Source organism: Staurois parvus, unplaced genomic scaffold (genome assembly GCF_062004578.1).
Source record: "Staurois parvus isolate SC_StPar_1 unplaced genomic scaffold, SC_StPar_1.0 ptg001302l, whole genome shotgun sequence".
In the NCBI taxonomy this organism is placed as follows: domain Eukaryota; kingdom Metazoa; phylum Chordata; class Amphibia; order Anura; family Ranidae; genus Staurois; species Staurois parvus.
The window spans coordinates 12,852,776-12,913,855 of NW_028319098.1; the positions used below are offsets into that span (position 1 = coordinate 12,852,776).

General features: G+C 42.7%; 1 protein-coding gene across 1 annotated transcript; it reads left to right on the plus strand.

Annotated features, from left to right (window-relative positions):
- Positions 1-6,962: 6,962 nt before the first annotated feature.
- On the plus strand, positions 6,963-52,971 carry TRAM1 (translocation associated membrane protein 1). The gene is made up of 11 exons (XM_089661054.1): positions 6,963-7,197; positions 21,008-21,071; positions 27,554-27,672; positions 31,308-31,424; positions 33,219-33,277; positions 40,203-40,287; positions 42,013-42,083; positions 44,191-44,295; positions 46,858-47,001; positions 49,937-50,085; positions 51,621-52,971. The coding sequence occupies exons 1-11, from the start codon at positions 7,075-7,077 to the stop codon at positions 51,692-51,694; spliced, it is 1,110 nt and encodes a 369-aa protein (XP_089517180.1). The 5' UTR covers positions 6,963-7,074; the 3' UTR covers positions 51,695-52,971.
- Positions 52,972-61,080: the final 8,109 nt, after the last annotated feature.

Here is a 61,080-nt window from a genome sequence, read left to right on the forward strand (position 1 = left end):
CTAACACATGAATATGCTTTGATCTAAACCATTCCATTGTAGCTCTGGCTGTATGTTTATGGTCGTCCTGCTGGAAGGTGAACCTCCACCCCAGTCTCAAGTCTTTTTCAGACTCCAATAAGTTTTCTTCTAAGATTGCCCTGTATTTGGCTCCATCCATCTTCCCATCAACTCTGACCAGCTTCCCTGCCCCTGCTGAAGAAAAGCATCAACACAAAATGATGCAGCCACCACGTTTCACGGTGGGGATGGTGTGTTCAGGGTGATGTGCAGTGTTAGTTTTCCACCACACATATCATTTTGATTGTAGGTCAAAAAGTTAAATTTTGTTCTCATCTGACTAGAGCTACTTCTTCTACATGTTTGCTGTGTCCCCTACATGGCTTCTTGCAAACTGGTAACAGGACTTCTTATGGCTTTCTTTAAACAATGGCTTTCTTCTTGCCACTGTTCAATAGAGGCCAGATTTGTCAAGTGCAGGACTAATAGTTGTCCTGTGGACAGATTCTTCTGCCTGAGCTGTGGATCTCTACAGCCCCTCCAGAGTTACCATGGGTCTCTTGGCTGCTTGTCTGATTAATGCTCTCCTTACCCAGCCTGTTAGTTTAGGTGAACGGCCATGTCTTGGTAGGTTTGCAGTTGCACCATACTCTTTCCATTTTCGGATAATGGATTGAACAGTGCTTCGTGAGATGGTCAAAGCTTGGGATATTTTTTTATAACCTTACCCTGCTTTAAACTTCTCCACAACTTTGTCCCTGACCTGTCTGGTGTGTTCTGTGGCCTTCATGATCCTGTTTGTTCACTAACAAACCTCTAAGGTACTTCACAGAACTGTACTTATACTGAGATTAAATTACACAAAGGTGGACTCTATTTACTAATTAGGTGACTTCTGAAGGCAAATGGTTCTACTAGATTTTAGTTAGGGGTATCAGAGTAAAGGGGGCTGAATACACTTGCACACCACACTTTTTTAGATATTTATTTGTAAACAATTTTGAAAACCATTTATTATTTTCCTTCCACTTCACAATTATGTGCCACTTTGTGTTGGTCTATCACATAAAATCCCAATAAAATACATTTACGTTTTTGGTTGTAACATGACAAAATGTAGACATTTTCAAGGCACTGTAACAGTGAATAGGGGCAGGATAAAGGTACATAGAGGCGACAGGAGGCGGGGATGGAGGTACATAAAGGTGAGAGGATGCGGGGATGGAGGTACATAGAGGTGTGACGAGGCGGGGATAGAGGTACATAAAGGTGAGAGGAGGAGGGGATGGAAGTATATACACCCTGTTCCAAATTATTATGCAAATTATATTTTTCTCATTTACCTAATTGATGTAAATAACAGTCAGCATAATTCTCATGTTATCAACTATTAAGAGTACAATTCATATTTTATTGAACAAACCTCCTAATGATAACAGTATTTTTTTTAAACATAAAAGACTTCCAATGCACTGTTCCAAATTATTACGCACAGTAAGTTTCAAAATACTTTATAGGTTATAAAGAACTGAAAATTGTCATTTGTTGTGTTTGCAGCATATTTACTGAAATCAAAAGCTATTTCAATCAAACTTTTAACAACATTTTAACTTTTTAAACATTTTAACAGCTTACCTTACATTTTAACATAGGACCCCTTATTTGATAGCAGCTTCACAAGTCTTGCATCCATTGAACTTGTGAGTTTTTGGACAGTTTCTGCTTGAATTTGTTTGCAAGATGTCAGAATAGCCTCCCAGAGCTGCTGTTTGGATGTAAACTGCCTCCCACCCTCATAGATCTTTTGCTTGAGGATGCTCCAAAGGTTCTCAATAGGATTGAGGTCAGGGGAGGATGGAGGCCACACCATGACTTTCTCTCCTTTATCCCCATAGCAGCCATTGATGCAGAGGTATTCTTTGCAGCATGAGATGGTGCATTGTCATGCATGAAGATGATTTTATTACGGAAAGCATAGTTCTTCTTTCTGTACCAGGGAAGAAAGTGGTCAGTCATAAACTCCACATACATTTGCAGAGGTCATCTTTACACCTTTGGGGACCCTAAAGGGGCCAACCAGCTCTGTTCACATGATTCCGGCCCAAAATATGACTCCACTACCACCTTGCTGACGTTGCAGCCTTGTTGGAACAGGGTGGCTGTTCACCAACCATCCACTACTCCATTCATCTGGACCATCCAGGGTTGCACGGCACTCATCAGTGAACAGGACTGTTTGAAAATTAGTCTTCATGTATTTTTCTGCTCAATGCAGCCATTTCTGCTTGTGAGCATTGGTTAGTGGTGGCCAAATAGAAGGTGTATGCACAGTTGCAAGACTCAGGAGGACTCTACACCTTGATGTCCATGGGACTCCAGAGGCACCAGCAGCTTCAAATATCTGTTTGCTGCTATGTAATGGTATTTTAGCAGCTGCTCTCTTGATCAGGTGCATGGATCTGGCAGAAATCTTCCTCAATGTGCCTTTATCTGCACGAACCCGTCTGTGCTCTGAATCAGCCACAAATCTCTTAATAGTGCGATGATCACATTTATGTTTTCGTGAAATATCTAATGTTTTCATACCTTATCCAAGGCATTGAACTATTTAACTCTTTTCGACAGCAGAGAGATCCTTTTTCTTCCCCATATTGCTTGAAAATGGTGCTCTGCTTAATAATGTGGAACACCCTTCTTTAGTAGTTTTTCCTTAAATTGGGCTCACCTGCCAATCTAATTATCACAGGTGTCCGAGATTGTTTTCAGTGATCAAAAGAGCCCTGACACACAATGCCATCCATGAGTTAAACTGAAAAACAAAATATTTCATCTTTGTGACACTTAAATAGAATTTGCATAATAATTTGGAACAGGGTGTAGAGGTGACAGGTGGTGGGGATGGAGGTACATAGAGGTGACAGGGGGCGGGGATGGAGGTACATAGAGATGACAGGGGGCAGGGATGGAGGTACATAGAGGTGAGAGAAGGTGGGGATGGAGGTACATAGAGGTGACAGGGGGCGGGGATGGAGGTACATAGAGGTGACAGGAGGCGGGGATGGCAGTACATAGAGGTGACAGGAGGCAGGGATGGAGGTACATAGAGGTGACAGGGGACGGGGATGGAGGTACAGGGGTGACAGGAGGCGGGGATGGAGGTACATGGAGGTGACTAGGCGGGGATGGAGGTACAGAGGTGACAGGGATGAAGGTACATGGAGGTGACAGGGGGCAGAGATGGAGGTGACAGGTAGCGGGGAAGGAGGTACATACAGGTGACAGGGATGGGGGTACATAGAGGTGAAAGGGGGCGGGGATGGCGGTACATAGAGGTGACAGGGGTGGAGGTACAGAGGTGACAGGGGGCAGGGATGGAGGTACATGGAAGTGACAGGGGGCGGGGATGGAGGTGATAGGAGGCGGGGATGGAAGTACATGGAGGTGACAGGGGGTGGGGATGGAGGTACATGGAGGTGACAGGGGATGGGGATAAGGGTACTTAGAGGTAACAGGGGGCAAGGATAGAGGTGACAGGGGGCAGGATTAGGGATGAGGTGACAAGGAGTGGGATAAGGGTACATAGGTGGAGGGGGGAGAGGTGACAGGAGGCGGGGACAGAGATGCAGAGATAGGGTGGGTAGGGGGCCAATCACGGGTAGCTGTACACAAAGCAGGGGCGGACTGACCATTTGGAAACTTGGGCACTGACCGAGGGCCCGGGGTCAGTAGGAGGCCCCATGAGATTTCCCTGGTACCTTTTTCATAGGCTTTTTTGAGTTTGGGCAAGGACACAGGGGCCCCATGATCCCCTATTGCCCGGGGGCCCAAGGAGTTGTCAGTCCACCCCTGACACAAGGTGTATTTTCTAGGATGAAGGAGGTGTGGTGTGTTCACGTCTGACATATGCTGGGACTGGTCGTCTGGGGTAGGGCCGGGTATCTTCTAGGATGGAGGTGCTGTGTGTTCACGTCTGACACATGCTGGGACTGGTCGTCTGGGGTAGGGCCAGGTATCTTCTAGGATGAAGGAGGTGCGGTGTGTTCACGTATGACACATGCTGGGACTGGTCGTCTGGGATAGGGCCGAGTATCTTCTAGGATGGAGGTGCTGTGTGTTCACGTCTGACACATGCTGGGGCTGGTCGTTTGGGGGTAGGGCCGGGTATCTTCTAGGATGAAGGCGGTGTGGTGTGTTTACATCTGACACATGCTGGGACTGGTCGTCTGGGGTAGGGCCGGGTATCTTCTAGGATGAAGGAGGTGCGGTGTGTTCACGTATGACACATGCTGGGACTCGTCGTCTGGGGTAGGGCCGGGTATCTTCTAGGATGAAGGTGCTGTGTGTTCACATATGACACATGCTGGGACTGGTCGTCTGGGGTATGGCCGGGTATCTTCTAGGATGGAGGCGCTGTGTTCACGTATGACACACGCTGGGACTGGTCGTCTGGGGTAGGGCCGGGTATCTTCTAGGATGAAGGTGCTGTGTGTTCACGTATGACACATGCTGGGACTGGTCGTTATTATACAGTATTTATATAGCGCCAAAAGGTTTGCTCAGATCTGTACATTATAGTGGGGGACAGTACGAGACAATACAGTAAAACAATACACGAGGGGTTCGAGGGCCCTGCTCTTTCGAGCTTACAATCTAGGAACAGAAACTTTTGTAATCACTTTGAATTATAGTATAAAACTAATATAAAGCTATAATAATTGTATAAAATTAAAAAGTAAGGCTCCTGTCACACAGGTGGCCAAGGCGTGGTAAAAAAAACAGGAGGTTGTTCCACATTTTTACAACCCCTTGCCCACCCACCTACAAGCAATTTTGGTGTCCTTTTATGACACAGAGAATAGCTGCGATTCAACGGATCTCAGCTATTCTCTGGTCATTCACAGTTTATAACACTCAGGAGATCATGTCAGCCCTTCTCTGGAGATCTGTGTTCTCCGTCCAGATTCTCCAGCCCAGAGCTGGAGAATCAGAGGGACCGAAAACTAAGCAGAGATAATTTACCTCTGCTTAGTAAACTGGTCTTTTACTATAATCTGGAGAGATTATAGTAAAATGAGCCGTTTTTCAGAGTTTGTAGACCGTTCTCCAGCGTTTGGAAACCGTTCTCCCTTCGTTCGGAGAACTGCTTCATAAACTGCATTCACAGGAGAACTTTGTTCTCCGAGAATGCCGGAGAACTGAGCAGCGATCTATTACCGCTGGTTCACAAACGGACACCTATATCGTATGACACACGCTGGGACTGGTCATCTGGGGGTAGGGCCGGGTATCTTCTAGGATGAAGGTGCTGTGTGTTCACGTATGACGCGCTGGGACTGGTCGTCTGGGGGTAGGGCCGGGTATCTTCTAGGATGAAGGTGCTGTGTGTTCACGTATGACACACGCTGGGAGTGGTCATCTGGGGGTAGGGCCGGGTATCTTCTAGGATGAAGGTGCTGTGCGTTCACGTATGACACACGCTGGGACTGGTCATCTGGGGGTAGGGCCGGGTATCTTCTAGGATGAAGGTGCTGTGCGTTCACGTATGACACACTCTGGGACTGGTCATCTGGGGGTAGGGCCGGGTATCTTCTAGGATGGAGGTGCTGTGCGTTCCCGTATGACACACGCTGGGACTGGTCATCTGGTGATAGGGCCGGATATCTCCTAGGATGAAGGTGCTGTGTGTTCATGTATGACAGACGCTAAGACTGGTCATCTGGGGGTAGGGCCGGGTATCTCCTAGGATGGAGGTGCTGTGCGTTCACGTATGACACACGCTGGGACAGGTCGTCTGGTGATAGGGCCGGATATCTCCTAGGATGAAGGTGCTGTGTGTTCATGTATGACACACGCTAAGACTGGTCATCTGGGGGTAGGGCCGGGTATCTCCTAGGATGGAGGTGCTGTGCGTTCACGTATGACACACGCTGGGACTGGTCATCTGGTGATAGGGCCGGATATCTCCTAGGGTGAAGGTGCTGTGTGTTCATGTATGACAGACGCTAAGACTGGTCATCTGGGGGTAGGGCCGGGCACATCTTGCCATCTAGGTACTCTAGGATATCTGGTGACAGGGAACGATGCGTACCATTGAATCCACTTCATGCACTGAACAAAGTATGGCACTATCGGCCCTCTCCTCGCCCTAATCTCTGGCTCCCCAACTCTCCAGGCCTGCAGAGAGCCCATTGCTTCCCCAGTCAGGGTCCCTCTCCGTAGCATGCTGGCAGAGGGCAGTCATTGGTCGGCAGACTTTGAACACATTTTGTTTGGAATGTATTTAAAGCGGACGCTCGGTGGGGCTCTGGGCTGTCCACACAAACGGCGCATAATTGGCGGTAGCAGGCTGTGATCAGATCACACAGGACATCCCTCCCCGTCTATGGAAGTCCATCAGCAGGCCGCACAAAACACAGCGTCTAATCCCTAGCACAGCGCACAGTGAGGGAACACACAGCTACGTGATAGGACAAGCAACCAACCGCGGACAACCACATCCTTACTGGACCACACAAACCCCGCCCAGAACACACTCCATAAAGCGACGTCTCACTATCTGGGGACGTCGCGGCTTAAATATCCATCTTTACTACTGGCAGATTGCATTTATTAACAGTAAAGTACTGGCAACACAGTAATTACGTGTTTTCCAGTAAAGTTAGTGCATCACTAGTATGTATGAGAGAGGATTCTGAAGACAAATGTTTAGAAATGTAACCCACACAATCCACACACAAACACTCAGCAATTGATCACAGGCCATGGTTGCAGGTAATGTTTCATTTCTGTGGTGGGTACACACTCCTGAACGCTGGGACTTGCGTTTGCACAGAAGCTGGAGACCTCAGTGTCGCTAGCTTAGAGAGGTGTACGGGCTTTCCAGTGACCAACATGGCGCGTCGGACACGTTGCCTCCCTGGTCATGTGAAGCCTTGCAGGGCGAAGCTCCTCCCCGGAGTGCTGACGTGGTGAGAGCAGTCAGTGTGTACAGCGTCATCCCAGGCGGAGGAGGCAGAGCCCTGTCTGTGCCCCGCTGTCCCTGCTGAGTGCGAGACACAGGCGCCATCCGTCATCATGGGCATCCGCAAGAAGAGCAGTAAGACCCCGCCGGTGTTGAGCCATGAGTTCATCATCCAGAACCACGCCGACATCGTCTCCTGCCTGGCCATGCTGTTCCTGCTCGGGCTCATGTTCGAGGTGAGAGAGACAGGGGCCTGGGAGCTGAACATACGGGAAGGGGGCACTGCCTATACACAGTACTGCCTGCCTGAGACTGCCAGTCTGGGGGGAGGTCACATAACAAGAGTAGAGCCAGTCTAAGGGGCCCCATACCCAGGAGTTCTGCCAGTCTAGGGGGCCCCCATACCCAGGAGTTCTGCCAGTCTAGGGGGCCCCATACCAACTAGTTCTGCCAGTCTAGGGGGCCCCCATACCCAGGCGTTCTGCCAGTCTAGGGGGCCCCATACCCAGGAGTTCTGCCAGTCTAGGGGGCCCCCATACCTAGGAGTTCTGCCAGTCTAGGGGGCCCCATACCCACTAGTTCTGCCAGTCTAGGGGGCCCCCATACCCAGGAGTTCTGCCAGTCTAGGGGGCCCCATACCCAGGAGTTCTGCCAGTCTAGGGGGCCCCATACCCAGGAGTTCTGCCAGTCTGAGGGGGCCCCATACCCAGGAGTTCTGCCAGTCTGAGGGGGCCCCATACCCAGGCGTTCTTCCAGTCTGAGGGGGCCCCATACCTAGGCGTTCTGCCAGTCTGGGGGGCCCCATACCCAGCAGTTCTGCCAGTCTGGGGGGGGGCATACCCAGGAGTTCTGCCAGTTTGGGGGGCCCCATACCCAGGAGTTCTGCCAGTCTGGGGGGGGCATACCCAGGAGTTCTGCCAGTTTGGGGGGCCCCATACCCAGGAGTTCTGCCAGTTTGGGGGGCCCCATACCCAGGAGTTCTGCCAGTCTGGGGGGCCCCATACCCATGAGTTCTGCCAGTCTGGGGGGGCATACCCAGGAGTTCTGCCAGTCTGAGGGCGCCCCATACCCAGCAGTTCTGCCAGTCTGGGGGGGGCCATACCGACTAGTTATGCCAGTCTAGGGGGGCCCCACACCCATGAGTTCTGCCAGTCTGAGGGGGCCCCACACCCATGAGTTCTGCTAGTCTGGGGGGGCCCCATACCCAGGAGTTCTGCCAGTCTGAGGGGGCCCCATACCCAGGAGTTCTGCCAGTCTGAGGGGACCCCATACCCATGAGTTCTACCAGTCTGGGGGGCCCCATACCCAGGAGTTCTGCCAGTCTGGGGGGCACCATACTCAGGAGTTCTGCCAGTCTAGGTGTGCCTATTCCCAGGACGATTGCCAGTCTGGGGGGAGGTCACATACCAAGAGTAGAGCCAGTCTAGGGGGGCCCCATACCCAGGAGTTCTGCCAGTCTGAGGGCGCCCCATACCCAGCAGTTCTGCCAGTCTGAGGGGGCCCCATACCCATGAGTTCTGCCAGTCTGAGGAGACCCCATACCCAGGAGTTCTGCCAGTCTGAGGGGACCCCATACCCAGGAGTTCTGCCAGTCTGGAGGTCCCCATACCCAGGAGTTCTGCCAGTCTGGGGGGTGGGCCCATACCCAGGAGTTCTGCCAGTCTGGGGGGCGGGCCCATACCCAGCAGTTCTGCCTGTCTGGGGGGGGGGCCCCTACCCAGCAGCTCTGCCTGTCTGGGGGGGGGCCCTACCCAGCGGTTCTGCCTGTCGGGGGGGGGGCATACCCAGCAGTTCTGCCTGTCTGGGGGGGGGGGGCATACCCAGCAGTTCTGCCTGTCTGGGGGGGGGGGCATACCCAGCAGTTCTGCCTGTCTGGGGGGGGGAGCCCTTATCCAGCAGTTCTGCCTGTCTGGGGGGGGGAGCCCTTATCCAGCAGTTCTGCCTGTCTGGGGGGGGGCCCTTATCCAGCAGTTCTGCTTGTCTGGGGGGGTCCCATACCCAGGAGTTCTGCCTGTCTGGGGGGGGCCATACCCAGGAGTTCTGCCAGTCTGAGGGGGCCCCATACCCAGGAGTTCTGCCAGTCTGAGGGGGCCCCATACCCAGGAGTTCTGCCAGTCTGGGGGGCCCCCATACCCAGGAGAACTAGGTGCCTGAAGGTCCCCATACCCAGGAGAACTAGCCAGAGTAAAGCCATTCTGGGGGGTTGGGGGTATGCCCAGGAGTTCTGCCAGTCTGGGGGGGGCATACCATGGAGGACTTCTTGCCTGAGTGGACCAATACCCAGTAGTTCTGCCAGTCTGGGGGGCACCATACCTAGGAGGACTGCCAATCTGGGGGGGGAGAGAGGACACATACCCAAAGTACTGTCTGTCTGAGTGTCCCCATAGCCAGGAGTGCTGCCAGCCGGGGGCCCCCATAACCAGAAGTGCTGCTAGTCTGCGGTTCCCCAGTGTATGACAGTCATATTATCCCATAATGTCAGCATGGGTCTTACTGGCCTGTGCGCTGTCCGTCAGCTGTTGGCAGTGTGTACTAATATAATAATCCTTGAAAGGCTCAACTTCTAGGTGTAATGCAATTCTGATATCAGTGACAACAACTGATTGGCACTTCTGATATCAGTGACAACTGATTGGCAAACGTGTGAGTGACCTGTCAATCCCTATGAGCCAGCAAACTAAGGAAGTTGCTGTTCTCTGGTTTTCCTCTAAGTTGTCAGTTATTGTGCGTTGCCCATGTTCCCTGTATAACCATTTTCTGTTCAGATTGATGGAGGTGTCCTTCATTCTGGCCATGTCTGCTGAGCTGGATGTACACCTGGCATTATTTTCCAGGGACACAGCTGATTTAAGTTTGACAGTTGCATTGACAGTTGAGTCGCTGCAGCAAATCCCAATTATGTGGTGGTTAAGTGATGTTTCCAGCTGTTGGCAGATCACACCGTGGTCTGATCATTCCATTTTCCAGTGATAAGATCTGCTATTTAGAGTCCACACTTGTATAAACTATAAACAGCTGGATTTGTTCATAGACTGACTCATACCAGTGTGTAGCCATATGCTGTGTTCAGCTCCAATGTTTCTTCTGTGCTTCTTTTGTCTGAATGCTTGTTTGTATGTTTCTTTATCAGTGCTACATGAGTACAGGATGTCATCTCTTTCTGCCATGTTCCTTCAACTGTTAAGGAACTGCAGCATTGCTTTTCTGGTGGCTGTGTGCATGCTGTTACACCTAGTCCTCCAGTTGTGTGATATCCGCCAGGCTCCTTGTAGAATCATGTATTGCTGTTGTCTCCATGTGCTGTAATGTAATATCCCAGCTGAGCTTACACGTGTTATCCTACTCAAAACAGACACATTGCTTACGTGTTATTTCTCAGCCATCAGTCTCCGGCGTGTGAAGTGTACGCACACCCCTTTATGTGCTACAGCTGGAATGTGTACTCTCTATGAAGAAAGCCTGCTTGTCTTTATTGAAAAGCATACTTCCCAATCGGAGATATGGTTCCTTTTGAGCTATCTGTAAAGGGAAACATTATGGCATGTGATAAATAAGAGTAGTGATATCTAAAACAACCTTCCTTTTTACATGGAATTATAGCATTCATAGATTACAGGCATCCACTGTCAGTGCTGTGCAGTATAACCTGTCATTTTTGTGTAACATAGGACTAGTGCCTTCTAGAACAAATGTGTATATATAGTACATTGTGGTGTTGGAGGTGAATTAGGGTCCCTGTGTAATCTGTTGTATGTCATTTCTGCTTTCAGTGTACAGTCCTTTCTTTCTGTGCTTAGTATTTTAATTTGTAGGATGATATGTAGAAGATATTTCAATTCTTTCAAATTAGTTACTTCTATTGGTTTGGGCTCTTTAACAAACATCTGTGATCTGACCATACAGGACATACCAACAGGTTCTTCTTAAAGCGGAACTAAAGTCATCCAATACCTCCATTCCTGTGATGTAATGTTGGCAAGTTCCCTCATAGGCACCAACATGCTTCTTTCACATGCAAGGTCTTCAGCCACCTTGATTAACCAGCAGGAGTGAATCGCACCTATACAGACGCAAGTTCATTCCAGCACTAAGGAGTGTCAAGAATGTACACTAAGCTGCACAAGCACAGCTCTGTGTACATTCTAAAGAGGTTTGTGAACAGGCGGGTAAGTGTGTTCTCTTGCAGAAGAGACAGAGCCTACCTGCTTGCACTTTTTTAAACTTTAGTTCTGCTTTAATTTCCCCCCCCCCCCACCACACATATTCTTTCACTCCCCCACCTCTCTGTTCAGCTGTCAGGAGAAAGGAAAGGAAGCTCTGAGTTACTCTAGTGAGAGCTTACCACCCTATTATGACAATCTCCAAACACTTTAACTGACACGTAAGGAAGGGGAGTGAATCCTATGCCCTTCCGTTTCCTGAAGTATCCATGACTTTCTTCACTCTCATTGGCTTAATGGAGAAGCTGGAGAGCAGATCATTAATATGAACCTGTAACTTCAGCCTAGGGTTGGTTTCGCATGGGATGGAGAAGAGCATCTGATGCATAGTCACTGTGGTGTCCGTGGGTACTCACGGGTGTGAGATTGTCACAAGATCTAGTTTTGACAACTGTTATCTCATCTATGGGTAATTTTTAAGGGGCATGAAAACACTAACCTTTTCAGAACCCAATGGTTGAGCTTTAATGTCTTGGGCATCAGTAGACGTCAGCAGCTCAGCTTGTTTGGAACTAACCAGTTGCTTTTGTTTTCCCCTGGTAATGCAATGTTGAAGGTGTCTACAGAGCACCTCTAAATCTCCACTCGGCATGTTCACATAACATGGCCAACTATACATACCTGACAGCAGCCAGATCACATCTGCATCTCGGGCCATCTGTGGTTGCCTTTAGTTGTATGTGATTTGATAACATTTGCATATCATTTTTAAGTATGCATTGTCAAGGGCCTAGCTTTCCATACATTTTGTTGATCTGCATGTTGTTCATTCTCACTATATGTGGGCAGCGACGTTCTAGCCTCTGCTGTCTATGGACTCTTCCTCCTCATTGGCTGAGACAACAGCCGGAGCCCATTGGATTTTGCACAGAGCAGCCCATTGGATTGGAGCTACTTTGTGCAAAATCACTGCACAGAGCAGGTAAGTTATAGACATGTTTGTTATTTAAAAAAACAAAAAAACCCAAAGCTTCAGGCTACGTTCACACTAGCCTTGTGTGCAGGCGGCAGAGAGGCGTTTGGGAAGCGTTTTTACCGCTTCCCAAACGCCTCTGCCAATTCTGCACATTACAGCACATGGTGCTGTTCTAACGGGAGCGTTTGCGTCGCGTCGCGGCAAAACGGACGCCTCTGGTCGAGTCAGGAGGCTTTGAAGCCTCCTATTCTCGTCTATGGTGCCGCTCCGCAAACGCCCGGCCGGCGTTTGCGGTGCGGTTGCGACGCATTTGCGGGGCGTTTGCGGAGCGGTAACACCACTCAAACTGTATTATAGGCGTTTGTGGGGCGTTATTAACGCTCGGCAAACGCCTAGCAACCGCCACTAAACCGCGCATGCGGCGTTTGCGGAGCATTTGCCGAGCGTTAACGCCCCACAAACGCCGGACCAACGCTTGCCAAACGCTATAGGGGCGTTTGGCAAGCGTTGGTAAAACAGCCAAGTGTGAATGAGCCCTTAGTGTTGCTTTAAGGCTTTAGAACCACTTTAACAGCTTCCCGACTGCCCTATAACAGAAATACTGCTACAGGCAGGCACAGGTGCACATCATCACGTGTATATATATATATATGTGATTTTGTAATTCCGGGTAGGGGGTGTGTGCGAGCACTCTACCCGCCCCGTCATTTGCGGCTGTCAATCACCGGGTCCTGGCCAGTGATTACTCACCGGAGCCCAGTAATTTCTGAGGATCTCCGATGAGGAGGAGAACTGTTTTGTTTACTAACCATTCTCCTCCCTGTCAGCTCAGGCACACTGCTTTGAATGGCTATGCACAGCACAGCCATCCAAAGCAGTGTGATTACAGTTAAGCACACTGACACTGCCCCCTAGTAAAACACTTCCAACACACTGTTAAACCTTTGATCACCCCTCATGTTACCCCTTCCTGCCCAGTGCCATTAGTACAGTGTCAGTGCTTTTTTTTTTTTTTTCAGCACTGATCACTGTATTGGTGTCATTGGGGATGTCCGTTCCCCCCAGTGTCAGAAGGTCCGCTGCATTCCCACTATAAGTCGCTGATCGCCTCCATTACTAGTAAAAATAAAAAATGAAAAAAAAAATCCCAGTATATATACCGCCATTTGTAAACGATATAACATTCACGTAAACCAATTAATTTACACGTATTGGGATTTTTGTTTAGCAAAGACATGTAGAGAATACATTTTGGCATAAATTTATGCCGAAATTAGATTTTTAAAAATAATTTTACTGCACGTGTTTAATAGCAAAAAGTCCAAAATATTGTTTGTTTTGTTTTTGTTTTTTTTTCTTCAAAATTGTCTTTTTTTTTTTTTTTTTATAATGCAAAAAACCAAAACCGCACAGGCGATCATATAATACCGAAAGAAAGGTCAATTCATGGAGAAAAAAAGAATGTAAATTTCATTTGTGTGCAGTGTTGCATGACCACGCAATTGTCAGTTAAAGTAATGCTGTGCCATAGTGCAAAAAATGGCCTGGTCAGGAAGGGGGGTAAATCCTCAGGAGGGCAAGTGGTTAAGGTGTCTATGCTACCTGTGTGGATATAAATGCTGAGGTATGTTCCCGACTTTCAATAGAATTGAAGAAGTGGCTTGTCTTTAACATTATGGAACAAGTCTAGTTGGATAATACTAAACTATTTGCTAGAGGCCTTTAATTGTCATATGTATTGTGCAAAAAAAAAATTCCACACAGAATATATATATTTATTTATTTTTTGTATGCGTATTAAACAACTTGCTAAAAAATATACTGTATGTCATGGGCAGCACAGTGGCTAAATGGTTAGCACTTCTGCCTGGCAGCACTAGGGTCGTTGGTTCGGATACCAGCCACGGCACCACCTGCCTGGAGTTTGCATGTTCTCCCTGTGCCTGTGTGGGTTTCCTCCGGGTACTCTGGTTTCCTCCCACACTCCAAAGACGTCCTGGTAGGTTAATTGGATCCTGTCTAAATTGGCCCTAGTATGTGTATGAATGAATGTAAGTTAGGGACCTTAGATTGTACACCCCTTGAGGGTTAGGGACTGATGTGAATGTATAATATATATGTAAAGCACTGCATAAATTGGCGGCGCTATATAAGTACCTGGAATAAATAACTAAAATGAACGTTATTTTAATGCCTATAAAATAACTTTCTCAGCGTAGTGAACTCATTGTTAGGTGCAGTGTCTGATTTTCTCTCTGGAACCAATCCTGAGACCATCTGTCGTATGGACCGTGCAATGGCCCCATCTCTATACTTGTGCAGTCCTATGATGATCTGAGCTTTGGTAATGATAAAATCAATATTGACCTAAATATTTTCAGCAATGGCCTGAAAGAACAGTTTAGAGATGTAGTGTTCCAGGTCATACATCATGTGTTGGGTAAAGTACATCTACCTGCCTGGCTGGTGCCTTGAAAGATGGCACGTGTCCATAAAATTTGTCCACTGATCTGTAACTTGCACGTAAACGGACCAAAGCTGAAATCGCCATTTCATAGGAAAATATCTGTTCAACCACATTTTTGGGAGTGTTTTTTTTCTATGCAGATGACCATGTCACATTTTTTTTTTTTTTTTTGAAGATTTGCAACTTTTTTTTTTATTATGACAAGTGTTGGAAATGTGTATTATTTAATGTTTCTTGCCAGTGGTCTTGCAGTGCTCATGTTGATTTGAATTTGTTTGGCAGGGGGGAGAGTGGGAATTCCCATCCTGCCACTGAAACAGGGTGCTGTAGATTGTATAAAGCTGATGCTGCATGTGTTAGGCCTGCTTCACACCTATGCATGTTGCAATCTACTACAACAAAAAGTGTCCCTGACCCTATTCAAAAACACAGTGGCTGAAAATGCATAGATGTGAACGTGTCCCATAGAAAACCATTTTAAAAGGATTGTAGTGAGTTTCTGCAAAAAGCACTAAAAAATGCATAGGTGTGAACCAGGGCTTAGTAAAAGAATTTGTTTACACCACCTTGGTCCAAACAAACTAAAGTTCACCAAAACATGGAGTTAGGCTTTACTTTTTGGTTAGACTGCTACCATGTTCATCATCCAGGCAGCTGTCAGAAAATATGAGGACAGGCGAGTGTGTATATATGGGTCATATATACATGGGTATACCAAATTTAGGCATCTTTGGCTGTGTTAACTGCACAAAGGAATACTGTGAGTTATTCAAGAAAGGCTAGTTGGAGTTCCCCTTTATTAAGTGGAAGACACTCTAAATGTAACAGCTGTGACAGTTGTCCCTTTGCACTCAACACAAGACTATGCCTGATGGGTCGGAGCACAGAAGACCATATTGTGTTTTCTAAAGTGTTTGGGACTTTTATAAAGTTCATTTTCAGTTTAGGCAAACTTGGGCTCACAGAAAAATAATATAGAATGCCATAAAAAAGGCTATCTACCTGGCTGTCATGCTGCCCCTCCAGCTTCAATACTTTGTATCAATGATGTGGAATAAGGATGGAGTCACTGAAATCCATTTGCATACTTGTGACAGATCTGTATTAGTACAGGTGTTCATCAAATCTAAGTGGACACTCCCTTTACCTACACAGCTGTCATCAGAGATTTCTCATTCTATCTACTGCAGCAAGCTACAGTTTATCCCCTGATGACGTGTCCTGCTAGTGTATATTGTTCAAGCAGTGTGAATGTTTCACTTCTGTAATGAAGAACAGTGCCATTAGGGAATCCGCAAGCAGTACATTGTTTAACTGAAAAGCGATACTTGATATAGGACTTCCTGCTACTGTAAGAAGTTAAGTGACTCAACCTTGCTATCAGATTGCTTAGTAAGCTCAAGTCTGCAAAGATTTGTCATTTGATTAGGATTCTGACTTAGCGCAGAACTAAACCCTCCTATTCCTGTCAGCCAAGGAAGCTTCCTTTGTTTGATCTGCCGTGATGCTGCACATGTGATCAGTTATGAATCTGACCATTTGATTGACAGTTTGCTTGAGAGCACAAGTAAAAGGAACTATTAAATCAATGGTTTAGTTCTGCTTGAAAACCAAATTATCAGGCAAACTGGTAACTACAGATGACATGGGTTTTATCGAACGTAAGACTTGTAGGGTTCAATATATTAGGAGATAAATACTGCATACATTTTTGAGTTAAAATAAAATGCAATATTTATCTCAAAAGTAGTTAATTCAGTAAAAAACATGCATTATTTACTGAATGCATTAAGTATTTGTTTTGCTATATTTATCACTGAAATTTAGAGTTATTTTAGGTGTTTTTTTTTTCTTTTCTTTTTTTTACATGCCAACACTGCACCAGAGGAAGATAGTTCTGTAAATAAATGCAAACAGAAATATTCTGAAACTGCAAACATTCTAGTGTGTTTTCATTTAGAGAATGATATCCCTCTGATGAAATGTTACAATTTATTTTCATTCCTGAGCTCAGGGCAGAACATTTTCCACACTGATACATTGTATACTTTTAACTTACTGGCCAGTGCAGAGTTCCCCTCGTTGTTATTTTGTACATTGCTAAATTACCGACTACCTACTGCCAGGTGATAAATAACAATTGTGTCTTCTTTAGGGCTCGTTCACCCTTGACTTGTTTTTCTAACTGTTGCCAAACGCCACTATAGCGTTTGACAAGCATTGGTCCGGCGTTTGCGGAGCGTTTTTAACGCTCTGCAAATGCAGCCTGTGCGGTTTAGCGGCGGTTGCTAGGCGTTTGCCAAGTGTTAAAAACGCCCCACAAACGCCTATAATGAAGTTTGAATGGTGTTAACGCTCCGCAAATGCCCTGCAACTGTGTTGCAACCGGCCGGGTGTTTGGGGAGCGGCACCATAGACTTGAATAGGAGGCTTCGACTCCTGACTCGACCAGAGGTGTCCGTTTTGCCGCGACGCTAACGCTCCTGTTTGAACAGCACCATGTGCAGCAATGTGCAGGATTTTCCTAGGCGTTTGAGAAACGGTAAAAATGCTTCCCAAATGCCTGTCTGCCGCTTGCTAACAAGGCTAGTGTGAACGTAGCCTTAGTGAATGCTTTTTTTTTTTTTTTTTTTTTTTTTTTTTTTTTTGCACATTCACTCCTTTAACTCACATTCAGTATTTTATTTTGATGAATTGACTCTCATATTATCTCATGTGATATTTCTGAAATGAGTCACATGACCTTCATATCTAATGCTGAATCCTTTTGTGAATTGACCCTGTAATGTTGTCCTGCAGACAGCACAGCAAGGTTGGTGACCAGAAATGTTATCATATACAAATTAGCAGTACAGTTAGGTCACGTCCTTGGCCTCAGCCTGTGATTAGACAGCGAAGGATGTCAGCCGTGTGATGAGGTTTCGCTCTTGTCTTGTTGGCATGTTCCTTTTTAGCACATGTACAGTTCTCTGGATCTTGACTGCCTGCTAGTGCCGGCCTTCCTTCTCTCAGTCTGAGTGCTAATATATATACAGTGCAGTAATAGCTGGTCATTGTAGAGGGATCCAAGTCGTTTTTGTTATCTCAGGGTTTGATTACACCACTAGCATTGGGCAGTGTTGCTGAAACCAATCTCAATGCAAAGTCAAGGGAAATAACCATGTTTTCAGTGGTAGTTCACACCATGTCCTGCTTTGGTGTGCACTGGAAAAAAACAGAGCCTGTTTCATTTTATTGTAGCTTGCTTGGCATAGGTAGTGACCTAATGCTCAAGCCTGGAGAAGAAAAACAAGCAGGAACGTGTTAGAACAACTCAACACAGTGCTGTAAAAAGCCCATGGCAGTGCACATGTGTTTTGCGAGAATTGAAGCTATGCCTGTGCTTTTTACAAGCTCCCAGTGAATTACTTCTTTTTATAGAAGTAATCCGGGCATAAATGTTGTTTTCCCATGCAGCGGGGTCATGCCCGCACTGCATGGGTTAAATGCACGTTTTTGTCTAGGTGACTGTAAAGCTGAGATATACTTGCCTAATCTGCCGATCCTCAGAGCACAAGACTGGTCCCCACCACTCCTGCCCCTCTGCACGCTGGCAATCTTGTGAATGGGCTGTTCATGATGTCACCACTCCCATATAGACATGAGGACAGCAGGAACAGTCCACCGCTGGACATGGGGGAGCGTGGTTGTCCAGAGGATTGAAGGACAGGGTAACTGTAGCTTTTCCCTGAGCCCCTAGACAAAATGAGCAGTTAACCCATGCAGTGCAGGCACAGCCCCACTGCATGGGAAAATAAAAAAAATTTAACTGGAATTCTGCTTTAAACTGATTAAGTGGCTTCTTGAACATCAGATACATTTTTTTACCACCCAAAAGATTTTCGCCTGTGCTAAAAATGAAGGCTAGCCATATGTCCCTCATTTCTTCTTCTTCAGTTCCCAGGCCAAACAAGAAAAAAATCCATTGATTCTCTATCCACTCTAAACAGTATGGAGGGAATCCCCTACCAACTATTGTGTTAAGAAAGCCACCAACACCTGTGGTTGCCTAAAGAGCCAAACAGTAACTGCATCCGATCATGCAGCTGCATCACTGCTCAGCTGATCGTTTTCCACTGGGCTCAGTTGATTTTCAGAAGAACTTGGGTAGACCTGTATGCGGCTTGCAGGCCCATCCACATTCAGCAGGAATCGACCATAAAGCAAGCCATGTATTGCCAGCTTAAGTCTCTTATCTAGTAAGTGAAATGCTGTTAACCCATTGCCTGTTAAAAGTTGGTAGTCTGCCAGACTGATGCAATGCGACATCTGAGTACTTGATCTGGTTTATAATTGCTTGTTATAAACCATCTATAATGGAATTTTGTAAATATATACCATTTCTATGTTAAAATTCTCTTTAGCTGCAGAGTGGCAATGTGTAAGGATGATAAGATTTGGCCCTGCAGGACAAGGTTGACAAAGAGTTTGTCTAGGTGTGTTCTGCCTGTTTCACTGCCAGAATTGCTGCTAGCTGGATACAACGGTTCTGCTTACTCACCTGTTTAACCAAGTGCCAAATAACTGAACTCCTCTCAGTCTACTGCCAGTGAAGCCTGCGTAAGCTGTTTTAACTTCTGCATTGCAGGGTTAATTGTGTGCCGATGGGCATTGAAAGATCCAAAATGAAGTGTGGATGAAGGAAAGTTATGGCTTGCAGGCTTTGTCTGCTTTCTAGTACATGAAAAGGCTCTGGGTGGCCTGTACATGTGGGATATCGTATCTGTTCCAGTGGCTGCAGCGTGCTGTGCTGGCTCCATGCCTAGAATTGCTCAGCGATGTTAACGTGGCAGCATAGATCTACTTGTCTCAGCAACAGTGCTAGGAAGAAGTTCAGTTCACAGAAATATGCAGCAACCCTTCTTGGAGTTGGTTTTTGAGTTTTAAGCCTTATCCATGTTTCTGTGGGAATTCTAACACGGTGACTGCTTATGAACTATCCAAAAGTAATCATCTTGTCTAAACCCAAGAGAAAAAAATGAATATAATATTGCAGATAACCAGTACTTAGATTTAGTGGCTGCAATTGTTTTCAGCTTTCAGTTGTTTAACCCTAGTGATCCTGCAAGTCACACACACTGGCCCAATTCACACCTAAGCATTTTGTAGCTCAGAAGTCCAAAACATTCAAAATCCAATGATTTTTAGTTGTGCCGGCTCACTTCTGAGCATAGTGTTGCTTGAAGCTCGTAGCTCAAAAGTATATGAGCTGCTTACGAGCTACAAGGACTTGTTTACACGTGCTTCAAAATGTGACATTGGACATACTTTTTTAAAGCACCCTGAATGCCAAACAATAAACCTGTCACTAAACAAAATGGAAAGCTACCAGTCCTGTTTATACATTGTGTTTGCTTTGCTTCAAAAATTATACCCCATGTTCCTTTCTTGGTGCTTCAAAGCATCTCCAAAGCCTCCATAGAAGCCTATGACAAAGCCCACTAACAGCACCTGCAGCTTTTGAGGGGCTTTTATTCAGGGTTAGCTTTGCTTTGTTTTGGAGGTATTGCAGGGATGAGATATCCCAGGGTGCACTGGGAAACCAACAAGCAAACCAGAAAGACATGATCAGCAGTCACTTCTGGTTGGTGCGTCTTAATTCTTGAGTGCAATGGATCTCTGAATGGCAAAAGAAAACACCTTGCATCCTCTGAATAAATACAAAGCATTCTCTGATCGGTGGAGAGGTGAGGCAGTGACAGCACACTTTCCACTTCATCCATAAAACCCCACATATCTCTGTATAATACCTACATGTGCACTAACCTTTTATTTTTTTGTGCTGGAGGTTTTGAAAGTGTTCTCTGGAGGGGAAAATGTACAGAAAAAAACAGTCCTGAATAACTTTTGGCACACTCGGTATTGTACCACATGGTGCTATTTTGTAGAAAGCCGCCACATCTATGGCATATCAGTGTTCATATTTGCAAAAATGAGTGTACATTTTGGGAGCCAGGCATCTCTGCCAGACCACATTGCTTAGTTACCTCTTCTCTTCACTACTGGACCCCACTACTTGGGAAATACAGCTTGATCATAAACCCCCCCCCCCCCACACAGATGATCTTTGCTGTGCTCTGTCATTCTGTCAGTTGTATTCCATGGCTAGACTGACTGCACTGTGCATTGCTGTGAGGCCTTTCCTCTGATTTGCAGATTACAGGGAACCAATATAAGGGGAGATTGCTAGTATTTTAACTTTTTAAAATACAGTTCTAGGCAAATGTATAGCTCCCATGATTGAGTGCATTTTCCTTGTAGTCTTTGGTGTCAGTCATCATGTAGAGAGCTGTGCACAGACACAGCTCTTCATTGTAATAAAATGATTTTTCTTGTTTGTTTTTTATTATTGTGTTTAATATTGTTACTATTTTGTAACTTATACTAGTCCCTTTTCTTTTTAGATTACAGCAAAAGTGGCAGTTATGTTTGTTACATTACAGTATAATGTAACCATTCCAGTAGAAGGTAAGTTTTTTTCAAACATATAATTATGATTTTACACATTTGGTACACAATAATTTTGAATGCAAAACCTGTTCTAGAAAAATAGTTTATATGAACATAAAAAAATAGCTTTTTCAGCTATTGGATTCTGAAAAGCTGTGGTGGAAATGGTGGAGGTTGTTTTTGTCACCTTACAGGTTCATATTCCTTGCTTAAAGTATACCTAAAGGCAGATCTTTAGTTTTGGACATTGTGGCGATAGATTAGAACACCTGTTAATTTTTATTGCTGTCTGTGCCCCTGTTAAGGAGATTCTCCCTCCCTATTTGTCCTGCTTACCATTAACAATAAAAGTGAAAGTAATAGAAAATCCCAAATTTTGGGTTGTACCCAGAAAGGTAATAGAGGGGACAGCTTCCTTTGGGGATACTAGTTCTGCTGACCTGGGGGTCCCCAAGGAATTCTAATTTGCAGGGATTTCCTTGCACTTCCTGTTTGGCAATGGGGCAGGAAGTGATGGGAAATCTTCCCAATGGGACACAGATGGCAAAATAAAAATTGATGAGTTATAGCCCTCCCTTGCTCCCACAGTTGATCCAGAGGAAGGCAAAAAACCTAGCAAAGCATGATATAATTTGCTCCTGCAGGGGAAAATATCCTTTCCCGATCCCCCGAGAGGCAATAGGATATTCCCTGAATCAACTTTACCTATAAATGTTAGTAACCAGTTATATTCTGTGTATCTAAGAAAAAATCCAGGCCTTTTTTTAAAGCAATCCACTGAGCTGTCCAGAACCAACTCTTGAGGGAGTCTATTCCACATTTTCACAGCTCTTACTGTGAAGAAACCTTTCCGTTTTTGGAGATTACATTTCTCTTCCCATAGACATAAAGAGTGCCCCCTTGTCCTCTGTGATGACCTCAGGGTGAAAAACTCTACACCGAGTTCACTATATGAACCACTGATGTATTTATACTTAATGATCATATCCCTCCTTAATCTCCTCTTCTCAAGAGAGAATAAATTAAATTCCTTTAATCTTTCCTCATAGCTGATCTCCTCCATGCCTCTTATCAGTTTGGTTGCCCTTCTCTGTACTTTCTCCAGTTCCCCAATGTTCTTTTTGTGAATTGGTGCCCAAAACTGAACTGCATATTCCAGATCAGGTCTTACTAATGATTTGTACAGGGGTAAAATGATATCTCTCTCTCTGGAGTCTATACCTCTTTTTTAATACAAGAGAGGATTTTGCTCGCTTTAGAAATCTCAGCTTGGCATTGCATGTCATTATTAAGCTTGTGATCTACCAGAACTCCCAGATCCTACTCCACTATTGATTCCCCCAGTTGTACCCCCCCCCCTAGTATGTATGATGCATGCATATTCTTAGCCCCCAAGTGCAGAAACTTACATTTATCAACATTAAATCTCATCTGCCACATAGTTGCCCAATTAAACAGTGCATTGAGGTCGGCTTGCAAGTTGGAGACATCCTGTAAGGATGTTATTCCACTGCACAGCTTGGTGTCATCTGCAAAGACTGAAATGGGATTTTTAATTTCAGACCCTATATTGTTTATAAATATATTAAAAAGTAAGGGTCTCAACACTGAACCCTGGGGTACACCACTGACAACGCTAGACCATTCAGAGTATGAATCATCAACCACTACTTTCTGAATATGATCTTTTAAATTTTTTTATTGCTGTCTGTGTCCCTGTTGGCTGTATCTAACAATGCCCAAGGAACAACTGTCGATGGAAAGGAGGGGGCGGACACCCGTTCTTGTTATACATGTCAGTAGTGGATTTTCTCACTTTGGGGACACTTGTGTACCCTAGGAAAAGGGAAATCTCACAGATGGGGGCACAGACAACAGTAATTCTAAAGCCTTAGTGTTACTAAACCCAGGACCCTGAATTCGCTATATCCGGTCTCCTATATTACACAGAACATGGAAATGCAATTATTTTAGTAAATATAAACTGCTGAATACCTTTTCTCATCAGCAGTATATAGTAGTCTTGTGATATCTATCCATGTCCGGCCAAGCACTGGTTAAAGCTTGTAGGGGGAGTTTTTTTTTCCTGCTCCAGGAGGATGCAGAACCCCTGATTTATGTCTGGACAGTGCTGATTGGCCCTGTGCTGATCACATGCACCATCCCAAGAGAAAAAAAAACCTCTCTAGCAATACACACCAAACTGAGCATGTGCAGAGTGACTCCACAGAATATGTCTTATCAAGAGATAAGATGGGGACACTGAGAGAAAGGGAGGATCGGAGAAGTCAGGATCCAACCACGGTTTTACACAATGCAGAAGAATAACCCCTTAGGTTCCACAGTGAGTATAACAAGCATGCTTTACTGCATATATAGACTGATTTTACTGTTGTGGGTTCAGTAACAATTTAAGGTTTTTCACCTTAATGTATTCTATGCATTAAGGTGAAAAACAGTCTATGCTGCAGGATCCCCCCCAGCCCCCCCAAGGCCCAAACTGATCCAGAAATATGCACAAGAGCAGGGGATTTCACTGACTTCTTCACTAGGCAGATTGATAGCAGAGGGAGCCATTGACTCCCATTACTATCAATCAAATTATGTGATGAGCAAGAGGGGGCGGGCCGAGCTGTCCGCTCTGTGTCAATAGACGCAGACAGGGCGGCTCAGAAGCAAGCCCGCATAGATGCCCCTATAGAAAGTGGCTTTCCATGAGGGCACTTGTCAAAGAGGAGGGGCCAGGAGCGCTGGCAGGGGACCCTGGAAGAGGAGAATCAGGGCTGTTCTGTGCAAAACCATTGCACAGAGCAGGTAAGTATACTATGTTTGTTATTTTAATTAAAAGAGAAAAAAAAAGGTTTAATGTCACTTTAAGTCTTGACAAATATTATAAAGCTTCATACATTTGGTCAGCCATTTTTTATCATTGTAGCCTTCTTATTTTGAGTCCTACCCTCTCATTAAGTGACCTGAATATCTGAGCTGTATTTAGTATAAGTTCTTGCAGTGAGCAGTCCAGGTCCAAATGTGCAAGTGCTTACAGATTCAGGGAGCTGTCCTCTCCTCAGGCAGCAAAGTTCAAGTCTGAGCCTTTGTAAAATTAATTGCTTTGATTTACTATGGGAAGGACCATGGCTCTGCAGTAGCTGTGCTCACAAGTGTCTCTTAATTTTATGGCTGTAATCCAACACAAATCTTGGAGACCATGAAGATAAAACCACTTTCTATTAAGATGATCTCTAGGAAGTAAGGTACTCATTTTTAAAAGGAATTAATTGGACCTATATATATTTATTTTACACATTTTGTAATGTTACAACCATACACGTAAATGTATTTCATTGGGATTTTATGTGAAGCATGTGATGAAGGGGTCCTGCGAGACGTGCCAGACCCTTTTCTTTGATAAGCATCTGGTATAGATGTCCATGGGAACCACCACCACCACCAAGACCACCAACACCACCACACACACACCAAAAAAAAAAGCATGCAGCTTGGCTGGCCATTAACAGGAGAGGAACAAGCATGTGGATTCTCCCTTGTGGTTATTTTGATCAATGATGTCAGTGTTATCTGCCGCCCTTTTGTTTACATTGTTGAGGATCCCCAGCCAGTAAATAAATAGGGCTGGGTGACACCACTGGTTGCTAAGATCTTGTTTGGGTGCACCCGCCACTTTCTTAACAACCCATGACAGGAAGGAAGCTGTCATATGTACTAGAAGCAGAAATATGATACTGAAACTATGATGATGTTTGGTTCCCAACAAAAAAGCAAAAAAAGTCCAGCATCCAGTCAAACATCTGAACAGCTAAAGTTGGGGATAAACTTGTGTTTGGACTGAACATTGCGCTGATCCTTAATTATTACCTGTGTGATAGCTTCCTTTCTTTTTCCTTTTTTTTTTTTTTTGTACTTTTTCTTGCAGAATATTGTAAAAATCTGTGATGTGCAGTATATTCAACTGATTTGTACAATAAAACATAATTTCATAATTTTTGATCGTAGTACATGAACAAGTAATACACAGAAACAAATATCGAGACAGTAGTCTATTTATACATAGTGAGGCAAAGAAAGTTTTTCACAAAAATGTCAAAATTGCTTTTAATTTCTTACTTACCCCTGGCTGATTTTATGGGATCATATCATAGAAGAAACTCATTGGATGGGTTGGGAAATGCTAGTCATTTTCATGATTTGTCTGCAACAGTCACTTTGTTTTTGTTTACTTCAATACGTTTTTGACATTAATGCAGGCAAGTTTACCATTTATTTTGCATCCAGAAATCATTTTAGACATCTGGAGAAAGAAAGCAATTAGAAATTTTGATCACATAAAAAAAACTGATGCGTGTATGACGAGCATTTATATAGGTTGTATTTTATAAACTCTGATGGGGCTGGCATGCAGACAGTAATGCATGCTATATAACAGCATTAAAATTGCATCTCAGTGACTACTGTAGTACAGATACTAGCCATGACTCTTGAATGTTGGTATATGCTCCCTAATGATGAGCTTTTTATAGGGCTTTTGCGAAATGGGTTACAAGCCGCAAATCCATGTTATCTTGTTATCCAAAAGAAAAGTTCCAGAATAGAAATTAGATTCCATCTGTATGCTGTGTTCTATTTAAAGACACAGCCTGTGTTTATCCTAGTGCAACCTACCAGGACTGAAGCTGAGTTTAGCTTTATATGGGACTTTATTCATTTATTTGGATGAGATATTATGTAAAGTCCTGCCTGAGCTGTGTTTTGTGTGTGTGTGTGTGTGTGTGTCTGTGTGTGTGTGTGTATGTATATATATATATATATATATATATATATATATGTATATGTATATATATATATATATATATATATATATATATATATATATATATATATATATATATAATGTGTGTGTATATATTTCATCCCCGGAGTTCAGAATCCTTTCTAATATTAAAAATGAGAATGCTTGATTCCCTCCAGCTATTGCAGAACTTTCAGCCTTAGAACAGTAGACTCTCCCATTGGATTGCTGGATGGCCAAAGCTCTCCCAGCACTGCTTAAAGCGGAATTCCACCTGAAAAAAAAAAAATGAAAAGTCAGCAGCTACAAAAACTATAGCTGCTGACTTTTAAAATACAATCACTTACCTGTCCCTCGGTCCAGCGGAGTCCTCACCACCGCTGGTTTCACCGGCTGTCTTCTCCCTAGCACTGGTATATTCAGTGTGGGCACCCGGTTGTGTGAGAGCTTGCGGCCTCACTGCTGGGTGTCCACTACGTATGTGCGAGAAGCGTTGTGCTTTGTGAATGGCCCTGTAGTCTTCTCGGACCTGTCACGTGTCCCAGAAGACCACGGGGGGGGGGGGGGGAACAACAACTTCCGCTTCTGATCGCCTAGGCGATCGTAGTGGGAGTGGGTACCTGTCAAATTCGGGTACCCGCTCCCCAAAGATGCCAATCCTTAATGGGAATCGGGGGACAAAGGCTTAAAACAGAACTTCCCCTTTTGCCTGGAGCTCCGCTTTAAGTTTGTAAACTTCTGTGTGTCTTCTAAGTTTGCATTTCTCTGAGTTATAATTTTAACTATGATTGCTGTATTAATAAATACACTCTACCTAATCCTTCTTGAATTAAATCTATTTGGAACGTCCTTGGCTTTTGGCAGCACTTCAGATGGTTTTAAATGGCAGATGTTACATGTGCCAAGTGGTAATTTTTTATTACAGGTAAATAGCAGTGCACTTAATGACAGGTTGATGAAAACTTCTCAGTCTTTGTTAGAAGGCACATGGTTTAACTTGGAGCATATCGTAAACATCTGTTTATTTTCTTATATAAGAACATTTTTACAAAGATCTGTTTGCAGCTAACTTTCCCACATAGTACAATCTGCATGCATTTTAGAAAAATGACTGCCCATTCTCTGGAATAAAACTGCTGCGTATGTGATCTTCCCAAACTTGTCAACAAATTGCAAAGTAACTCGAATTGTCCACTCTCCTCTTCAGCTTGTTGTAGCTGTACAGTGAGCCTGGTAAAAAAAACCGACTCAGATGACCGAAATGATTTTCCCTTTTCTGCTATCTGTAAGCTGCCCTGTCAATCAGCATGATGTATTTGGACAAAGTTGGACATAGGCACAATATTAGGTTGGACAGAAACACAGATTATTAGGTTAGACTGAATGTTAAAGCGCCCCTGGCAGGTTAAACTGAATGACCACAGAGAGTAAGTATTCCTCCCATTGACTATTCCACCATACGCAAAGAAGTCATGCTCTGAAGTCTGCTAAGAAACCAACACTTCCGGGGAACTGCCTATCTCTTGTGTCCCCTACAGTGCTCAGTGGTCTTACCCACCAACCGCCATGTCTGTATTGTGCTCTATAGTGATGTGGTGGAGGTCAAAGGAAGTGCAAGTCATCACTTGCAATGTAGATGTTTCTGGATTAATCCCATGACATTGATTTGGTTTGTTTCTCCTTTGTTTTTCAGGTGTTCTAGGTGAACCAGTTTCATTTTATCACTATGGAATTAAAGACATGTCAACAGTTTTCTTTTATATGCTTGTGGCAATAATCTTACATGCTGTCATACAAGAATATGTCTTAGATGTAAGTACAGGTTTCCTTTATTGCTTTCAAATACTACGCTGATCAATGATGAATTTGCACAATTCTAAGCGTACTTCTAATTCTGTCTGTTCATCTGGGTTCTCTTTTTCATTCGAGAAGGGACCATGTGGTTTAGTTGGTTGTACACAAAGTGATTTCAAGCATGCAGGCAGTTGATTAAAAAAATTCAACTTTTTTTTTTTTACCAAAAACAAATGTGCTTTCTCTTAAAGTGATATTGAATTCACTGCTACAATTCTCATTTTATATCATGTTTATATACCATTGTAGCTGGATGTTTGCCTCACAGTTTAAAAAAAAAAAATTCTAAGTACCTTTATTCAAGCCATGTGCACCTTTAGTCACATGATTTTGTTTGACTAGCTCCACACCACAGTGTATGATCGGTGGAGCTAACTGGAGACCTCCGGTGCAAACTGCAACATAACTGCAGAACACTTCAATAGAATAGGAGCTAGTCTGCTCACGCGGAGTCATGACTGATAGGGTAATTCTCTGTCTTACCGATCTCATGTTTCACACAAAGCATAGGGTGTAGGGACGGTTCACAGTTTGTTTTTTCCAGCAGCTGTTTGTATGAAACGTGAGACCAGTAAACCTGGGAGATAAATTCCCTGGAGCATGCGCAGTGTGTGCCAACGCAGCAGCCACAGAATCGGTTGTTATTTGACTGACACTGAGGAGAGGGAGGAGAGGGGAAATGGCAGGATCAACCAGGTATTTAATCTAACACATACTGTAGGATCAGAAAAGAAAAGGTGGACAATATAGATCAGGGATAGGCAAGAGGTTGAGATCTACCTGGACAACATGGATGAAATCAAAGATCCCCAGGACAAGAGGGGGCTTTAAAAACAAATAAAACAAAACTATCAAGCCTGAACCAAAAACACTGCATATAATTCCTTGTGCTTCCCCACTAGTGTCATTGCTTGCCCATACGGGATGTACAGGCAAGCAGATATACTGACTCAATGAACTACCACAGCGCTCCACAGCACCATGATAGATCATTGAGAGATACAAGCATACAGCCGCTAAGGCTTCTCATTCACAGAACACAGTAAATGAGTGACGTGGCTGGATGGGAAGAGCCCCGCACGGTTGGTTTTTTTTTTTTTTTTTAATTTAATAGCAAGGGGAGAAGATAGCACACCCCACCCCCTCCCCCATGTTACATCATGTTAAAGGGGGCTGGTTCCTAACATGTTACATCCTGAATATGGGTGGGACATTTTATGAAAGATGAACTTATCCTTTAACTTTTTATAATAACAAGCTTGTGATTGGTTGCTAGGACCACCCAGTAACCAATCAGCTGCTGGTTAATATGAAAGATTTATTCCAGCAGTTCCTGGCCCCACCCGCTATCCAGTACTGTGACTCCTCCTGTTCTTCGCTGTGCAGAAGAGAGCAGTGGAGGCTGTGGGAAGGCATGTGTGCAGAGCTGTGTTTCTGATTTGACCCTTCAGCTGCCAGCAGTGAATTGGTCAATCACGATTGGCAGCTTGCCAACCCCCGATATAGATAAAGGGCAACATTAATAAATATAAATTTCAAGAAAAAAGTTTTTGGTTTAACCACTTCCAGTTCGGACACTTTTACCCCCTTCCTGTCCAGGCCAATTTTCAGCTTTCAGTGCTGTCACACTTTGAATGACAATTGCAAGGTCATGCAACACTGTACCCATATGAATTTTTTAGCATTTTTTTGAGACAGATAAAGCTTTATTTTGGTGGTATTCATTCACCACTGGGATTTTTATTTTTTTGCTATGTAAATGAAAAAGTCCAAAAATTTTGAAAAAAAAGTGTTTTTCTTATAAAATTTTGCAAATAAATAATATTTCATCATAAATCTTGGCCAACATTTATTCCGTTATCATTTTAGTAAAAAAAAAAAACCCAAATTAGTTTATAACCAAAAATTATAATTTTTTACATTTTTTTGTTTTTTTTTTTACATACTGTGACCCTAGCAGCGACACTGTACTACTTGTCGGGGGTGATTATGATTTTTTTTTTTTTTTTTTTACACTGATTGCTTTAACACTCATAAAAGCTGTAAAAGCAATCATTTCTCCTTCTCAGCCATTGAGAACTACAGTGTGAGCTGTGATTGGTCACAGCTTGTCACATGGTACAAGGCTGTTGTGAATAGCCTTGTACCATGTGACCTCTGTGGTCATTCACAGATTTCACATGTAGCAATGATCTCAGAAGTGACATCTTGCTTACTACTCTGCATGTGATCACTGATTGGCCAATCAGTGATCACATGATTGGGACCTCGCACAGAGGTCCCGTCCGATAATCGGTGTTCCACTGTGTCCAGAGGACACAGCGAGCACCAGATCGCGGTGCTGCACGCTTCCAGGGAGCGCGCACAAGCAGGGGGCGGGGAGGCCGTTTATAAACAGCCACCCGACCCTGCACTGCCACCGTTCAGCCGTTTATATACATGGGCCGGACAGGAAGTGGTTAATGACACTTAAAGTCCAAATGTGCAATATGCTTATGAAAAAGCAATAAGTCGTCATGCTAAAATATACTTCTTGCTTATGGGGTTTTCCTGTCAAACACGTCAGGTTCAGTGTGTGCCCCCCATTGCTCCACAGCACGTCATAACTGGTTTGTACTTAAGAAAAAAAAAACTCTTCTCACATGATGCAATAGGAGCTTCCTCAGTTTTTATCCATGTTGATAGGATTAGCTATCTGCCTTTCTCAAACCTTTTACCCCAAAGGAACCCTTAAAATAATTTCCTGGTCTCCTGGAACCTGTGCCAAAATAAATTAATTGGAGGTCATTGGAAAAATGCTGTTTACATTGTTGGTCAGTGAAAAGAATGCTGACAACCTTCCCCCTCTCCCTTCTTACAGTGGTGATCAGATTTCCACCCTTGCAGACAGCTAAAATATCATTGGTGTCATGCTGCTGGCACTGCCAACTGCCATTGGAATAAAACTGTGCAGCAGCATCAGATTGGAGGTCAATCAGCCACAACTCGAAGAACCCCTAGCAACCTTTGGAGGAACCCTGTGGTTCCATGGCTGATCTATCGGCGTGATATACTTTAGGGCTGGAAGTCATGGCTTAAGTGAAGCAGCACTAGGGCAAAATGTCTGGAAAACAAACACCTTTTGAATTGTAAAGCTTGTCTTTACCAGCTAGGTTAGGAGTTCAGGGAGGAGAGTGCTTAGATTGTGAAAGCACCACAAGATTACAGCTCTTTTTACATCTGCATGTTTTGGGTGCGTTGTGGATTAAGTGCTTTGAAAAAAGGCATGCTAGCAGTGTCTAAGCATTTTTCACCAAATGTGTTAGAGTTCAGTGGTAAAGCACATAAACCACATCTAAAACAGAATGCACTGATAATCTAACATGCACAGATGTGAACATGGCCCCTTTTTTGCCATTCTTGCCATATATTTTCAACCTTGGTGTCACTAATCACCTGCCATCAACTTTTTGAAAACAATTTTTTTTTTTTTTTTTTTTTTTTTTTTTAACAGTTCTCACTGATTTATTCTTGACATCTCACATACCATTCTGAATTTACATTACTCAATGAGATGTTAATTTAGTTTATCTAATCAAGCTGTCTTCTTTCAGAAAATTAACAGGCGCATGCACTTCTCCAAGACAAAACACAGCAAGTTCAATGAGTCTGGGCAGCTGAGTGCATTCTACTTTTTCTCTTGCGTATGGGGGACGAGCATCATTGTCTCAGTAAGTAAACTCAGGCCTGTCCTTTTGTTTGATTTTTACATTACACTTGAATAACTTTCAGTTTAAAAATAAATACATTCTTAGGCTCTGTTTTTGAAATAGAACTGAAGGGAAAACATTTTTGTAGGAAGGGTTATAACCCATGTAAGGTGTCCAATTGGGGAGATTTCCCTTCACATCCTGTCTCATAGCCAGAGCAGGCAGTGAGAGAAAATCCCTCTAAAGTGAGGAAATCTCTGGTTGTCACCAGAATGTCCCTATTGGAAGCTTTCCCCATTATTCCTGCTCTGGAAACAACACAACATTTTGGGATTCGTTTTTTACTTTCAGTACTAATGGTAAGCAGAACTAATAAAGAAGACTAACACCCCTAACAGGGGGACTGATAGCGATAAAAATGTGATGGATATTCTAATTCATCTACACTCTTTCCAAAACTGGGGAAAAAAAAAAATCTCATTTAGTTCTACTTCCAAGCAATGTACTAGTTAGATCTCTATGTAAAACTTATAGTTATTCTGGATCCATACGTAAAGTTTTTTTTAATTGAAACCAGTGAGTTGAACAAACAAAAACTGAGAGGTCGCCATACTGACTAAGCGGTGTTAGTGCTGCGATCTCCCCTGCTGAGCTATTGTGTTCTGTCAGAACAGACTGATTAGTGCTTGCAGCCATTGGCTCTATGCACACTGGTTTAAAAAAAAAAGGCAGTTCCCTTGGCAGAAAAAAACTGCTGATATGTAGCGTTTTTGTACACAGTTTAAGCGAATTAGGAGAGTTTAGTGGTTTTTTTGCTAGAAAACTCCAATCAAAAACACAAACCAGAAGGGGTTTTCTTCCAACCTCTAAATGTTAAACTTAAAATATGCCTCTAATCGTCCTAATGTGCACGGGCACATAGGATAACATTGAGCTGCTTCTAAAGGCAAAACTCCTATAGAAGCAGCGATTTTTAAGCCAGTGTGTATTTAGCCTGAAGGACACTTTCACTCAAAGCAGATATTACAGCATTGTGTAGTTGCTGGCAAGTTGAGTAATGTGCAGGCATTTTATCAGTGGGATCTCCAGTGGTGATGACCCCACTCCCCAAATTTCTTTTTCTGTGCAAATGATGTTGTGTACCATTCCTGGTAAATTCTGCATAGTGAGAAATAAATCATTTACAATTCCATTTGCCAGTTTGATGTTTTTATTATGGCTTTATGTGTAAGATGCATCCTACTTGCAGGGAGGTCTTGCATTGACTATCTGAAAAATAGCAGAAGCCTCAGCTCAGTGGTACCCATTAAAAACTGGAAGAATCTAGGATACACATGTGTAATGTGTAGCGTCTGCAAGGTTCTTCTGCACTTTGCATATAATATTGTTAAAATAAATGAAAAGGAAAAAAAATTCTATTTGGCAAAGCTTTCAGATATGTCTCTAGTATATTCCGGACTGTTTTCTTAGCAGTGTGCCATTAATCATCGAATTATATGGGCAAAACAGTGCTGTGATGGCCTCTTAAGAAAGAATAGATCTAACTCCCTGTCATTCTGCTAAACTGAAGAGCGTGCAGTGTTTGTGGCATTAGTTGCCATAGAGACCATTTCTGAACAGTAATGTTATTTTCAGCAAAATAGCTACCTGCACAACCACTAATTAGAATGTTTGGATACTGCTTTAATGAAAAAAGAATGCAGCCTAATTTACTGCAAAAAGGGTTTTGTGATTCTCAGTCAAAATGTAACTGTGCTGTTATTGGTAATATTTCTTTTATAGTTGTGTTTATAAAGCCAATTGTTATCTGTTTAGGAGAATTATTTCGCAGATCCAACAAGTTTATGGAAAGGTTACCCCCACATCTACTTCCCGTAAGTAATTGGTTTGTCTTTTTATGTGGTTTAAGGTCACAATTGTTTGAAGCACTAAATGGATTCTCAGTCCAGTGGATTCTGGCCTCTTTGTGTTTTTAAGAGGTCTTTTGTTTGTAGTCTTTAACTGCCTGCTGCCCACCATATAAGATAATGACGGGCGCAAGGCGGTTCTCTCGTTCTGGGAGGACGTCATATGACGTCCTGCCACTCTAACCGCGTGTGCGTGCCCCCGCCCCTGGGGGCGCGCAATGTGGCGATCAGTGGTGCGTTGTGTCCCTGAGACACAGCGGATCACCAATCAGCAGAAAGAGCCGATGACTTCGGCTCTGTCATGTGATCAGCTGTGTCCAATCACAGCTGATTGCATGTAAATAAGGAAATACCGGGGTTCGGCATTTCTCTCCTCACGAGCTGTCATGCTGACAGCTCTTGAGAAGAGGAGAGCCGGTAATCGGCATTCCTCAGAGGGGACATCTGCACTGATGATCAGTGCCCTGATGATCAGTTTAGCCTTATCAATGCCACCTGTCAGTGCCCATCAATGCCACATCAGTGCCTACCAGTGCACATCAATGCCACATATCAGTGACAATCTGAGCTGCCTTTTAGTGCCGCTTATATATGAGTATGGCCTTTCAGTGCCCATAAGTGCCACCTACCAGTGCCTCCTCATCAGTGCAGTCTATCAGTGCCCATCACTGCAGCCTCATTAGCGCACATCAGTGAAGGAGAAAAATTACTCATTTACAAAATTTTAAAACAGAAACTAAGAAAAAAACTTTTTTTTTCAAAATTTTCAGTTGTTTTTGGTTTATCAAAAAATAAAAAACCCAATGGTGATTAAATACCACCAAAAGAAAGCTCTATCTGTCTCAAAAAAATTATTTAAAAAATCTTATGGGTACAGTGTTGCATGACCGCGTAAATGTCATTCAAAGTGCAACAGTGCTGAAAGCTGAAAATTAGCCTGGGCAGGAAGGGGGTAAAAGTGTCCGGACTGGAAGTGGTTAAGCAGTGCAGGATCTTCGTTCCTGTTGTATTGCTTAGCATTTTGGTAAAGGTTGCGTTATCACATTTAAATTTCCCTTAAATAAACCCTCAAAGTCTACGTTCAACTGCAGGAACATATTAGACGTTACACCCGTATTTAGAGTAACATGTTCCTAAGCACCCCTTGGGGCTACCCCATCTTGTTCTGTGACAGTGTGTGAGGGTTCTTCTCCCCCCTCAGCCGCTGTCACATTTAAAATCTGCTCGGCTGCGTGGGACTGCACCCACCCAGCCAGGTCATTCATTCACAGGGATCTGTGGATGAATAAACTACAAGTCCTCTCTGCCACCACGGCAAGTGGACTTACAGTTATCAGTGGAATACAAGTGCAGTAAATCAGCACACTCAAAGTCCATTTAAACTTTTGCCAACTTTCTGTCAGAAAATCTGTACAGGCAGGAGGCTGGAGGAAGTGTGTGCAGGAGCCGATATTATGCTCAGGATCCACTGATTGTGGGTGCAATGCTTTTGCAGGCTGCTGGAGGAAAAAATAATATATACACATTTTTTTTTTCCTCCAAAAATATGTGCATTTATTGCTTTTCCTTAAAGGTGAACTTAGCCTTTTAACTTTCCCTAAGCCCAAAAAAGTGATTGCAGTAATCCTGCAACTAAGAGGGAGGTCATTAGTGTAGGGACAATGTGGCTACCTTACAAGTTTATATAAATATAGAAAGAAGGGGTCCAGTCTGACCTAATCAGGAGAAACTATATGGATTGGAAACTTGTTTTTCTTGACCATGGCTAGTGCTGTGGATAATCCAGACAATAGGTTAAACATGGTCAGATCAGATGATGCTAATCTTACCTCTGTGGGTGTGGCAAACAAAACACAGATGGAAGTTACCATCGTCTTACTCGTGTTGCTTGCCCCATTCCAGGACAATTTCACTGAGCGAAGTCACAGTCCTGGGATCAGTATGCTGTCCTTAATGGCTGCTGAGATTTCTAAGATGGTTATTTTGTGATGGATTCTTTTTAGTACATCTGTCCTTTCTGCTGATGTTGCTTACATTCTTTGGAAAATGTTAACCTGGCTTTTTCTGGCTTAAATTTTTTGAGCCATTGACCCAGAGCATGAGTGCAGTCCGTTAAGTCAGAATTTCTGATTTGCACAGTTTAGGGACGTTGTACCAATTTTTAGTTAGATCAGAAGAAACGCCAGGCAACTTGTATTTTTAAAAAGTAACATCAGCCGTGACAGCCTTCATGTTCTCTCAGCACAGGTTTTCTACTTGTTAACTTTTAATGTACATATTTGTTTCTCTATTTAATTAAAAACTTACTCTGTCTAAATCTTAAAGTGTTAGTAAACCCAGGACCCTGCCTTCACTATATCTGGTCTTCCACAGTACACAGAACATGGAAGTCCAATTACTATAGTAAATATAAACTGCTAAATAGAAACACAGATAAGTGACGGCAGAAAAAGGCCGAGTGGTCAATCGAGTCTGCCTGTTTTTTGTTGTGAGTATAGATTTGTCCCAAGCATGTTTGAAGCCAATTACTGTTGACTGGCTCACTACCTCTGCTGGAAGTTTATTCCAAGCATCAACTACTCTTTCAGTAAAATAGTACTTTCTGAGATTAGTTTTGAACTTTCCTTTGGGTAGTTTAAGTTCATGTCCCCGTGTTCTTGATTATGGTTTCCTGTTGAAAATACTGCCCTCCTGAACCTTATTCTTCCATTTGATGTATTTAAAGGTTTCAGTCACGTCTCCCCTTTCCCTTCTTTCCTCAAGACTGTACATGTTAAGTTCCTGAAGTCGCTCTTGATACAGTATGTTTTATCTCCCAGACATTTCACCATTTTTGTTATCCGTCTCTGGATTCATTCTATTTTATCAATAAATTATTGTAAGTGATGTCTCCAGAACTGAACACAGTATTCTAAATGAGGACTAACTAAAGATCTATATAGGGGAATCAGAACCTTCTTCCTCCTGCTGGTGATCCCTCTAGTGATGCATCCTAGAATTCTATTCACTTTCCCCACTGCCTGGCCACACTGTTTGCTCATTTTGCAATCATCTGAAATAAGTACCCCCAAATCCTTTTCCTCTGAAGTTGTACTCTCTCTAGGGATTCTTTTTTCCTAGGTGCATTATTTTACATTTAGAAACATTGAACTACAATTTCCACTTTTTTGATCAATGTTCCAACAATGCCAAATCACGTTCCATGTTACAGACCCCTCCAGGGATATCAACGCTATTACACACCTTTGCGTCATCAGCAAAAAGACATACCATACCCCACAAACCTTTACTTTTATCACTTGCATGTAAATTAAATAGGACAGGACCTAGTAGAGAGCTTTGGGGTACACCACTAATGATTCTCTGTTCCAAGTGAACCCCATTTACAACCACACTCAGGCATCTATCCTTTACCCAGCTGCATATCCACTGAACCACCCAAGGGCTAAGTCCTAGGTTGTACAACGTTTGTATTAGATCATTATGTGGAACTGTATCAAATGCCTTGCTGAAATCAAGATATGCTATGTCCACAGCACCACCCTGGTCCAAAACATTGGTAATATAGTGAAAAAATCCAATCAGATTAGTCTGACATGATCTGCCTTCAGTAAAGCCATGCTGCTTTGGATCCAGCAAGTTGTGTGTTTTTAAGTGATCAATGATCCTTCTTTTCAGGAGTGATTCCATTAACTTGTCTACAACCGATGTAAACTCATTGGTCTGTAATTTCCAGCTTCTACCTTGCTGCCCTTCTTGTGGATAGGTACAATATTAGCTGTCCGCCAGTGATGGGGAATTTCTCCTGTTAGAAGAGGTTGATTAAAAAGATCAGTTAATGGTCCAACAATGTACCTCGAAGTTCTCTTAGAACTCTAGGATGAATACCATCAATGCCCATTGCTTTATTAATCTTTACCCAAGCCGGTTCTTTGCTACCTCTGTCTCTGGAAATCCTAAAAACGAACCATCATTACTAGAACCAATATGATTTCCCAACTTATTATTGTTAGTACAATTTATTTCTGAAAAGACTGAACAAAAGTAATTGTTTAAGTGGTTTGCTTCATCCAGGTCTCTCTCAACATAAGTGTTCCCAGTTTTCATTTTAGTGATCCCATTGTATTTTTTCTTTCTACCACTAATGTACCTAAAAAAGGTTTTATCTCCTTTCTGATTAGATTTAGCAATTTCCTCCTCTTTCTGTGCTTTCGCAGCATTGATTATGTGTTGGCCTTCTTTTGTCTATTATACCCTTCTCTGTCAGCTACACCTCCTGTTTCCTTTAATCTCCTATATGATGATTTTTTTTTCCCTTTTTACTACCCTACGTGAACCATATTGTTTTTTTATTTTGTTTATTCTCACTAACTTGCCTTTTCTCATCAGTAGTTAGAGCATTCTTGTGACTTTTATCAGTGTCCAGCCAAGCGCGTGTTAAAGCATGTAGTTGGAGTTTTCATTCTGCTCTAGGAGGATGCAGAACCCCTGACCTCTGTTTGGACAGTGCTGATTGACCCTGTGCTGATCACATGCGCTCTCCCAAGAAAAAAACAAAAACCTCTCTAGCAGTACACACCAAACTGAGCATGTGCCGAGTGGTAGAAGGGGAGGATCAGAGAAGTCAGGATCAAACCGCATTTTTATACAATGCCGAGGATTAACCGCTTAAGTTCCACAATGAGTATAACAAACATGCTTTACTGCAGGTACAGACTGATTTTACTTTTGTGGGTTTAGTAACACTTTAAAGGATCATTTCACCTTTGGGAACATGTTACATGTTCCACCCTTTTTTAGTTTAACATGTTCCCACTCCTGCTCCTCTCCCCCAGATCCTCCATCCCTCCCGTGACAGCAGACCGGATATCTTCTCCCCGCACCCAATTTCACAATTGTCACAATTTGAAAAGTGCGCTGCTATGCGGGGCTCTGCCCACACGTTTGCGTCATTCATTCACAGAGTTCTGTGAATGAGTAGACTACAAGTACCGACATCCTTTGCTCCCTGGTGAGCATCCTTGTAATTCATTGATTCTGCCTGCCTGTACAAGGAACAGACAGATAACTACACTGTCAGACTGCAGGAGCCTGACATTGCACCTGTGATCTGCTGATTGCAGTTGCAATGCTTTCCAGGCTCATAAGAAAACAAAAAAATGTAAATGCACTTTTTTATTTAGGGTGAACTTATCCTTCAGACTGGCATTAGTAGATTTTTGAACCAAAATTTGTACGAAAATTCTAAGTACATTTCGACGGCTTGATGAATGTTGAACAAAAGTAATTTTAAAATTTTGTTTGCTTTTAACATTCAATTTTGAACTTTACCAAGTGAAAACCACATACACTGTTAGACGTTTGTTCAAGAAAAATGTTCCATGCTGCTGCTTTCAGTTTTCTTGTCACTGCTGTGGAAGATGAATGTCTTTTTGAATCTACTAATGATTGGAAAATTAAATGTACCTAAAACTAAAAATATCAAGCAAAATTCTAATAGTGTGTAACAGGCTTTAGAATCTAAGTTATTTGTGGTTTTCTTTTCCCTTCTCTTTCTGGGGCCACAGTGCTGAGAAATCCCATCAGAAGGTTCCGCTCGCCTCACTACGGTGACATTTAAACAGTAAAACAATGGTTTTTGAGATGTATGGGGTATGGGGTATGGGGGGGACTAAAAAAAACCAAAAAAACTGAACTTCACTGAACTCTCTGTCTTCTCTGAGTCTCCACTCTGCCCCTCCAGTACTCAGTACTCACTGGAGCACCAGGCTGGAGATTGATCAGACACAGCTACTCCTCTTTTAAACTTTCCTTTGATTCTTTGCGATGTAGAGTAAATGGGAAATCCCAGGAATCAAGCCATGAAAGAGAAACGCTTGTTATTGTCTAGGATCAGTGGTATATCTCCAGATCATATTAACCCCTAATAAATCACCATTAGGGGCTAAACCTGTTGATAAGTATGATATATAGGCACCTGAAGGCAGCGTTATGTGTTTGCAGCTTCATTTAAATGCTGAATTGGTTTAGTTTGGCAATGCTCAGACTTCTGAGTGACCCTATTGGCCCATCACCATAATGGTATCCCTCACTGGCCATTGGGAATGTGAAGAGAGCTGGAGTAGGCAGATAAACTTATGCAAACAAGCATCTATCCAGAAAAGAAGCTTTGCCTGATCAGACCAGTTTTGGCAAAGCAGATGATACTGAAATTTTTAGTGTGTTTTTGCAAACTACTCTGGCATACCTGTCAGCAGCTTTCAGTAATCTTAAAGTGACAGGTTTTTTTTTGTTTTTTTTCTTAGAGATAAACTGATAACTTAGATTAGCAGGTCCTACCACAAAATAAGTGTAACTTTTTATGGTGTTTTGGCTTTTTAAATACCTTTAATATTGGGAACATTTTATGAAAGAGTGTTACTAAAACTTAATAGAATGCTGCTTTTGTGGTCTTGATTGTCTGTTATATTTTTATATGGTCTTCCAGAGCCATTGTTCACATGTAACATATTTCTCAGAATAGAACTGCTTAAGTGGGTGGCCATGGTATACTAGCTCTCTTGCATATGACTGGTACAGGTGTCTAATGTACACAGGCATTTGGGATACATTTTCTATACATATTCCATTTGTAAATTAGCCTTTGTACGTAGGAGTAAAAGCAAAGCTCAAACTGCTGTCGCCTCAACCTTGGCTGATCTTGTATAACCTTTCTTATACCTAAAAGTGGAGTGAAGAGAACTATCAGATTCTAGCTGACCTTCTTCCTCTGCAGAATGGCAATAGGTTGCATTAAAGTATAGTGCACAATAGTCTTCTTTGTTGTCCTGTCACTCTAACATATATATTGAGAATTGAAATTAAATATCTTTTTAATGGTTTTTATTTGCAGATTTCAGATGAAGTTTTTCTATATTTCACAGCTGGCCTACTGGTTCCATGCCTTCCCTGAACTTTATTTCCAGAAAACAAAGAAGGTAAATAGAATGTTTCCCGTATCCCTAAGAGTTAGAAGCTAGCCAGGAGGAAGGTGAAACAAATACTTTATAATCTCTTTCATACTTGTGTAGTAACTTGTAAAAATCTGTATCATATAGATCCAATTTCTGGCAATCTAAGGAAAAGGGCTGAGGAATTGCAAGCACTCTGCAATTTTTATTTATTTTTGGACACTGAGAACAGTAGATTGCCATTGGCTTAAATGATCTTTCTATTTATTTTATACCAACTTCTGTGAGAGGCTCAGCATACCACACTGAGAAATTAATGATTGATTGAATAGGAATCATTAGGAGTCAATAGAATGGATTCACATAGTGAAACACAAGAATTAGCTGTCGGTGTGCCTTTATGACTACGCAATGCGAATATAAACATTGTATCTTTCTGTCTTTCAAATTTGTGTAAAATAATGTTACTCTGATCCCTTTTAACATATTTTATGCACTTTGTATTCTATGTACTTTTCAAAACAGTTTAGATTACACATAAAGGAGCATTTTCCAACCAATCCACATTCATTGAGCTTTCCACATTTGTTATCCCTTTGTGTTGAAAGCAGAGCTCCACCCAAAAAGGGAAGTTCTGCTTTAAGGATTTGTCGCCTAGGCCAGTGGTGGGCAACCTTTTTTTTCAACTGAGCCAAATCTCGCCAAAACCACGATTGAAATTTATTTTGAGAGCCACATTTTTAAAACTGAAAATACATCCCCCATATAGTAATTCATCTCCCATATAGTAATTCATCTCCCATATAGTAATTCATCCCCCATATAGTAATTCATCCCCCATATAGTAATTAATCTCCCATATAGTAATTCATCCCCCATATAGTAATTCACCCCCCCCTATAGTAATTCACCCCCCCTATAGTAATTCATCCCCCCTATAGTAATTCATTCCCCATATTGTGTTAATTCACTTACCTTTGCTCCGCGCGTTCCTCTCGCCGTGTTCCCGCGCCGTTCCGGTCTTCAGGGCAGACTGTGAGAGGAGAGGAGTTCGTCACGCTGCCCCGCCTATATCCTGACAGCCAATGTTTGCCACGCTCGGGCAAACACGGGCCGGATTAAAAGGTCCGCGGGGCCGTAGTTTGCCCATTGCTGGGCTAGCTGCAGAGTCCTGACTTTTGGGGCGGCCGCCCGAGAGGAGGGAGGGGAGCGGGCGCCCGGCACACAGAAGAGCCGCATTAGAGTGTGTAAAGAGCCGCATGTGGCTCGCGAGCCGCGGCTTGCCGATCACTGGCCTAGGCGATCGGAAGCGGAAGTTCTCCTACCCTGGGGAGCAGCAGCACGACACCATAGCTGTGTTGGATATTACTACTTTCTTTGATGGGCTAGTTATGGTGCCATATTGCCATAGTCTATATATTGCTGTCTGGATAGTCATGTTAAATTATCTGGATGTATGCAAAGCCTTGGACTCACAAACATTGGGGATAAACTGATACGCCCCATATTTTTAAAGCTTTTCTAAAACATTGGTTATACTTGCGAACTATACCAAGTGTCACCAGAACACTTTGCTAGCTGAAGGTGGAGAAGCTCTTCACAAGTTGGGGGGTTAGCAGGCTTCTTTTGTGATATTTAGGCTATGTGTGGACCTTAGCAGGCAGGGCATATGTGAATCTGTACATATTCTTGAAATAAAAAGTAAACATGAATATGACTAGGATGCTTACAGTGTATTCTCCGATTTTTCAGGAAGATATACCTCGTCAGCTGGTGTATATTGGACTATATCTCTTTCATATTATAGGCGCATATGTATTAAAGTAAGTATACTTATGAGTCTTACAATTTGCTCATCTGTAGATATCCTGACTAAAGTGAAGCTGAAAGTTGTAACTGTACACTGTGCGGTATTGAGAAATCAGTTAATTCTTTGCTGCACCTAAAGTTAAACTATTAGCTACCTTAAAAGCACTCTCTAAAAGCAGGCACACCAAGATGCCTGTTATGTTTGTAAGTCATAAAACCTTACTTTGTGTGCCTTTCGGAACCAGTTCTAATTTGCCTGACTTTACTGACCACCAACTACAATTTCCTTGTCCATTGTGAGGTATCCCTACCTGACAGGGATATTAGTACATTGACTGACTTACCTGTACACAGAGCCCTCCAGCACCGTGCTGTCACAGCTCCCCAGCGACGCCCTCTTCACCCTTTCTTGCTTCCGGGTTCGCAAGTTCTGGCAGTATGAATGGCCAGAGCTGCGATGACGTCACTCCTGTGCATGTGAGCCTGGAGCCATTGGCTGCGGCACAGAGCTCTGAAGGTCCTGCATGCTGTGCCGTCACTTCAGAGCACATGCATCAGTGACATCACTGGCTGCATGCTGTTGGGATATCTCCTAAGCGGTGCAAATTTAGGAGATATTCACTGTACCCACAGGTATACCTTATTATAGGCTTACCTGTAGGTGCAACTTACAAAGTGGACTTTACTTCCACTTTAAGAAAATTGGGCACTTTTCAAATATGGGGGCTATATTGGAAACTTGCTATGGGCCCTTAACTGCCAAATATGTCAATGACCTGAAACAAGTTTTCAGCCATTGAAGTCTGAAAACTCTGAATTCCAGGTTAGTGACCAACTAGGAGGTAGATCAGGATGGACCACCCTTCACCATTTGTGGACCTATACTAAACCAAAACCCTCCACTCTCCCTGAAAGTCAATTGTTGTGGTCTGTTGTGTCATGACGCTCAATCCTGCAGATTGGGCACTCAAGTATTGAGCACTGAAAGGTGTGTGGGATACGGGGCAGAAGTACCAAGATTTTCAGTGGGAAGAAGTGGAAAGGATCAAGAGTGGCAAATATAGACCTTGACCTGCAGCAAGAATAGAGATTAGCAAGTCACATACATGAATCAAAACTCCTGATCTCCATTCATGCTGCAGTTCAGTGCAGCAGAAAAGACTGAGACAATTTTAACTGCATGATAGCTGTATAACTAACGTTTTTAGGGAAGGTCTACAACAGCAGACTTCAGATTATCACTATAGGTTACCTTTAAAAGCAAACTCCACCTTTAAAAATAAATAAATGTGCATTTACTGTTTTTGCAAGAAAATGACTTCACCATCTCCATGTGTGTTCCAAGTCAGTGTTTCAGAAGGTATTAAAGAATAAGTTCACCTTTTTCAGGTAAAAAAAATGTGTATTTATTATTTTTTGTTACAGGTGCCTGTAAAGCATTACATGCCAGTCTCTTGCAGACCTGTCAGTATATCTGCTTGCCCGTACATCCCGTACAGGCAAGAAGATACACTAACAGGAAGAATCAAAGAACTACCACGGCACTCCACAGGCCTGTGGTAGTTCATTGAGAACTACAAGTCGACATCCACAAAGGATGTTGGTAATTGTAGTTCATTCATTCGCAGAACTTTGTGAATGAATACCCGAACAGTGACTGCATCTGAGAGGTTTCAGTCACTCTTCAGAGAAAACTTTTCCACCCAGCTCAGCCAATTTTTAAATTGACTCTTGTTGAGCTAGGTGGTGCTAACAGGGTGACCCACGGCTTAAATTTTGGTGATTTCAGCAGGAATCTGACAAAATTTGAGCTGTGCATGGCTAGCTTTAGAAAAACAGTGTTTGTAATACACACATTGATAGGATTGCTTACCCTAAAGAGAACCAGTCATGGTTAAGGTGGCCATACATGGAGAAAATTTCATCCGGTTCCTGATGAACTAGAAGTCTGACAGAGGTGATGTATCACTTGAACACTGACACTTGCTGATCCCCTAACTCCCTGCCTCTAATGCATGTATCAGTATCACATTAGACCTTATGTTGGATATTATCATGGTCACTATGAAATGTGTTTATTTGGAAAAACATCCATACATTTTCTTTTTGTGTGTTTTACAGCCTAACCCACCTTGGCCTTGTTCTGCTGGTTCTTCATTACTTCGTAGAGTTTCTGTTTCACATCTCTCGACTTTTTTACTTCAGTAATGAAAAATATCAGAAAGGGTAGGTGTCAATACTAGTTCATAATTGCAGTCACAAGTAAAAACAACAATGTTGGCATGGTAATGATAGGAGCCCTGATTTTATTTTTCTCCCGGGGTAGAGAGACTCAGTGGGTTTTTTGTACAGGTAGTTTGAGTCTACACTACACTTCCAACTTGACTGTCCAAAATCAGTTTTAGGGTCGGTCCACACCATGGACAGCAACGTGGACTGTGTGTGGTGTGATTTTTAGCCCATTTAATTGAATGGGGTGAAATCACACTGGATTGCACAAATAGTGATGCATGCGCTACTTTTCAAAAACCTACTGCACCAAGTTGCATGCTACCGTGTGATGTGGTGCAGGGAAATGCACTGCGTTTGGGGTGCAATTAAGAGTATATTGATACCCGCAGCAGATCGCACAACCAGTGGGTTTTGAACGCAGTGTGGGAAATGTGCATGGAATATGCGTTTCCTGAAACATGTTCTGGTGTGAACTGGCCTTTAATGCGTTTTCAGCATCAAATAAACATGAACATTGTTTTCACCACCAAAAAAAGCAAAAATTAAAAATAGATACATTTTAGAGGAAAATCACTGGCATTTACTACACAGTTCAAGTTCTTTTTCTAACAGGTAATTGGATATTGTGTAGAACTCCTCAATAGATTTGTACTTACAAGGCTGCCAGCACAGTCTCTTTCTGCCGATCAACACAGTCTGTTACTTCAAGAAGCAGTCTCCATAAAGAATACCCAGTAGCGCAAGTAACTTATTTTTCCAGCCACATTGGCTATACTTGAATTCTCAGCACACATATGAGCATATTCTTTCACATGTATACAAGTGCTTCTCTCACAGCATACAAACCCTGCATCCTTCTGGATCAAAGTCTTAATCCTGTCATTCATCTGTCAAATGCCAGAACCTTAGTAGATATTAGAGGCTATAACATTTGACCACCAGAGATAAAGCTGGAGAGAGGTTATCTCTTTGTACTGCCTAGTTCTAGGATTTAAAGAGTGACAAAGGTACTTTGGGATCATTTCCAAGACTAACACCAGGTACCTGGTAATACAAAATCATTGAACTGCAGTGTAACATAATTAGTAGCAGGCACTGTTTTTTTCCTTGCTCCAATTTTAATACGAGTTAGGTTCACTTTCTTCTTAAAGTTTGTGTGAAACGTAGTGTGTTTAAGGGGTGTGGAAATTTTTTTTTTAAAACTACATGTCCAAGGACTAAATGGGGGTTCCAATCTACTTGTCCCTCATGACAATCTACATTGTCCTAGAACCCCCAAACATTATATATGTTTTTTTTTAAGCAGAGTACCTTGAGAATAAATTGGTGGGTTTTGCAATTTTTTTATATAACACGATATTTGCGTAGAAGTTTTTCAAACGCTATTTGCTTTGGAACAAATACACCTTTTTTTAATTTTAATGCAAAAAACACAATACTAAAGCCTATTTTTAGTAAAATATAAAAGATGGTGTTACACTGAATAAATAGAGAACAAACATGTCACACTTTAAAATTGCGCATGCCCGTGCAGCGGCAACAAACAACATAAATTTTACTATCCATAGACAACGCTTTAAAAGCCTTTACAGGTTACCACCTTAGATTTACAGAGGAGGTCTGGTGCTAGAATTACTGCCCGTGATCTGACATTCTCGATGCATCACATGGGCTGATTGCAGGACTGATGCATGCATTTGCCTTTGTGTGCAGGGACAGGGATGCTTTAAAAAAAATATTTTTTTAATTATTTATTATTTTAACACTGTCTCTTTAATTTTTGTATGTAAACATCCCTTGTGACAGCAATAGGCAGTGACAGGTGCTCTTTATCGAGAGATCTCGGTCTATAAGACCTAGACAAGATCGGTGTGATCAAACGCTCTTCATTTTTAAAAAGGGCGCCATTTACATCCAGGGAAATTGGAAGTGATGTATGCTCATCGCTTTCTGTTTCTAATACTGTAGAGGCAGACAGAGTGGTTCCTGACTTTGTCTGCCTTTATGATCAGCCGGCAGTAGCGCCAGATGGTTGATTGGGTGTCCTGGTGCGACGCAACAGCCCTTGGAAGGGGTGATGTCCCCTGCACTGCTTGTAAAAATGATCCAGTGGCTAGTTTGCTGCTCTAATCTCTTTTACAAGAGAGCCGACTGTCGGCTCTAATTCCTGCTGCTTGCCCACAGCAGGGCTAAATATAAAGAAAAACCTCTTGCCCAGCTCCCAGGAACTGCATGTCCTGGGCATTGGGCTATAGGAATTGCACATCCCTGTGTTTCTTTATCCTTGTTTTCCCATCCTAGTTCAGCTAACCAGGGCTAGACAAAACCATGGAGCCATCTAGCCAGTCTATAAATACTTGGAAGATAACTTCTGCTTCAGCTATCAGTTGATATACCTGATTCCAGTAAAATAGTTATAATTAATTGTCCACTGTTGTGTTTTATGTGTTTTTTTTTTTTTGTTTTTGTTTATTTTTAGTCTTTCCTGATCATGTTTTGGTTTATCTACTTCATCAGGAAATGTGTGGTTCTTTAACTCTGATTTTCTGTTGCCAGGTTTACATTGTGGGCTATTCTGTTTGTCCTGGGGCGTCTCCTTACCCTCATACTATCTGTTCTTACTGTTGGATTTGGACTCGCTCGAGCAGAGAACCAGGTTTTGGACATCAGTAATGGAAATTTCAATATTCTAGCAATCAGGTAGAACCCCTATGTTTGTGTTCATTGTGTGTTTTTGCTGCCACTTTTGTGTACTGTGTATTGTACACAGTTCCCTTTTAATAGGCATAGCTTTGCTGGTAAAGGGACATTGTTTGCTGAACTGGAGGATGCCAGAAGCTTTGGAAAAATGTGTGAAAAAAAAAAGCTACTGTTGACATTTACAGGTAGAGATGTAACCTTTGCGGAAGGTGAACTTTAAGCACAATGGTGGGCATGCTTTAGATATTCAAACATTTATATATTATTAACAAGCTTTAAAACAAGCCCTCACAGCCTTCTGTTGCTGCAAGCACTGTGGAATTATTGTCATTGTTAACAGCAAGGACAATTTCACTTTAAATTAAGCAACTCTGCTTTGCTCCCCACTTCCAGCAGTGACTTCAGCCTTCCAATCTCCTAATCTCAAATGTAAAACTGAGCAGGAGCACTGGAAAGGTGAAAATCAAGTGCTGAGACCTGAGCTGACTTGGCCTACTTCACTGCATCTACAGAAGTCAGTGAGAGCATGTTTAACCTCCCTGGTGGTATTCCCGAGTGTAGCTCGGGGTAAAGTTTCAGTACCACAAGCGGTAACCCCAAACTACACTCGGGCTTACCATGCGGCGCTGCTCCGGGATCTGTTCTTTTCTTACCTTGTCCCGCATTCCCGCGATATCCCTCCTGCAGTGTCCCCTGTAATGTCCTCCAGCGGATGCCGGCATCTGTCTTCTGGGTTCCGTCCCCTGCGACATCGGGACTTACGGGGACGGAACGGCGGGAAATTTGAAAATCACAAAAAGTGACATTAACTAAAATCACATAGTAAAACATTACTGTATCAAACCATTTCATATACATTTTGTCCCGAGTGCTTTGTCCTGTGCCCTGCCTACATTTTTACTGTTCTTTCTGCCTGGAAACATCCATGGTGTCCAAAAAGCGTCCCTTTAGTTCAAAATCGGTTTTAGACCAGCTAGAGAACAGCGATAGTAAATGAGAACCACTTGCAGAATTGAGTGACAATGATTCGTGGGGAAATTCGTCATCAGACAATGAAACTTTGCTCAGTGATGTGCGAACTTGGCACTATATTTCAAATTTCCGTGTTTTTGGTTTTATTATATTATTGAATTAAATTGATTATTATTATATTATTATTTTTTATGATTATTAAATTATAATTTGATTTCATGTTTCAAATTTTAACATGTTTACTAGACTCTTGTTCGGACAGATTTCAGTGAGTTATTCCTAAAAATCACAGGCCTACAATAAAAAAAAATACATATTTCCATGCAAAAAAATGTACCGCTTTGAGCACAAAAATATGGACATAATCAGACCGCTAGGGAGGTTAAAGTTCATTTATTACTTGTTGGGAATATGTAAATATTTCAATGTCCACAGCCTGACCACAGCAGTTCAGTTTAGTTTTTTTTTTTTGATGTGCAAAGGCAAAAAAGCAGCCTTAAAAAAAACAAGATTAGGATTAATCCTTTCCTGATACCCATGCTTCGTTTTTGCTCTCTTACGGATCTACATACATCAACAAAATCTTCAGTATCCGACACGCCAGGGAGTGCTGGATGCAGGTATTTTGTATTAGCTGCTACATGCCTGGAGTGTCCCAGGGATTAAAGCATTAAAGGAAACCTGTACTATGAGAAATAATGAGGCTGCCACTCCATATTTTTCCCAGTGTACCTTTCCCTCAAGGTGATTTGAGCAAACCAATCTGATCTTAGCATGTTTATAATGTCTGCAAAGTAGGATAAGCCATTGAAATAAAGTAGCTTTGTCTTTCAATTAGAACAGGAAACAACTAAAACAGACTATACTATTTTGTTGTTGTCCTAATGGAGTTAATGTATTTAATGCATTTAAAGTGAAAATTCTCACGAAATACAGTAGAGAGCAAAGGACTAGTCACCCCGTGGCCTCCCTGCAGCTGGTGTTTCCCATTTACTAGCTTACCATATCTTGTTTTGTACTGTCTGTGTATGGAGGGGGGTATCTTGGGGGGGAGGGGGTTTGCTTCCTCATGTCAAAACCTCCAGCAAAGAGAGTGGTGAGCAATACAGTGGTGACATTGCCAAGACTCGCTCCAAATCTCCTGGGATAAGCAGTCAGAGGCAGCAGTGCCTTGGCTCTTGCAGATCTAAAGCTTTGAAGGTGTAGGCACAAGAGTACCCATGTGCCTTCACATGCCAGGAAGCTCACTGCTATTATTCAGAAGAAATTCCAGACAAAAGTAAATTTTTCAGGATAAATTCACATTTTGTTCTATTGCATAGCTTTCCTTTTTTTTTTTTTAAATCTCCATTCCACTTTAAATATGCTCCCTGCTGAATATTGCTTCTTCTGAAAGCTGCTATGATAGCTGCATGGACGTGAGAGCAAAACTTCAGGACACAAGCATGTTTACCAATGTAGGAGAATAAACAAGGCTTCTGAGATTTTTACAGCTATAAATCTATTTTCAGCAACAATTTGTATCAAGCTACACATTTCCTAATCTATGCACTTATCCATTGCTGGTGGGAAGCATTTATGAACAGCTGTATGAAATAAGATGTATAACTATGATCCTACAGCCAGCTACAGATTGCTATAGTTGCTGCATCGCACACCCTTCACTTACTGCAAATTTGTTTTCCAAACCATATCACTATGTAGGTAGATTTGTAACTGCTACAAATCACTCATGTTGCACAGCCTTGTCTTGCTGGATTCATTTTTGTCCATATGTTTGTACAGCCATCATTACATTTAAAAGTTCTGAAGTAACTACCATTGCCTCAGTACAAATCACCAAAAGAAGATTGGAAAAGCATAGACCCGTGCATATTTGATTTCAGAAAGTGGAAGACTGTTACCTGATTAAATGAACTCCTAGAGCATATGATCTATAATTAACTTCCTCATTATATTTCAGAATCAGCGTGCTGGCATCTATTTGCATAACTCAGGCATTTATGATGTGGAAGTTCATTAATTTCCAGCTGAGACGGTGGAGAGAGCACTTATCCCCACAGCCTTCCCAGAGGAAGAGAACTGTTCCTTCTAAGGGCAAGAAAGGAAAAGGTGTGTATTCAATTTTTTGTTAAGCTAAACTCCTTGCAAACTGCTAAACACACAAATACATAAACTGTATGTAAACTTTTTTACTTGAAAAAGTATTTTTGCTTCGGTTTGGACAGTCTTGAGAGCTAGACTCCCTTGTCAAACAAGACCAGGGGAGGACTGACAACTCTTGGTGCCCCCGGGCAATAGGGGATCATGAGGCCCCTGTGTCCTTGCCCATACTCATAAAAGCCTATGAAAAAGGTACCAGGGGCATCTCATGGGGCCCCCTACTGACCCCGGGCCCTCGGGCAGTGCCCGAGTTTCCAAATGGTCAGTCCGCACCTGAACAAGACTGAGCTATTGCACTACTCTGCAGACGAAGTCCCAACAGCAGTTAAAGTCCAGCTCCCAGCAATTTTTTTTTTTTTAATGAAAATTACCTGCAGGCATTGTACAAAATAAAAAAGCAGCTTAGGCTGCAATACTATTTCAAACCGTAGCAATCTCCAGCAACACTTTTGTATTGCTACAAGATATCCTCAGTATTCTAAGTTAGATGTAGAAACTACTCTGAGTGCAAGGTGTCACGGCCCAGCCTCCACTGCAACCTTCATTCATAGTGTAATAAAGCATAGGGCAGTGCTGGTGTCATCATGTCAGAGCTACTCTTTACATCATTAGAGGACCCTCAGGACCAGAGAAGAGGCAGAGAGAAAGAAGACCCACTGTTTCAGGTAACAACCATGAAGATTTCTAAAAAGGTGAGTATAAAAAAAAGCAGAACATATGTGCTGGGGGTATGGAAGTTGATTGGAGGGCACCGAGAGTTGGGCTTTAGGTAACACAGCCTGATGCAGGTCATTGGTAATGGAACAGCAGCTTGCTGATGAGGTCATCCCTGGGGCTTGACCTCCTGTCCAGGTCCACGTGTCGGTGTTAGGTAAAATACATGATTTTTTTAATGAATACATTAACTGTATTCATTGACTTCTTACTATTTGCCAGAAGGTCAGCTCTAAATGGATTATTTCTGTTGGTCTTTTTCTCATTCCGCAAGTTTGCGTCACATGCACAGAATAAAATGCTTAAAATAAACTTATCCATGCCATAAAAGCACAGAGCAGTTACAACACACATGCCTTCAGATGGCCTCTCCAGCCCTGTGAGTGCCTGAAAATAGGGATGTTTTCATACACTGGTGGGTGGCCTTACTAGCCATTAAGAACACATGGGAGGGGATGGGCTGTTAGCTCTGCTTGATTACGTGGAGGAAGGCAGTTGTTATGCCCTGTCTGATATGTTTTTGGAAAGTTACAAAGTGAAAATGTCTTAACAGCTGTATAAATACCAAGACCGTTCAATACAAACATTTTTCATTTTGTTCACATGCATATACTCCATTTTAATACAAATAACATATTGCAATAGATTGCATGTCTTACAGATTATAGAAGTCCCCATACTGTAAACTAACTTTAAATTCATTAACTATTTAATTGTCATTAATGGTACAAAAATACACCGTATTTCAACTTGTTTTTTCTTCTTTCTAGAAAATGGCGTTAATGGAACAGTAACCTCAAATGGAGCAGATTCTCCCCGCAGCCGAAAAGAAAAACACTCCTAAACAGAAAATAAAGAAGAAAAAAAATCACATCATTTTGCAGTTGATGTACTCTGCTCCCAAAGAGAAGTTGCCTTGTGCTGTACAGAGCCCCACAGCACTAGAATTCTTACTGTTACAATAAATAATGCAGCGTGTTTCTAAGCAACCATATGCCATGACCTTCAAGACTACCTGTGACGCATACACGGTAGGGGTGGCCACTTCAGGAGCTGGACCAGTCATGAAACCATACCCTATCCATTCACTAGTGACATCATTATTCTGTGAGGCACCTTAAGCCACAGCCATGCTATTGCTTCTGGTGAATTGATGGGGTGCGCATTGGTTCAGCCTGCAAAATGGCTGCCTTCAACGTAAATGTTGACAGGTATATTTTCTGACTGTACAGGGTGTCTTTCTTTCTTTTTTTTTTTTTTTTTTTTAATTTTCATTTTTAGCATTTGTTTAATGCTAGAACTGTCACAATCAAAATTCAGTGCTAAATTACAATGAAATAATGTTTGGCCTTTTAGAGGATTTCCAGTTTAAGTGGAAAGGCTCTATCTGTTTGGGTCCCCTCTGTGTGGTAAACAGAAATTTTACCCCCCTTATGCAGCTCCTACATTATTTCAGGAATTGTAATTGTACAGGTATCAGCAGCACCACTGCTGGGAAAATCTATTAGAGTTTTCTCTTGGAATACAGTAGAACTTTTATGTACCATTGCCTTCGATAGCTAAACATCATTCCACCCACACTAGAATGAGATTTGTTAAGATATTAAAGGGCCCAGTTATTGTATATATTAGAGGCTTGAGTTGGTGACCCTAAACAGGGGAGTGTCTAATCAAATTGGACATTTGAAATAAAAAAAAAAAATCTCAAAAAGAAAAGGATTGGCTTATCTCTCCCAATGGAGTGGGCTGCCAAAAGTAATTTATGGGTGTGACCTACTTGAGTTAGTCAGGAAGGAGCAGTTCCCCATTTATCCAATGCATTATACTATACCAACAAAGTCAAAGCCGAATGTATCAAGATACACAATCAATGAATAATAATGGGAAAACGTACAAAAACTGGAGTCATTTTTTTAACATTTTTGCTAAATTGCAAAAGAGTATTGGTAAAATGTCCTTTTCCTGTTGTACAGTTCCAGCATCCTACTCTTTTGATACGCCAATTGAAATGTTTAAAAGATGTAAATGCTGTGATACATGTATTTTCACTTCAGTTTTTTTATAAGCCAATGTTTTTTTTCTTATTTGATTAAAAACAATAAAACCAAAAATTTGATTTTGCTCCTTTTTTCTGGTTTTCATTTTTTTTTTCTTCAATAACCTATGTACTCTGTATTTCAGTTGACAGTTTATATCCCAGTTCCAACAATTAATTTCAGGTGGGGGCTTGTGTCATAGGAAGCCACACGTTTCTTTACAATGTTGGTGGTGTTCAGGGACAAACTGTACATAGAACATACTCTTGTAAACTGGCTTGGATTCTAAAGTTATAGAACATCCAGTGACTTTTTGCACCCTCTGTAGTTTTATAAATGTGTGCTCACCACCTCATGCCAGCGCACTTAGTCTCAGTTGTGCCTCGCTTGGAGTGAATAAGTCTTGGGGTTGGGAGTTTCTCTGAATGTTGTGCTTAACTTTCACTAGTGTCGAATCAACCACTTTCAGGTTAATCTTGTCACCCCATTTGCTCCTAAATCATCTGCTGTCTGTGGATCATGCATAGTTTTAGTATATAACTCGGATTCATAACCCATGCAGGCTGGGGAAAGCAGAACTGGAGCAAGGAAAGGTAAACTTTGAACAATGTTGTCAATTCTCTGATGATTCATTGGGATGCTTTGTTTGCTTGAACACTGGTACCTGAGCACTCTGTCCAACATGGCTTTGTCTTCACTCTTCTGAGACATTCAGGTAGCTTTGTATGTGTGTGCTTGTGTAAGGTCATTGTCCTTCCCTAGTATCTTCTCCTGTAGCTACAGAATACAACAAAGGGTTTTCCTTTAGAATTTGTTTAAATTTGACTCAGTTGTACCTTATTATTTATTTACTTATATATTTTTTTGCTTTTCTTTTTAATTGATTGGGAAACCTTCTTGTAGCATGCTACCACTACTTTTCAGAGGCATGGTCTTCTCAGTGAGATTTGGCTTCCTTTTTTTTTTTTTTTTTTTTTTTACACCTACCATTTTGCAATAGTTACATAAAATTAAGTTTTAGTATTAGATCAGAGAATCTCTTCTCACATTTAAAGGTCTGCCAGATATAGAAAACTCTAAATAGCTATTCAATAGCTATTGTGACCTTGCTGTGTGACATGTCTGCTATAGGTATCCATTGGTACCCATTAGCTTCTGCAATGCATCGTCAAATGTCTGCTGGGAGTATCAAAGCAATGAGGAAGCCACATGTAACGGGTATATCACAGAGCACTCATATAATATTACAGCAGAGTCCACATGGTATATATTAGCACAGTGCACTGATATTCTAGTATTACAGCACAGTGTACAGACAGGTATGTTACAGATCAGTCTACTGATATAATGGTTTTACAGGAGAGCACACGAGGTGTAGCATAGTACAGTGCACAAATATCTTATAACAGTACAGTGCTCTGAGATAGGGTATCTCATACTACAGTACACTGATATCCCACAGAACAGTGTTAGGTGTATGAAGGTACTGCTCCAGTTAAAGGTACACTACTATAGAGATCAGTGGTGTAGATTATAGTTGGTGCTCTCGCCGCTGTCAAAGACTCCCCCAATGCCTGCTCTGCTCTTCTCCATTTCGCCCAGCTGAAGCTTCCCAAGCAAGGTGGTGAAATATACCAGTACTGCTTAGTAGCAAGTGAGCTGATGACACAGGAGAGCAACCCTTTTGTGTTCCTGACCCTTTGGAGAAACTTTTTTTTTTTTCCTTTGAAGCCATGTCTACACTACCCTGTCAGTACTGTATTTTCCAACCATCTGCTGAAGGCTAGGTTCAGCACTATATCCTAGTTACTGTAGTGGTGTGAAAAATTTCAAAGCTGTCAGGCCCACTTCTGACCCAATGGGACCCCAGTGCCTGGAACAGGAGGGCTGCTTTTGGATGTGGTTCTGAAGCTCCTACTGGCATATTCAGAAAAAAGTACAGTGCTCAAAAAAAATTGAACACTTTGAAAACACATCAGATCTCAATTGTGAAAATTTCAAGCAGGATATCTATATTGATATGGACTGGGTGATGTGTTGGGAATGTAGGATGCACCATCGTTTGATGAAAATTATAAAATTACAGAGGACTGAATTGAAAGATACCCTGAAAATCACAGTGAAAAACAATTATGCAGCAGGCTAGTCCATTTTGCTGAAATTTCATTGCAGAAACTCAAAATGGTACTCAGTAGTGTGTATGGTCCCTACATGCTTGTATGCATGTCTGACAACGTTGGGGCATGCTCCTGAAGAGATGATGATGGTGTCCTGGGGTATTTCTGTCCAGATTTGGAGCAGGGCATCACTGAGCTCCTGGACAGTCTGAGGTGCAACCTGGCGGTGTCGAATGGATCGAAACATGATATCCCAGAGGTGGTCTATTAGATTTAGGTCAGGCGAGCAAGGGGGCCATTCAATGGTGTCAATTCTTTCATGTTCCAGGAGCTGCCTACAAACTCTTGCCACATGAGTTTAGGCATTGTTGTGCACCAGGAGGAACCCAGGACCCACTGCACCAGTGTAGGGTCTGACAATGGGTCCAAGGATTTCATCCCAATACCAAATGGCAGTCAGAGTGCCATTGTCCAGCCTGTAGAGGTCTGTGCGTCCCTCCATGGATATGCCTCCCAAAACCATCACTGACCCACCACCAAAACAGTCATGCTGAATGATGTTACAGGCAGCATAAGGTTCTCCATGGCTTCTCCAGACCCTTTCACATCTGTCACATGTGCTCAGGGTGAACCTGCTCTCATCTGTGAAAAGCACAGGGCGCCAGTGGTGGACCTGCCAATTCTGGTGTTCAGTGGCAAATGCCAATTGAGGTCTATGGTACTGGGCAGTGAGCACAGGGCCCACTAGAGGACTTTGGGCCCTCAGGCCACCCTCATGAAGTCTGTTTCTGATTGTTTGGTCAGAGACATTCACACCAGTGGCCTGCTGGAGGTCATATTGTAGAGCTCTGGCAGTGCTTATCCTGTTCCTCCTTGCACAAAGGACCAGACACTGGTCCTGCTAATGGGTTAAGGACCTTCTACAGCCCTGTCCAGCTCTCCTAGGGTAACTGCCTGTCTCCTGGAATCTCCTCCATGCTTTTGAGACTGTGCTAGGAGACACAGCAAACCTGGCAATGTCACGTATTGATGTGCCATCCTGGAGGAGTTGGACTGCCTGTGCAACCTCTGTAGGGTCCAGGTATCGCCTTGTGCTACCAATAGTGACAATTACCCTAGCCAAATGCAAAACTAGTGAAAAACAGTCAGAAAAGACGAGTAGGGAAAAAATGTCAGTGGCCTCCACCTGTAAAACTATTCCTGTTTTGGGGGTTGTCACATTGTTGCCCATCTAGTGCACCTATTGGTAATTTCATTAACACCAAAGCGGCTGAAACTGATTAACAACCCCCTCTGCTACTTAACTGATCAATATCCCAGGAGTTTAATTGACTTGATGCTATATTCTGATTAAAAAGTGTTCCTTTAATTTTTTTGAGCAGTGTGTATTGGAAAGACCGGCCTGATTCCACTAAACACTGTGATAATGTTTTATGTGATTGGTAGCCTGCTAATACATTACCAGCTGTAAAGTCTGTATGGTGTGGTAACAACACTGTGCAGTTTATTAAAAAAAATCATAGCAGTTTTCTCGGTGTAAGTGCATGTACATACATTCTCTGAAATGGGGGCAAAAAAAAACAAACAAATGTTATTAGACTATTTGATGTGCTTGTTGACTGTTTTTCATTGCTTTGAAAGGGAAAATAATGTATTTGGCCAATACATGGCATAGATGTACATGCATTTTTACTGGGCGAATTGCTATGCAAATTTTTATATAAATTCACCCCTATGAATATGATAGCAATATTACTTGCAGCTTCTAAGAGTGAAACAAAAAATGTCTATCCAGGAATCTATATACATATTTTCCACACTTCCCCTGCAGGAACTTCAGCAGATGGGGGATTTGAAATTCCCAATCTTCTCTCTTCTTCAGCACTTGCAGGACAGGGTAGATGAATTCTGAATGGTGAGTGTCATCAATGTGGCAACCTTCTGTGTTTTATTTAGCACACAACAGCTGCTTTGCTCAAGACGCCCACTATGGTATACTATATACAGTTGTGTTCAAAATAATTGCAGTCAGACATCACTAACCTGATCATTCACTGTTTTTGGTAAAAATGATATTTTTACATGGCAAATAATTTACTAACAGGTGTAGTAGAGTAATAGAAATCCAACAGACCCAACAGTCATAACATGCATGCTGCTGATTCTGTGTAATTGAATCACTAATTGAAAGGGGCATGTTCAAAATAATAGCAGTGTGGAGTTCTATTAGTGAGGTCATTCATTCTTTGAAAAACAGGTGGCAATTATTGCTCTTATTTAAGGAAGGAAGGCAGCAAATGTTGTACATGCTGGTTACGGTGCATTTCTCTCTGAAATTCTGAGGAAAATGGGTCGTTCCAGACATTGTTCAGAAGAACAGCATACCTTGATTATAAAGTTGATTGGAGAGGGGAAAACATATAAAGAAGTGCAGAAAATGATAGGCTGCTCAGCTAAAATGATCGCAAATGCTTTAAAATGGCAACCAAAACCTGAAAAACGTGGAAGAGAGCGAAAAACTACCATTCAAATGGATAGAATAGCCAAAATGGCAAGGACTCAGCCAACAATCAGCTCCAGGAAGATCAAAGAAGGTCTAAAGTTACCTGTGAGTACTGTTACAATTAGAAGACGCCTATGTGAAGCCAAGCTATCTGCAAGAAGCCCCCGCAAAGTCCTACTGTTGAAAAAAAGACGTGCTGAAGAGGTTACAATTTGCCAAAGAGCGCATTGACTGGCCTAAAGAGAAATGGCACAACATTTTGTGGACTGATGAAAGTAAGATTGTTCTTTTTGGGTCTAGTGGCCGGAGACAGTTTGTCAGACGACCCCCAAACACTGAATTCAAGCCACAGTACACTGTGAAGACAGTGAAGCATGGTTGTGCAAGCATCATGATATGGGGATGTTTCTCATACTACGGTGTTGGGCCTATTTATCGCATACCAGGGATCATGGATCAGTTTGAATACATCAGAATACTTGAAGAGGTCATGCTGCCTTATGCTGAAGAGGAAATGCCCTTGAAATGGGTGTTCCAACAAGACAACGACCCCAAACACACCAGTAAATGTGCAACATCTTTGTTCCAGACCAACAAGATTGACGTTATGGAGTGGCCAGCCCGATCCCCGGATCTTAATCCAATAGAAAACTTGTGGGGTGACATCAAAAATGCAGTTTCTGAGGCAAAACCAAGAAATAGAGAAGAATTGTGGAATGTAGTCCAGTCATCCTGGGCTGGAATACCTGTTCGCAGGTGCCAGAAGTTGGTTGACTCCATGCAACACAGATGTACAGCAGTTCTCAGAAACAGTGCTTATACAACTAAATATTAATTAAGTGATTCAAAGAAAAGCAAAATCTTCAAACATTTTTCAGTTAATATAGTGAACGTTTGAGTTTGTAAAGAAGAATACAAACACTGCTATTTTTGAACAGTCTAATATTCACTTTTCTTCAATTTTTTTAGAGGAACAACACAAATTTGATATATTTTTCTTCATGTTTTGATTTGGAATAGAATGTGTAGTGTTCCCAATGCATTTGTGTGTATGGAAATAAAAGCTATTAGAAGGATTTTAAGCTTTATCCACTTTTTTCAACACACTGCTATTATTTTGAACACAACTGTATGTACATAGTTACAATGATCCAAGCTGGACTAATGTAAATATGTAACAACATGTTTACTAGACTCGTGTTCAGACAGATTTCAGTGAGTTATTCCTAAAAATTACAGGCCTACAATAAAAAAAATTACATATTTCCATGCAAAAAAATATACTGCTTTGAGCACAGAAATACTGACACAATCAGACCGCTAGGGAGGCTACTCTATGGGGATGCAGTGGCTGCATGAACACAGCCGCAGGTCCTAATTTCACAGGTGTACAGGAGTGGCCCCAAATACTGTCGGTGGCTGTATATTTACAGCTGCTGCATCCCCATAGTGTGACATAGGCTGCCTGCACACATCTCCAGGCAACTCCAGTCACATAAACTGCTGATTGACACTGTACAGGCCACAGTGCCCATGTGAATGAACTCCAAAGATCTAATTTACACAAAGAGCTTTATTTATTTATTTATTTTACCAGGAAAGACAAGTCCATTCATAGAAAGAGTCAGGTAGGCCGTACAAGGCCCTATTATTTCTAACAGCAGCCATGATGTCAAATCAATGGAGCCCACTGTCTCCAGCTTGATGGAGGTGTTGTCTATGAGAACAGTGGTTTGGATCTTCAGCAAGCTGCCAACACAGACCATATTGCTGTAATAAATAATATTTAATAGTAATAATAAATGATCCTGAATCATTATTGAACAAATATGGCTTTATCCTTCTGAAGAGAAAAGCAGAAGAAAGCCTTTTCAGCATAACTGCCATCGTTGTGAAAGGTGACAACTGTCAGTGTAAACATTTACATGGCTTGGCAAACTTACTGTAGCGTTACCCCAAAGGAGCCGCTTGGTAATTTGGGTTCTCTGTTCTGCGCCTCGACTCCAAGAACACCTTGAGCTCTTCTAGCACACCTGGTTGAATGAAAGTTACTGCAAGCACTTTTAACAACATAAGAATAGATACCTTCAATTCGGCTGCAATTAGCACCAGGAAAAAGACAACAAGATTGTTTAATGGTGTCACAGTCCCCTTCTCTGCTTACCACTATCCCCAGCTTACCCCCACTCAGGTGCCACCAATGGACTGCCCCCTGCTGAGGATGTTTCCTGTCCCTCCAGACGAGCGCCAGGCAGCCGGCCTCACCACTGTGCCTGCATATGAATTCACCACACGCAGGCTGCCCTCTGTCGCCACGTGCCCTCTTTCCCCTCTCTCTTTGGGTACAGCTTGATCCCACTGTTCCCACACTCTGTGCCCACAGAGACAAAGGCACACTCCCTGTGTGGGGCCGGCATGGACAGGGCAGGACCTGCTGTGAGTGTATCCTGACGCCAAGTCCTGGGTTATCTGAGCAATGAGAATGCGCCCCACTCCGGAGATAAATGCCAGAGTGGGGCCCGGGCACAGTGTGGTTCCCCCTGCTCACTCTCCCCTTGCTCTGCTGCCATGCTATGAGAGGCTGTGTGCTGTGGAGTGACCCTTCAGCCCCCTACCAGGACTTGTGGACTGCAGAAGATCCCTGCCTGGCCTGCTTCTATTACCGCTCCCCTAGTTCTCTCCGCCCCAGGCTCTCCACTGTTGGTTGGCGAGTTACTTAACCCCCCACACTGCCAGAGTTTTGCCATCCTGCTCTGTGCTGTGCCCTGTGCTGGATTTAACCCACTCTGCCAGATCTTTGCCCTGTGTGCTGGACTTACCCTGTGTGCCTGGACCTTTGCCTTGTATGCTGGACTTGCCCTTACTTCCCGGATCTTTGCCCTTACTTCCCGGATTTTTTCCGTGTGCTGGACTCACCCTTCCTGTCCAGATCTTTACCCTGTGTGCTGGATTACCCCTTCCTGCCTGGATCTTTGCCCTGTGTGCTGGACTTACCTTGCGTGCCCGGATCTGTGCCCTGTGCTGGACTTAGCCCCCGTCTGCTCAGATTTGTCCCCGTGTGCTGGATTTACTCCTTTCCTACTCAGACCTTTTCCCTGTGTGCTGGATTAACCCTTTCCTACCTGTATCTTTGCGCTGAGTGCTGGACTAACCCGTGCTGTGCCTTAATCTTATCTGCTCGGATCCCCTGTCCTGTATATTGGTTCCACCTCATTGCTGGGCCACCCTACATGGACTGTGTGGTGTTAGCTTGCTAACAGGTGGACTATCTTGTTGTACTGTGTCTTACCTACACCTATTGTGCCCTCATGTTTCTCAATAAATGCCCACACATCGAATTTTGTGTGATCTGCCTCTCTCTGAATCCCCAGTTCTCTACAAATGGTAAATGAAGTCAATGTAATTAGTGCAGTTTAGGACAGGGCTTGAAAAAGCCGCTCGCCCGCTCGCCAAATGCGAGGAGAAATTCCTGTGTGGCGAGCACAGGTGATGGATGAAGCAGCTGCACCTGTGCTCCAAGCCTCATTGTGAAGCCGAGTTCCAGTTTCCAACTTCCGGTTTCCGGCTTCTTTGG

What these genes read in the sequence shown, in the direction of transcription:
- TRAM1 (XM_089661054.1), top strand. Translation starts at nt 7,075, where the DNA reads ATGGGCATCCGCAAGAAGAGCAGTAAGACCCCGCCGGTGTTGAGCCAT. An exon ending in TACAAGAATATGTCTTAGAT is followed by an intron (nt 27,673 to 31,307) that starts GTAAGTACAGGT and finishes GTCTTCTTTCAG; the next exon opens with AAAATTAACAGGCGCATGCA. An exon ending in ATAGGCGCATATGTATTAAA is followed by an intron (nt 42,084 to 44,190) that starts GTAAGTATACTT and finishes TGTGTTTTACAG; the next exon opens with CCTAACCCACCTTGGCCTTG.